At 48.3% G+C, this 60948-nt stretch overlaps 1 protein-coding gene across 1 annotated transcript; it reads left to right on the top strand.

Annotated features, from left to right (window-relative positions):
- Nucleotides 1-623: 623 nt before the first annotated feature.
- SDC1 (syndecan 1) lies at nucleotides 624-26719 on the top strand. Its single transcript, XM_030490559.1, has 5 exons — nucleotides 624-1598; nucleotides 21925-22006; nucleotides 23041-23534; nucleotides 23757-23886; nucleotides 24441-26719. The coding sequence occupies exons 1-5, from the start codon at nucleotides 1542-1544 to the stop codon at nucleotides 24605-24607; spliced, it is 930 nt and encodes a 309-aa protein (XP_030346419.1). The 5' UTR covers nucleotides 624-1541; the 3' UTR covers nucleotides 24608-26719.
- The last annotated feature ends 34229 nt before the right edge of the window (nucleotides 26720-60948 follow it).

Here is a 60948-nt window from a genome sequence, read left to right as displayed (position 1 = left end):
GAGAGAGGGAAAGAAAGCAGGCTAATTAAAGACATGTGATAAAATCACAGCAGTTTTAGCCACACTGAATATCCAATTAGGTCTATTAAGCCTTTGGGCCACAGCTGTGGGAAGGGATCCTGGCTCTGGCAGAGGTGGGTCAACACCTACCAAGCACCTCCCGAGTGACCAGGAAGTGCCGGTTTTGGCTCTTTTCCGGGTACCCCCTGCCCTGAGCAGCCCCGGGGGCAGCACAGCCCCATGCCCGCAGCCTTGGCCACATCGCTCACCCACCCAGCTGCTCTGCAGCCATGCGGCGCACGTCAGTGTGCCCTCCTGCAGCTCCCAGAGAGCATTTTAATGCTTAAAAATGGCCTTTTTTTTTTTTTTTTTTTAACAACTTTTGTGCACACATTCAGTTGTATTGTTTGTAGCAAGCACTTCAACATGTGCTGGCACATACACGAGAGGAAGAAAACAAAACAAAGGCAACCGAATTGACTGGAAGTGAGCAGGAACTCCAGCCCTGACCCTGTGAGCAGGGTAATAAAATTCAGCTCGTAGTGTGTTTTTGTTGCCTGCCTCGGTTTTAATGCCTACGCTGAGGTGTACGAAGACCAACCCGCTGACGCGGCTTTTAACTCTCCAAGAAGGGTGATCTCCAGGAGGGCGCTTCTTTTAAAGCGCCACTTCTTCCTGCAAACCTCTCGCAGGATTTCTCGCTGCCAGAAAACCTGTTCCGGGCAGCAGAAAATGGGATGCAATGAAGGCTCGGGGAGAGAGTGCGGGGCCGGCACCGGGGGTCTGCGGGCAGGAGAGAGGACTCCCCGCCCCCAAATCCTCACTTTATCGGGGAGATTCCCCTGCTGGAGGTGATCGGGGGCCTCGGAATGTCCCGGGAGCCCTTCTGCCCCGGAGCGCCGCGGGGGGAAGGCAGCGCAACTCCGTGGTTGTCCCACAATAGAAAGGGAAGGGAGGGCTTTTAGCATTACTAATTATTAATAATTATTATTTTTAGCGCGAAGGAAGGAAGCTCGGCGGGAGCAATGCCGCTGCCGCAGAGGAAATCTGGGAATGCAATGGGAGGGAAGCGGCGGCGGCCGCCGGTCGGGACGGAGGACCGGCCCCAGCAGCCCGGCGGCGCAGGTAGCGCGGCGGCAGGAAGCGAGGGCGGGCGGCCAGGGCGGGCCGGACCGGGCCGGGGCCGGGGCCGGGGCCGGGAAGCGGAGTGAGGGGAGGGGAACGGAGGCGGAGCCGTCCGGGGGGTGGCCGTAAGGTGAAGGTTGTTGCAGTGGGTTCATTAAAAGACAGAGTTCAACTCCTCGCCGTCGCAGAGCGGTGCTGGGAGGCTAGTTCAGGGGGGTGAGAAGAAAGAGAAAAGAAAGGGGGAAGAAAAAAAAAAAAAGGAAGAAGAGAAAAAAGAAAATTAAAAAGAAAATAGAAGAGCGAGAAAACCCGCAGCTACTTAAAAGAATAGCGAGAGGACCGAGGCGAGAGGGGCGGCGGAGACCGCGGGAAGAAAGGACAGGCTGTGCGCTCCCGGGGCCCGCGGAGGAGGAAGGATGATAAACGTGGTGGCCGTGTGGCTGGTGGCCCTTTGCTTCCAGGCTGCTGTCCCGGTGAGCCCGCAGCGAGCGGCGGAGGGGGAAGGTTGGCGCACGTGGAGCGGTGGGAACCGGAGAGCCGCGCTGGGACCGAGGCGGGTAGGGCTGGGGAGGCCGCTGCCGCTTCGCCCCGTGATCCACCCGGGTCCCCGCAGGCTGAGCTAGGGAGCGGTGCCCTGCCATGCCGTGCTCTGCCGAGAGGGCTTCGGTAGCCTTTTGTGCTGGCGGCGGGCTGCAGCCCGGGCTGCCCCGGCAGCCTTAATTCAAACCAGACCCGCTGCGGCTGCTCCCGACCTGCCGGCGGCTCCGCCCCGGAGCAGTGCGGGCGGGCGGCGCTGCCCGGTAACCCCCGCGGGGGCGCGGGAGACCCTCGGTGCGCATGGGGTGGACTGTGTTGAGGGGATCGGGGGGATGCCTGCGTCCCGCCTCCGGCGTGGTGTGCCCCGATGGGGATGAGCGGTAAGTTCGGGCGAGCACTCGCATGTGGCCCTTTGTGGTATCGCTGTGGCCGGGGAGCTCTCCCCTGCAGACACGGGTGACCCGAAACGGGGGTGCTCCTGCTCCCGCGCCGCGGTTGTGCCCGGAGAGCCCGCGGAGGGCTCGTCCCGATGCCTTTGAGCATCGGGTCCCGGTGGTGGACCCGGCGCGTGAACCCTCCGGCCGCCCCAGGAATCCAGCCCCACCTCCCCTCCCGGGCCGCCGTCCCGGCGCCCCGCCGCTGCCTCCCTCCGGCCGCCTTCGTCGGGCTTCGGGGTCGTCGGCAGCTCCACACTCGCCGGTTCGGTGCGCTGCTCCTGAGCGCAGCCGCCCCGCGCTGGCGGGGGCTCATACTTCCTCAGGACTCCGGTGTTTCGGGAGCAGCTCTCCCGGGGGCGCGGCTCCGCGGGCAGCCTTTCAGCCTCGGAAAGCCGGACCTCCGCGCAGCAGCAACCGCCAGATGTCATCCACGAAGAGAGGATGGCTCTGCCGCTGCTCCCTGCCCTGCCCGGGAGGGCCTTTCCACGGAAATCTGGCACCGCAGCCTCGTAAAAGTGCTTCGCTTGGTCTGCTCTGGGGCCTGGGCTCTGCGCCGCGCCCAGGCCTCTGCGTGGGGACGGCGAGTGTGGGGCAGGAGGCTTGCGGCCACCTCTCGAGGAGCACAAAGCCCAAGTCGCCATCCCTTTCTCCTCTGGGGGGCAAGGGACGCTCACTTCCCGTGTGTGTGTGCATGCCAGAGCTGCGTGCACGTTGCTCATGGAGTCTTCCCTTTTGGCTGAGTTAGAAGGAAAAAGTGGAATGTGAGGCTCTTCGTGAGCAGGCAGGATCATCAAAGTCAAAACTGGAGTTTTTTTCTTTCTGAAAGGGAATAATTGATTTGAAACTTGCCAGGAGATGAGCTACAGCAACAGTTGGATAAGGAGTGGCAGAACAAAGTGCACTGCAGCCTCTAAGCTGCTCAATACTCCTCCAGTTTCACCATACTATTCTGTCTTGAACTCTACCTGTAAATCTGGATATGTACCCTTCTAGCCCACATGGTAGTGAGTAGCTATGAGACAGGTGAAAATGACAAGCGAGTGTTATCCGCCCTGTTTTGTGGGATCAGGGCCCTGCTCATAGCTTCTGAATAAACTTTTTACTGAATAAGATGGAAAACCTGTAGTTAATTTGCAGCCTCTGTAGTGCATTTGGATAAAATTCCTCTATGATAAATATTCCTTACTAGACATGATAAGGACATGAAGTAAATGCTTGTCTGGAGCTTTTCTGTGCATAAGAGACACGCAGGGCTGGGTGACACCAAGCTGATGGGTTTCCTGGGTGAGCATGTGGAGGAGCAGAAGTCTTTGGGGCGCTCTGTGGTGACTTGGCGTTGAGGCTGTTCCCCTTCTGGTGATCATGTGGCCTTCTTCCCATGTTGAAATGTCAGTGACACCCACTAAGCTGTCTTTCCCACCCATCTGGAGTCATGATGCTTTTGCATCAGGGGACAGAAAGAGTCTTGTGCTAGGCACAGAAATCAGAACGGCCTTAAGCAGCCCTTTGCATATGCCAGGTCATGGTGCTGTGAGCATGAGTGTGTCAGTATTGGGTTCTTGGCGGTCTGATCATTGCAAAGCATGCCATTGCTGCTGGTGCATCGCTTGAACCTTGGCTATTGCTGCATGACTTGGCTCGGCCATGCATATTGTCGTGGAAGTAATAACCAGAAACAAGAAAGTGGCCAAATGATAGCTGTTTTCTTTTCTTTCTGAGTACTCTTACCCCCCGGAGTGGTTGGGGAGGTTCCTATTCTTATTCAAAATGACACTTTATTGTTCAAAACATCTTGTATGATGTTGCTATGATGGGGGCATTGGTTTCCTTGAAATAAGAAGGCTGCTGCATCTTAATCCATTAACCTAGTTATTTAGTGAGACCTTAGCGTGGCCTTCCAGTACCTAAAGGGGTCTACAAGCAGGCTGGAAAGGGACTTTCTATAAAGCAAGTAGTGATAGGATGGGGGTGTGTGCGTGTGGCTTTAAATTGAAAGAGGGTACCTTTAGATTAGATACTAGGAAGAAATTCTTCACTATGAGGCTGGTGAGACACTAGCACAGGGTGCCCAGGGAAGCTGTGGCTGCCCCATCCCTGGCAGTGTTCAAGGCCAGGCTGGACGGGGCTTGGAGCAACCTGGTCTAGTGGCAGGTGTCCCTGCCCGTGGCAGGGGGTTGGAACTAGATGAGCTTTAAGGTCTCTTCCAAACCAAACCAGTCGTGATACTCTCAAATGGAAACTTTTACATGGTGTAACCCTGCCATGGAGCCAACCAAACCAAGGTGCATGGCTTGCTGCAGGAGGGCAGTGGACAGTCCAGCCTGTCTCGTGAGGGACAACAGGGGTTTGATTGTTTCATCTGGTGTAGGTGCATGCTGGAGGTTAACACAAGCTTAGCAGAGCAGGCAGAACCTTTTTCCAAGGGTGATGTCATTCCTATCTGGATGTAAACTAATTAGAAGAAATTAGGTAGTCCAGCGTGCTTATTAAACATGTAGGCAGGGGATAAGGAGGAAACACTTTCTTCTATAGTACATGCAGAGCAGCGTCATGTTGTTTATCAAGCTCTATAAACAGTGCTTCTCTGTCTGAACCCTCACTTGATGGTGGCTACCTCACAGTCAAATGGTGACTGTTGTATCTTGTCAACTCTGATTAGAGCAGAGACAAAGAAGCTGTGGTTCATATCATGTACGGGGGCTTCGGTGCAAGTTGCTAGTCTTTTATTCCAGGTTTCTCTTGGTTTCAAGTGGCTTGAAGAGCTAACATTTTTAATGGCAGCACTCTGAAACTTCTGGAAACCAAACAATCCTCTCTAACAACCCAAGACAAGTTGCAGCAAGTGCAAGAAACCTGTAAGCCTTCTAAAATTAAGCTAGTGCACTAACCTGAAATGTAGGCTGCTGTTTTAGCAGCAAAATTGGTCCATTTTAAGTATGTGTTTTGCATTACTAGTGCTTAGATGTCTCCAGGTGGCTTATATAGTAGCACTTTGTCCTAACCTTGTTTGAAGTGGCTCCTGTGTCCAGGAACCACACTACTGACTCTGAGTGGGACATCCCACACTTCTTGTGTCATCTGGCATTTAGGGAGCTGAGATTTTAGTAGGATCTGCTGCAGGGAGGAGGAAGCTTCTTGGGAAAGAGAAGATAGGACCCCTTTCCTGAGGAGGTTCTATCAGGGATAATATTGCAGTGCTTCAGCATTGCAGCATTAGTATTTTTGTCTTGGATGTCTCCTAATCTTTATTAACTCAAAGGTATTAATACAGCACTCCAGGACAGCTGGAGATCTCTGTGTGCACTGAGGCATAGGGTACTTCAAATGGCACTAGTCCCTCAGGACAATGTTCGGTTGATGTTAAGGCACCTAAATGTAGGTGTCTGTGTGTGCTGGGTGCCTAAGCTCTCATTACAGTCATGGCGGTGTAATCAGTGGAGCCAAAGAGAGCGATTATCTGACCAGCCCCTGCATGTCTGTCTACTTCAAGGTGAGGTTGCTTTCTCAGGGCTTTGTTGACGGGATCTCATTTTGCTTATAAGGGGAGCACAGACACCTTTACTTCAGAATCTATCTGAGAGCAATTTAGCTCAAAGTGATAGTCTTTTTATTTGTGAAACTTTAATGGTAACTCTCTCCATAAACAAACCGGCTGGACAGGTGCTGTCTCTGTGCCAAGAGAACCAGCAAAGCAGTGGGAAACATCAGCTTTCAGCTACAACAACAGTGCACTCCTGTTCTGGTGCAGCTGAATCGCTGCCTCTAAACAGTACTGTAGCCTTGCTCTGCTAAAGGCTGTGGAAGAACTTAGGGAGTATAGATGGGTTCTCTGTCACTGTTTTGAAGTGTGGAATGTGAGCAAAAAAAATAAGCGAAAGTATTTTGAGGTGGGGGGAATGTGAGCATCAGAAAATTTTAGTATTTGAAGGAACTGTTTATTGGATATGAAGTAAGGATTAGAAGTAAGGAATCTTTGTTACTCCCTAGACTTTGATACATGCAGTGAACTTGCAAAGGGGAAGTTGCTTTGACCAGCAGCACAAGGACTTCTGTTTCTTGTAGGTTCACTTCTCTTATGAGCTGAGAAGATACTCTAAAACGGAGAGAGCATGTGGTGTCTCCTTAGGAGTGCCGAGCGTCAAGTTTGTTAACAGGTCTCTAAGAGTTGACTAGCGTGCTTCATTTGATCCACTGCTCTTCTGCAAGGCTACTGGTGTACCACAGAAATGAGCTTTATCTGGCCTGGCTAGAAACCTGGGATAGTGCACTTTCTACTGTGGAGGTGCTAGTGGAAAAGTTACTGCACTGTGAAGCCTTACCTCAAAGTGAGATAACATTTGAACCTCCTACAAGCAACTCTTGTGGAGCAACATCTGCTAATGTCATGGTTTCCCAATCTCTCAGTTTCTCAAGCAGTGCTTGGCTGCAGTCGTCATTTTGGGTCTTGTGGAACCGGCATGGGTCCAACGGAGTCTGTTAGCTTGGGCTCCTTGCCATGCTTGACTGTAATGTTTGTATCTCACTGCTGAGACCAGTCTCACCAGTGAGGCTTGCTTTGCTGGATGGGAACCAGTATGTTAGTGGGGTTTGGATGGAGGTGGTAATACAACTTCCCATTGAGTCACTGGAGCTGCACTTACAACTGAGTCATGGAGGTGGTGTAAGTCATAGCTTTCCCTGCTAGGCTTCTAGTTTGAAACTCCTTCAGTATTGACCAGATGAAGAGCTCTTGCTGCTTCACTATGCTGCTGTGCTCTCTGGCAGAACTAACATCTCCGTAGCCCTGGTTTTTGCAATATATCCACTCATTTTGCCTGTTGGTGTTCAGGGCTTTTCTACTAACTGAAAGGTCTTCAGGATTGCTATTGCAGAATGACTCCTGACTAAATCAAAGGCACTGGTAAAAGATAGGGAACTGCCTGCCAAACAGCTTAAAATACTCATGGGTATCTTGCCTTTGATGGAGGCTGTGTGTTCTTGTCATACTCTGCCCTGTAACTTGCCTGCACTGCCTGTGTGGTAATGGCAACATCTTGTACGCCAGTCATGGAAACAAAGGTGGACAGTCTTGCCTTTTGGCTGTAGGCAGTTGGAAGTGCACACTCCTGTTAACCAGCCTTCTGCAAAGTACAACCGGTTCATGCAGCAGCTTCTCTGAGTGCTCTGGCTCCGTCACCTGAGCATGCACAATCCATCGCTAGGGAATGGGGGTTGCTCTTTGTCTGCCTGTGCCACGTGATGAGGAGCTTACTGCCTCTTCAATGGAAGGAAACTTGAACTCTATTCCAGTGGTAAGGGGAGCGTGACGAATGCTTTCTGGGCAGCACTGCAGACCATGACTGTCCCGGCTGTACACAGGAAAGCTCTTTAATTAATTTCTAATGCTGGTGGCAGTATGCATCCTGGTCAGCCAGTCAGCAGCTCCAGTCCAACCCCTTGCATCTAGGGGTTACTAGACGAGCAGACTATATATTGAAGCCAGAGGTGGGCAGGGGAGAATGGAGCCAGTCTGCCATCTGGAGAGCAAGCAGTGATTAATGTAATGATTTCCAGATGAGAGCTCTTGTGAAGCTCCATGTTGTAGCAGCAGTACTGCTGTGGCTGTGTTTGTAGGGAACCTTTGTCTGTTCCCTGGGGGTCAGAGCTGGCAGATACAGTGCTGTAGAAGAGACTGCCTCGCTCTTTCCTGTCCCAAAACAGGACCCTATTGCTGCTTTGTTTTAAGCTTTGAGACCAGTAGAATAGAGAAATATAAATATAGGTGTGTATATATTTATATAGAGAGGTATTTATCCCTGTCATGTGCTGTTTGTTGACCAGCTCACAGCAGGATTGGAGGCTGTATGCCCTGACCGCAGGGTGGTGATCTGGGAGACGTGATGCCTGTGCTCTGCACAGCTCCAGGACCTCAGAGTAGCCTGTTTATCTGCCAAAACACCAGTCTCTGTTAAGAGCATCTCTGCAGAAGGGAGAACCTGTTACCCCATTGAACAGCTAATAGGTATCTTCTTTAGGGAGAGAGCACAGGTTTTCTTTGGTCAAGAAGTTGAGGTGTAAGAGGAGTAAAATCCCAAACTAGAGGAATTGCAAAGCTTGCTTGAATTCATATCTAACACAAACACTGATATATGTGATATTTTTCACTCCTCTGCTGTCCTCTGTGCTTATGAAACTGTAATAAGAGACTCCTGCAAATCTAGAGGTTTGTCCACCTCGCCGGCTCTGGCAGGGTGTGACTGGCACTTACATGCAGTGGAAAAGGGGTAGTGAGGCTTGCACCGAAACTTGCCTAACAGCCTGCAGCTAGACAGCTTTGACTTCTAAATCTCCTTCTGTCCTAACGGAGGAATCATCTAGATCGTGACTACTTTCCCATCAGTGAACAAAGCACCTAACAAAAGAAATGACTCTGGCATGTCTGGGCAGTGGCAAAGGAGTGCTGTGCTATCATGCACTTACATCAACTGACTCATGGTCTCCAAGAGGAAAGCTGCTAGCTTAATCCTCCAGCAGCATCGGCTCTGCTCTCCAGCATGTTTAACTTGCAGAAGTTCCTCAGCCTGCATCTGTGGTCATGCTGAGCACGAAAAGGAGGTAAGCTTCTTGCTACAGAAGCTGGAAGATGCGATTGTGAATAATTACAGTTATTACTGTAATGGCCAAAAAGTGCTAAATGCTCAGTATGCCCCCAGCATGCAGCCAAAAGGGGTTAAAAAGCTCCACCAAACCTCCTTACACTGATTCTGTTAAGTATAACATGCTGGACATTAGTTGTCCCGTGGCCAATTTAAATGCTGGAGTTCCAGTTGTATAGCAAATCTTATTTTTCTGACCTGTTCTTTAACACTCCCCCCTCCCACCAGTTTGCCTGCTGGGAAACCTTCCTGTGCGTTATCTGGGGCATACCAGTTGGCAAGGCTCAGAACTGTGCCAGAGATCATTCTAATAAATGAGCGGTTTAGATTGTGTTCCAGTGCCCGGGGATGTTCCCTGATGTTGTTTAATTTACTAGCATGGATGTAGCCAGTGGGTCTCTGGCAGCGGGCCCAGAATGTTATGAAATTGTGAAAACTGCGGTATCCAGTAAAAGAAAGTGAAAGTTCGTCATAGGAGATCACAACTTTCTCATTGAAAACTGAACCTTTTGGGATGCTTCAGAAGGATGAGTTGCATGAGAACTCCTGTGTAATCAATCAGCTGAGGTTTGCGAGGTAAATGATGCAAACCTGGAACAGCAAAGCATTCAGTGTAGTAGTGATGGTGCTGGTATGTGCCAGCGATTCAACCTGTGCTTTTAGAACTGGCCCATGAGGTGGTCCTTCAGCATTTTATGATCTACTTTCTTTAGAGGTAGATTGTGCTGGCTAGAGCTGGTAGGCAGTGAGTAGACCCAGAAATTTATTTGTACATGAAATACCTGTTTGAACAGTGTCTTACAAGTTTGATCTCTTGCTATGTAGCATCTAGCTCTCCCGATGGTACTCCTTGCCAGAAACTTGTCTGAACTAAGGGACATGCTGTGCTAGGAGTAACATGGTACTAAAGCACTTCATCTTGCCTTGCAATTTTAGTACTTTCGTATTGACTTGTTTTAATGTCTAACAGTCCATCAGAGGTGGCATTGATGATGTCTCTTGTCTCTTCACAGTATAGATGTGTAAAACACAGGGATGTCCAAATCACAACTGAAGTCTTACGGTTGCCCGTGTGAGGCAGGAGAACATCTAGACTCCATAGATGTGGTAGCCTCTCCCCCTAAACTCTAACCTTCTCAATTGATTTGGTGACTGCTCTGAAACAAGGCCATGGGAAAGACAGGTGAACAAGCTGTATACCCAAAAACAAAGGCATGAGGTATCTGAGTAACTGTTACAGTGGGACTTCCATAACAACATGGATCAAAGGGGAGCTCTCTGATGTATCTTGCTGTTGTTACAGTCCTGTGTTCAGGGCTCCACTGCACAGATGTGGTACAAACAGTGTAACTGAGTGACTCTGGGTCAGAATTAATTAGTTTAATCTACCAGGTGTTTGGTCAAGAAATGCCTAATGTTCACTGATGAAATGAATAGAATGATAGGTGACTTGAGAGCAATTGCAGCAGCAGGTTTTTTTAAGACTGTTTCTGATGGGAGGATTTTATTTGATGCTTCAGCTTTGAAATGATGCTTCAACACCCTCATGACTCAGCTGGGAAGTATACCAGCCAGCTTCCATAACCTCACTGAGGTGTTGCATAACTTAACCGTAAGCAACTGCTGCCAGGACTCTGTCTTACATGCAGCATTACTGATGCTTTTGTAAGCCTGAACACAGAGACCATTAGTGTCCTAGGAAGAAGTGCTGCAGGCTTCATCTCTGCACCACTTTATATGTGTGGATCACTTGCTGTGTGCTCCAGCGGTTGTGAACATGCATATTTCTCAAAGGGAGTTCATGAACAGTGTCGTACGTTAGAGTAATTCAGAGAAATGTGGCCCAGCCTGTGCCTGAACACCATCTGGCCTACTTCTGTTTATGCCAAGGAGACTAGTAGTACCCAAAACACTTATATGCTGCTTTTCTTCAGCACCTGCACTCAGGAGCTGCTAAGACTATGTGGAAGGAAGGGGTGATGCTCAAAGTGCCTCTGTGAGAAGACCCTTAAGATGGGAGAACAGGGTATTCCTGATCTGAGATGTGGCTCCTGCATCTGGTGGTGATGTTTCAGCCTTTTTGTGCATGGCTTAGTCATGCTGGTGTAACTGCATCTGTTTGGCAGGGATGACTTATGCATTATAAACAATCTAGGCTTAGTCAACACTGTAAGATCTTGTGGATAAACCAGACCTGATAGTGTGCCTCATAATGTAGGGAGAGACTTGATTTCTTCACATCCCTGGTGGTTTACTCAAAGCTGGAAATGGTGAGGCATAGAAGCAGATGCAAGAAGTACACTTAACCATGTGTGTTAGTGTGAGACCTGCCAAGGCGCAGGAACTGCCCTGCATTGGCTCAAACCCAAAATCTAAAGCTGCTTGCATGGTCTGCATGAGTCCAGCAACTGGCTGCTGATGGAGACTTGCAAGTTGCTTCTTAACAGCCCGGCAGTTGACTGGTGTGAGTCCTGCTGAGCAAGGACTTAGAACTGGTTAGAGCTTAGCTATAGGGAACATCACCAAATCAGAAGGGAGCTGCTGAGTGCCAGCAGTTGGCTGATTTTGCTGTCCAAGTCTAACTTGCTTCTGCAGCTCCCTTTGCAAAGAGCCAGGGTCTTCTGTAGCAGACTGACAAATGACAGCAACAAGGGATCAGGCTGTGGGTGTGACTGGTCCTGCAATCTGGTGTGCACATGTGGGATGGTGCCTGTTCAAGCCAGGCAGCTCTTTCTGGGTGCTTCCAGTCCCCTGATCAATCAGCCTTTCAAGGCGGCTGTGCCTGAAAAGGGTTGGTGGTGGCGCTGTGACTAAGAAGCTGGGTATGAGATTTATAACGAAATACAGCATTCAAAGGTAACAGATGTCTGGGATGCGTGTATGGAAAATACAGTTTGTTAGCAAAATAACCCAAACACTTCACAAGCATTGGAGGCTCCATGGGGCCTACTTCTGGAGAACAAGTTTACAAAAGCCATCAAGAAGGCCTTGTCTTGGATTGTTGAGTCTCGGGCTGGCTGTCATGCTATGAAGGGCTTGATGTATGTCATGTAGGGTAAACTATAAGCAGATCAGCTGGGAAGCTAAAGTAGAGTTTGACAGCAGCAAGCCTGACATCTGCCACTGAAGTGTCAGCAAATAAAAAGTAATTTTTGTTGTCTTTTGCATAGACAGTTGCTATAGAATATATCCAGTTGCTATAGGATATATCCTCCTATAAAATCTTACATCTGGGTGGTTCTACAGTCACTTTACAGTGACTAACCAAAATTTCTTGTCAGCTTTTTCTGTTGTTGAAAGGCGAACTATTTGCAGGTTTAAGTAGTATCATTAAGTTTGCCAACTAACCTGCTTGAACTGAGACCTTTAGTACTTCAGGGTTGTGAGTTCATCCTTCTGTTGAGGTTTCCTAGCTGCTAGGAATCAGAAGTACTGCTAGTAAACCCTTAGTCTGGTGATACACTAGGCATTTGTATCTGAAACAAGATTTCACTAACCTGGCGTAGCACTGCAAGCAGTTTGCTCAAATTAGAAACATATAGAAAACTAATAGAGCAAAAATGCTTCTGTGATCCTTTAAGAAGATCTTACAGCTTTGTCTCCTGGCTCCTTGGCATATCTCACACTAGGAATTGCTAGAGTTCAGGGAGGAGAAAAGGGAAACTCCTAGGATTGAGGTAAGAACCTGGGTCTTTTCCTAGCCATGTGCCTGGATACTGAAGGCTGTTGCGGTGACTCTTGCCTGATAATAATTCCTGGCAGCTGGAAGTGTTCCTGGCTGCATGTTGGCTTCCCTTTCTCTGGTGAAGCAGGTAGCTTCTTCCTTCCCCAGAATACTGTATAGCATGTTGATGATGTTGCTTCTGACTTCTGGGAACACATCTGCTCAGGTCAGAGCACTCGTGCAGCTGCAGCGTTGCTTGTGGTAGTTTGTCAAACACATAAAAGCTGGCATGGAACTCATTTGAAATGGTATTAGTTCCACCAGCCAAGTTGTATGGCATTTGTCTCCAGGATGACAGGCTTCCCTATGACCAGAGGCACGCACATGTGTTTTCCTGGTGCTGCTGAGAGGCATCAGTGATTCATAGTGTGCCACCAGCCTAATTTGAAGATCTGAGATGCCATAGACCATGTCATACTTTCTTACAGACACATCTCTGATTTCTGAACTGGGACTCCCTTAGCTGAGTGGCTGAAGATGGAAGGAGCAAGTTGTGCTCCTGTGGGACCAAAGTCCTTGATCTGCCTCTCCTATGTCCTGATGTTGGTGTGCTGCAGGCTTGTGATCTCTTCTGCAGTGATGGCCTCTGCAGGAGGAGCGTGCAGAGTTGAGCCTCTTTGCATCTGGCAGTTGGCCTGCAGCTGCACGCTGACTAGTTTCAGCTAACAGACCTGCTGGAAGAGGATAGGCTCAACTGAGACCAATGGAGACATGAGCCACTTTGCAGCTCTTCCCACAACCCAGTCTTGGACTACATTTCTCAGTCTGAGAGCTGTAATGGTAACTGGTCTGCTTTCCTGGGAGCTGGCTTGTCTCTTAGCTTTTTGTGGAGAGGAGACTGGCTTCTCCAACCCATGCATGCTGGCAAGGAGCAACTGGGTGGTCTGAAGCACACTATTGCGCTTGCCAGGAGGTCCCTGGTTCTGTAGTGAGTTTCATTCCAGTGGCAGTCCTCAGTGCTGATCCCATAAGACAGGGTGAGTGGGTGGCCAGAGATGGGACAAAGACAGGAATTTGCACGCTGATGCAAACGAGACTGTTCATGGCAGCAGAGGTCAATGCATGGATGGCAGTAATTGGCTAAAGATAGAGACTGGTTTTGCTGGGACTGCTGTTGAAGACAGAGAGTCAGTGTTTTTATATGTGTTGGAGAGCAACACTACAAAGTCCAGTCTCCATTGAAGTGGCTGTAACTGTGACTTGTTAGAGGTGAGTTGCTCAACCTCACCTGCCTGAACTCCACTGCAGGGGCTGCATGTATGTGGGAGGAAAAGGCAGCAGGGAGCTTAGATCCTGTCACTTTTAATTACTTTTTCCACCAAGAGGGTCATGTTTATCTGTGTTGCAGTTACTAATATGCACAGGTAGTGGGTTTTGGGCTACTAGAGTTCTTTCCTGGATGGGTTTGCATTTCATAAAGATCTTCTGACCTGCAGCATCCTTTTTCAACCTTACTTTGCCAGGGTTCATGGGTCAGGCAGCCCACCACTGGCTTTGGCTGAAACTAAGCAATTCTTGATCTGTACTTCTCGAAACAAGCAGTTGAACTGGCTGTTGCTGTAAGCCTGAATCTACTCTGCTGTTGTTGCTACGCTAGAAAGTTAAGAGTGCTGGTGACTTCAAGTCAGAGGGTTTTAAGACAAGTTAGATTTGTCTGGTCTCAATTTACACAGCTCAATGCTCATCTCTTAAGCCAGCTGAAATAGATTGATATTAATTTCTCAGGATGAACTGAAACTGTTAGCTGTATGGCCTCACTGAGCTGTACCTACTTTGCACAACTCTTTGAGGTTATACATTCACTGTGGCTTTCTTGTGCTATCTGAAGAAATGAATGCCTGAACTACCAAGTATGTTAAGGAGCTGCAGGGAAGGCTCTTTAAAGAAAAGCAGTTATAGCATAAAACTGAACTGGCTGCTGCTTGTGAGATTAGCTGCAGGGAAAAGAGCTTTCTCATTAGGCTGCATCTTCAAAGCACAGGCTGTCCTGAGCGTGGGAGACAAAAGGTACCCCACTTTTGGCCATGTTGTGGCAACCCATATCTGCCAGTGATACAGAGCTGAGTACTTATGTGCTGTGTCTGTGGATGCCGACCTGTCAGTGAGATTCACTCCTTGGCCTGAGCTGTATTGCTTGGCTGGAAGGGTATGAAAACAGTGTGTAGTGACTCCTTGTTTGATACATCCTCAAGGCGAAAAAGTGGGAGCAAAGACTCAACTTGCTTCTGTATTGCTAAAGGACTGACAGGACTTCTAGTGGAGCCACATGAGAGAGAACTGGGAGGCAGCTCAGCTCTTATGCATCAGAACTGACATGGTGCTCTGTACACTGCTAGCAGTGCACACAAGTGATGGGTTGTCACTGATGATATGTGTGTTGCCACAAGCTTCCCTGGTTGTGGAGTCCATAGCCTTGTTGGACTCCAGCTACCCTGGCTTTGCTCAGCCCTCTCTGCTGAAGGATATGCAATATGCTCCTTGTCCAGTACTCAACAGCAATTGCCCTGGGCCTCCTGTAAAGATCGGTGGCCCAAGACAAAAGTAGAGCTACTAGCTTTCTGAATAAAACATCTATCTAGCCTTTTCTACTGTGTTTAGGGGGTCAGGGTGGCCTTAAAAGCATTGTTGTGCTGTCTGGAACAAACCTTATCCCTTGTGTTCACAAGAGAACTCTCCCTACAACCCTTCTCCTTGCTCCTTTGTCTAAAATCCTGCAGCCCTTTGAGCCAGCTCTGATCTGCATGTTGCCTGAGGGTGGTGGTGTGTGTTTCCATAATGCATGGCAGTGGCAGGGTATTTCACTGCCCTCTGCCACAGGGGAGGTGAATGTGTGTCAGCATCCCGGGAACCAGGCTGTGATTCTGTATGAATTGCTTAAGCAGCCCTGGCTGTCACGCTCTGCCCTGTGCCAATACAAACACTTGTGCATTCATGCACTGAGCAGGATTGGGAAACTGGTCCTGCTGGAAAATTCTCTGCATTATATTCTCCTTTCTCTCTCTCTCTCATTCCTTTTAAATTATTATCATTGTTTTTAAACCAGACCAGTTCCCTGGTCCAGTTCATCATGAGCCTGCAGGAGCAGCTATGCAGAGGATGGTCAAAGAAGAATGAAGTGACATGCTTTCATGGGAGGTTTGTTTAAAGGGCCCCGCTGCAGAATGTGAAACCCAGCCTGATGGTGACAGGCTGGTTCAGTTTCTCTCTTGGCATGTTGATTGCTGTGTTTCAGCCCTACTTAATGAAAAGAGTTGCCCTGTCACAGTAAGGAGAAAATGTAATGCTGATTGGGCAACAGCGTGGTACTTATCAGGTGAGTCTCCAGAAGTACTGGGACTGTAGCTGCTGTGCATATGGAGTAGCTGGATGTTCTTTTTCCTTGGTCACTGCATCTTGTGCAAAGGATCAGGGCATGCTTCTACAGCTTGACAGAAAAGGACTATCAAAGCCTGGTGGGCAGTGGGCAGAGCTTACAGTCTGTTTTGTTCTGCCCATAGTGGAATAGATCCTAAAAGATCTCATCCTGTTTTGAGTAGGTGTTGGAAGGTGTTTCACTGGCTCAAGAGCTGAGTGCCAAGAGGTAGCTGCTGTGTGATGATCAGGTAGTTCATGCTTCAAATGAAAGCAACTGCTGTTGCAGCTAGGACCTCTCCCTCAAAGATAGTTCCTTTCTCAAGTCACCAGCCAAAAATACAAGAGGAGGCCATTAAGAACACAACCAAGATTTTCCAGATTTCTTTATACTAATAATGATCTGATAGAGAACCAGACAGATTGACTGCCATACTTACCTCTAACCAGCCTTACTCCAGTTGACATACACTGGTGAATGGAAGGATGGGGGTGCTGAAGCCTGTTGGAATGCAGCAAAAGCTCATTGAAACGACACCATCTGAAACAGGGAGAGCAGGCAGTTGTAATGCTTTGAAGAGCCTTGCTTGGAACACTAGCCAGGGATAAAAGTAGTGCTTAAATCTAGGCTATCCAGTCCACAGGCTGTTTGTGGAACAGTTTATAGCTGTCTTTCTGCTCTTTGGCCTGTGCTGTTAGTCTGCATCTTCGGCTCTCCTAAGAAGATAACTACTTCATCAACCTGCAGGGTCACCAAGCAGCATTTGTGCTTATCTTGAGCAGTGAAGCAACAGGAGAAACAACTGGAAGAGCATTTAGCTGAGATGGTGCCACACTGCTACTGACTTCTGATGTAGCAGACTTGCACATAAGCTTTACTTCTGACTTGCTATATAAAAGCATCAGTTCTGTTTCAGCAACTCCAGAATTTATGGCTGACTTAAAACTGAAGGTGTGCATGGTCACCTTGGTGCTAGCAGTCTGTATGCCTGCAGAAGGAGGATGGGTGGGGATGCTGGTCTGCAGACCATGGACATCTGGGATTGGAGTTAATCATGCGTATGCTATTAACTGCAGAATATCACGGTTTAACAAAGATAAACTTTCTTTCAGCAGGGTTTGTCTTCCCGCATGCTAATATTAGTACTTTAAGGTTAGAAGCTCTTCATGCTGCTCTGCCTGAGATAGATAGCATTTCTGTTAGTGGGGCTAAGTCTGCTCTTCAATGTATATAAAACAAGTTGAAAGGCAAACCTTTCTTTCTGAGTTTTTCAGAGCTGTTCAGATCCTTTTTAAAGTCTCTTATAGGTGCTCCAATGTCGTATCTGGTAGCCAGACTAGAGCGCAAATGCTTGTCTTGTTCTTTTATATCTCTCTTAAACAAGAGCAAACCATAGGTTTTGCATCCTATGAAGCTGGAAGAATCTTGCAGGATGCTTAGGGAGGTGTTTGAGGTGGGAGAGCTCATTACAGCTCATTCCTTTTCAGCTGAACAAGAAGGATTTATTAGGAGAAATGTGCAAATTTAACAGCATTATTCAGATAATGGAGGATTTCAAATGTTTTTGACGCTGCTGTAGTAGGCTGATCACTAACTAGGATTAGTAAGAGTGGGATACAAATCATCTTTAATCTAGTTTAGGGCTTGTAGCAGCTTGTGGCAAAGCCAGTGTTTTTGCTTACCTCAAAGAGGTAAAGAAATGTGGTTCCCAGCTTGGACAGGGTGAGATAAACTAATAAACTACAAATCTCCCCATCATCACAAGAGAGTACTTCAGATCCCTTCTCTAGCAGGAGGGAGCTCTGTGGCAGCGATGGGATAAGAAAGATTCATGTTTGGAGACTGGCTGAGATGAAGACGGAAGAATAGTTAGAAATGATGCTGTTAAACAACAAAACAAACAAAAACAAAAACCCAGTAAAAAAAAGTCTGGAGTATGTCAGGCTTCTGGAGCCAATAATCTATCTAATGAGCTGTGAATTGAAGATGCCACTAAGCAGCTTTCTGGTTGTCCCAGCAGAACTGAATAACTATTGTTCTGCAACAATACAGTGCTCAGCAAGAGAGAGGCTAACCGTGTCCCCAGGGTTTCTGCTAAACAGGCTGCTTTGATACTTGGGGAAGAGGCTCTTCCACTGATTAATGGGAACTAGTTAATCCATATCAAAAATGCTGTTAAAATGTTACCCCTAACATGCAACTGAATTCAGTGACACCAAATCCAAAGGGCTAGGGCAAGTAGTTATCATCAGTTGTCTGAGCTGCTAAAAAACCCACCCCCCCCCACCAAAAAAATACAGTAAAAAAGCAATATGTAGGTAAGAATTTAAAGCTTTTTGACTAGAACACATGAGAGACCATCAAAGATCCTTCAAAAGATCCACCGCCTGAACTTAAATGTGTTTATCCAGCCTTTCTGGCAACAATTACAATGTGAATGGTCCACAAATAGACTCAGTGGACTGAAAAATAAACTGGATGATGGTGGAAGTAATTTCTAAAAGCACGTCCACATTAGCTGATTATATTGAACAGTCTGATAACAAAATTTTGAGCTAAAGTAATGCAGAGTTGTTGGTAAAGTAATCTTGCTTTAAGTTGGAATTTATTTTCAGCTCTTCCGTATGACAGCAGAACCTGGTGACTGACTCTTTGTTCTGTGCCCCTAATCTTCTTGACTAATTAAAACCTTTCTCATTGGTGTAATTCCGCTGCAGTAAAAGGTCATGGAAAAGCCTTGACCATGAGGTGCTGGTTGCCTGAGCAGCATGGTCCCTCTTCCTGATGCAAACCCAAATTAGCTCAGTCCCTTCTGATGCCATCCTGAGTCAGTGTTTTATGTTAACCTTGCTGTGTCTGAAGTCCTTCAGCAGCAGATGGTTATAGAAGCATGACCTTTCTGCAGTACTTGTATTTTGTGGTGCCACAAGGAAAGGTTGCTGTATGCTTACTGATGCTGTGGTCTGTGGAGCAAGAAGTGTAGTCTTTATATAACTGTGCAGTTACATAAATAAGGCAAACATTCCTTAATGCTCATGTGTCATGAAACTGGATGTCATGAAGTTACATCACTATGTGGATATTCTGACTGGTACCTGCATATGCATAATCCAATGCTGTCCCTTGAAAATTTGGGGCAAAGAAAGTCCCTCTCAGATTCCAGGCATCAAACTGTCTGGTTAAAGGCAGATGCTGCAACTCCCAGAGGAGCAGCTTGGGACAAGACGCTTTGGAATGACTAAGCAGAAGGACACATTTAGTGCAAATTCCCTAAGTTCTCATTTAAAGCTGTGGAAAGCAGACTTTGTTAATCCTGAATCATATTTTCTATTACTTCCTTGAAGTACAATAGGCAACCTCAGTGGACAGGAACTGGTCTGAGTCTGCCTTCATGTTTGAAGGGTGGCTGATGCGTGGCTTCTGGGCAACTCTACGCTGGAGCAGCATGGTCGTCCATTGGTTTAGACTGGGCTATACTGGACTTTCCTCCTCTGAAGAGGACCTAGCTATCCCTGCTAAGACACAGAAATGAAACAAGGATTCAAACCAGCATGTGACATAGGCTATGGAGAAGCAGAACATTCAGCAGCCTGGGAAGAGGCTAAAAGCTCAGGTGTGAAGGGAAATGGAAGGGTAGGCTGGCTGGGCACACTGGATAACAAGAAAGGAAGCGTGGCATGACTGAACAAATCTCATCCGTTAGCACCACAAGGCAAAGGGGTGCTGGCTCACTAGTCAAGATCATGAGTTGCTCTTTCATTTCCTGACAGTCTGATAATTTCAGGACTGTTGCTAAGGTCTGCAGACCATGAGATCTGTCCAGGTGTTCTTGGAAATCCTGTGCTACTGAAGATTCAGATCTGGGGGAAGTTAGTCTTGATCCTAGATAAAGGTGTATGGTGCCATGTCTTAAACTGTATTGGCAGTGCCCTTCTCCAATGAAAAGCTGGAGAGATTGCTTTCTGACTACTTCAAGGTAGAGCCTTCATACTGCGAGGAGGATGCACTCCCCTTTTTGCAGTGCATTCCCCTCGCACTCAAAACCAAACTGTGCCAGAACAAAGGATTGTTCTTGCCACTGATAGTGCAAGAAAGGAGGGAGAAAAATAGTCCCCAACCCCCCTGCATCAACCAAAATGGTGCAGTTTCGGAAGCCTGACTTCAGAGAAGAACGTGGTGGAAAGGATGGTCAAGGGAGCAGAATTTGGGAGGCCTGGCAGGTCTTTCCATATTCTTTATGCACCAACAGTTCGTACTCTTTAATGTTTGAAGTGTAGTGAGATCAGCTTGTGTGGGTCACCGGCCTTTGACACAAGAAGGAAAACGTACAGGAACTACTTATCTCACCTACTTTCCACGGATGAGTGCAAAAACACACTGCAAACAAGCAGGGACAAATCTGAAAATCCAAATTACCCTACGACATGCAGCTAAACTAAAGATTGAAGGGCAATTTCTTCTTAAAATTACTCTAGAATTATGCTTGCAGAAGCCTGAGGAGAAGTGGTTTGATTTGTAGTTGGGTTTTTTGGGTTGGTTTTTTTTTTTGTGTGTGTTTGTTTTGGGTTTTTTCCAGTAGAGAAGGAAAGTGCTAAAACCTTTAATGTCTATATGAGGGGGTTTTGTTCTTACTTTCCTGTTATTAAAAAAAAAAAACCCAAAAAAAAAATCATTAATTACAATGATCACCAAGAAGGGGCAAGATCTTGGGCCTAGTCAGGTTGGTGGCAGCTTGCATACTTGTCTTCAGAGAGGTTGAATCTCATAGGCTAGTTAACCACCTTGGAAACCAGTTGTTCTGTGGAAATACAGGGGATGAATAAGGTATTAAGGATGGAAAACTGGATAAACCTGATATCTTAAAAGAATGAAAAGGAGATTGGGCCAATAAATGCAGCCCAATGAGAGACAATGAGAGCTCGACTGCTTTGTTTGACAGATGATACTAGTTCCTACGATGAAAACGAGTGTTATATTAATTTTTAAGTGACACTGTGTTAATGCAAGCTACAGAAATACAGTGGTTGCAAAGCTGGCAAGAATGTATGTTCTTCTTTTTACATAATAAAATGAGATTTCACGCTTATTTTGGACGATGCGATGCAGTATCTCAGGGCAATGCTGAGAAGGGATGACAAGGGCATCTTGAGGATGGAATAGAAGTCAAAATTCTGGAAAACAGGGAATGTGGCTGGATGGGGAAAGATGAAATTCAGGTGAAGTTACATACAGGGCTTTGGTTTGAAATCTGAGAAGAGAGAATGGTTGGGTAATAGTAGCCCTACAGAAATAAACCTGGGGCTAGTCATAAGTTGGGCGTCAAGCATGTTGTACTGATAGCACATACAGCAGAGGCCAACAAGATGCATGAAGTAATCACTCTGCTTTACTTAGTGTTGTTGTCTTTGGATAGCTTGAATAGCTTTGAATGTTGTGTGTTACAACAAACTGGTGCAGTAGAACAGACATTTGGCCTCTTGTTTCAGCAACTGAACTTCTGTTCTGATTAATGTACTCCTTGAAGCATACATGGAGAAAGCCGAGGGCTGTACTGTCCTACAGGGAAGGCTAGCTGCTATCTCAGGACTTAGTCTGAGTGCCCACACATATAAAAAAGGGATCTCCTTCTACTTCCACTTAGATGCTGTAGTTTCAGATACGTGAACAGTGCTGAAAGGGGTCAAAAAGGCAGAGAAGCCAAACAACTTTGTCTCCTCTTCCTTTCTGTTCCTTAGAAGTAATGCAGTAGTTCACAGATGAAGTGGTTGGTAGATAGCAAAGACATGACCAGTCAGAACCTGGAGCAGAATGGTTATGTTGTGCAAGGACAGAGCACTGGCTGCTACCAGGATGAGGCTCTGAACAGATTCCTTGCTTTCTTCTTTCCAAAGTAAATGCAGCCTGGAAGCAGCAAGACTGACCCTTCCAACACTGAATAGACTAACCACTAATAGAACTACTCTTGTGGGGGGATGGAATGGAGAAAGATAAGAAAATGCAATCTGAACAAAGAGAGCCTGGGTAACCTTCAGGAACCCTTAGAGAAGACTATGTAAGCAACATGATAACTTAGTAATCTCATCACTAACCCGCTTTCTTCCCTTCTCTTTAAAGCAAACTACAAATCTGAACCTTCCTCCTGAAGATCTTGATTCATCTGGTGATGACGATGATGCATTCTCAGGTTCAGGTGCAAGTAAGTTAATAGGACTTGTACTGTTAGTGCTTGAATGTGGCAGTCGAGATCTCGATGAGCATCCATGCTAAAAAGGGGGAGGGAGGAATCACACACATATACACGCACCTGCCTGCCCCAGAATATGAGAGTTGGGAACAGAGAAAGGGCCTAATCTATTCATCTTGTATTGCTTCAGACACTAACAATTAGCAGAAAATGAGTTGTAGAAGACTTGAAGGGGAGCAGAAGCAGGTACGCTCCATGTGACTACTAATAAGAGAAACTGAGTGAAGAATGTTATGGAACTGGAGTGATTGTTTACTCATGGGGGAGAGAGACCGTAAGAAGGGCCTGTGTGCTCTCATATGAGATACCATTTGAGGGTGTGTAAACCCCAAATTCCAACATACACCAAGTGCAAATTTTATCTGTCATCAGATGTGCAAGTTCCCATGGGCCATACTTTTTAAAAAGCAGAATAAAAGGGTTTTAGGGTGGCGAAAAAAGTCTATTGGAATGATTACTAAACTGCATGAGAGAGACCTTTGGTGTTCAGTGCTGAAGTTGAGGAGATGCTACTGAGGAGTGAGCAAGCTGTTGAAAACTAAAGCATGGCATCCTTCTGGTTCCTTCCAGCCCATGTTTTAGTTTAAATTCTGAAGGAATAAAACCCTGAAATCAGGTGTGCCAGTGACTAAAGGTGTTGAGTATATGGGTACTGCTCTGAAACAAATACTTATGGGGAAAAGAGTCAGGTAATGATCCCGAGCCACCAGTATACTGAAAGCAGACACCCCCCTTGTCAACCTGTCTGCAAACAGACTAGCACTTGTGCCTTGTGGAGAAGCAGATGACTAATAATGGTTATTGCTGGATAGCACATTGGTCTGTCCCTTCCTTATGCCACTGAAAAGGATTAGGAATTACGAGCTGAACTGCTGTTGTTCCAAAAATTGGCTACGCAGGTTGGGCATCCTCATTAGACCAGCATCCTGGAGATACTATTAACAGGTCTCTAAACTGGCCAAGGATAATACTGTTTTGTTTTGCAGGTCCCGTGACTGACCAGTCTCACACCTGGAGAATCCCAGGAGAACCGACTAATTCCTCATTACTGGCAACACCAATAGATTTCCAGGAACAGCCATTTCCCGGGACTGAGAGCCAAACTGAGAAGGAAGTAATATCTCCTTCTGCAACTAGTACTGTCGTGACAGAGGAGCCAGTTGTAGCTGTGAAGGACACAATACCCATCCTGGGCTCACCTGATGAGAAACCAACAAATGATGCTGTTAGAACAACAGTGAGAAGCCCCACTACTCACTTTCCTTCAGTGGTTCATGTAACTCCTTCAGAAGCCTCAGGCACGGTCCATGGGCTCGAACCTAAAATCCCCAGCTCTGATGTGCCAGACACTAAAGACGTGCCTGAGCCCACCTCTACCATCCATCATGAGGGAGATATCGCTGCCACCCCCACAATGGCAGCTCCTAAGGATGATGTTCCTACACATGAGGAGGTTTCTGAGGATGGCTCTGGAGATCCGGTGAGGACTAATAGCTCTGACAGCCTTTCCAGGGAGATGGTTTGAATAGTATGTAGCAAGTTGGTTTTGCCGGAAAGGGTGGTAATTTCTCAAAAGCAATGATTGATTTAATAAGTTATATTGGTGGAGGGGTTTAGATGAGAAAAAAAACAAGCTGTGGAAAATCTCCAGTAGCAGACATGATGAGAAATGTGATTAACCTGCCTTGTATTGTCCCAACAGGGAGACTTCATCTTAACTAAAGATGAGGATTTGGTCCCCACCCAGAACTCAGAAGTACTGGCTGACTCTGGGAGGAATGCCAAAGCTGCAGGAGCCTCAGGAATTATGGACAGAAAAGAAGTTCTTGGAGGTACCTGATATTCTGGATTTCTAGTTGGCAAAAGCAGACTCTTGTAGGAGTCTTCCAGGCAGCAGAAGCTGCAGTTCTGCAAGTACATCTCTGAGCATGAAAGCTGACCTTTATGTCAGACCTCTGAAATGAGGGTGGTGATTCACGATTCTGTGTTGTCAAAACCCTAAGAGGGACAAATACTAACCTGCTAATAGCAAAGCTGCCACTACTAGTTATCAGTTAAGTTATGTCTAAACCTATTACTTCACTCCTCTCAAAAACTATAGTAAAACTGCTCTAACTGCCTCGGTCAAATTACTAGCGCTGAACAACGTAGCCTAGTGCGCTTTGCAGCACGGCCCAGTGGGAGATGTGTTTCTCTAGGTTTACCTCATATAGATGAGCAAGCTCTTGGTAATGGCAGGATGATGATTTGGGAGGGGGCAAAAGGACAAATTAATTTCTGGAAGTCATGAAATCAGGGACCACACAGTAAGGAACAATCTGGAACTTACAGTCACACTAGCATTATCTGGAGTCTAGAGTAATTTGTGGCTTTCTCCCCCTTCTAGGTGTTATTGCAGGAGGACTAGTAGGCTTGGTGTTTGCAGTGTTTCTAGTTGCGTTTATGCTGTACAGAATGAAGAAAAAAGATGAAGGCAGCTATTCGCTGGATGAGCCAAAGCAGTCTAACGGAGGATACCAAAAACCACACAAACAAGAAGAATTCTATGCATAAACACTGCTCTTCAGGACACTTCTTATTCCATCTTTCTTGGACTCTTCTCTCCCTGCACGTGGACCTCCTACTGTGCTTTGCATTAAACTTAAGCCATATGATCATTGGGTTATTTGCCCTTACGACTTTGCCATTGGGATTTGATAACTACAAAGTAGATCTGGATTCATTGAACATTCCCCGCTTTCTTGCACAACTCTTTTTTTTTTTTTTTTTTTTTTTTTTTTTTTTTTAAAAGAAGTGGGACTGCAAGTTCCTAGAAACTCACTTTGGTTTATCTAAAGACTGCTGGGGCAGGTAGTGGGGAGAAGATAAGGGAGCACTGTATGTATAAAACTCTTGATATTTAGGGAAAGGGCTGGCAAGAATAAACAGTTACCAGTGCTCCAATTCTGTATAGCAGGGATCCTTCCTATTTAACTCATAGATGTGTTTTAAGCGTAACAAATGGCTGTGCTGGGCAGACATTTGGTACACTGCAATCCTGTAGGTCTTTCCAACTGCCGTATTTGGAGCACTTAATGCCTATGAAACATCAAGCTGAACATGATTTCTAGTGAGAGGAGGTGTTACGGGCAGGGTAAGCAAATGACTGTCGTGGTTTAAAATAACTTCTATTTTGGAAGCATTATGCCATACCCAGAACCAGCTCCTAAGAAGTTGGTGCATAACACAAAACAAACCTCAAAGACCCCCAAATTAAGTGGAGAGTTCATTTTGCCAGCAGCTTTGGACTGTCCCACTACTTTCTTGCTCTTTCTAGGCATAGGTAAGAAATAGGTTATTCTAAGCAGTCTCATCTCAAGACATTCCCTCTTCTTAGGTGCCACATCTAGGCTGGGCTGTCATGCTGCAGATGCTCTTACCCTGCGCTATTTTGTAGTCACCAGGTGACTGTGATGTGTTGTAGCACCTACCTCTCTGTGCACCGTTTACAGCGGTCGTCTTGGAACGTGGTCTGCCATCTATGCCACAGAATACCTTGGCGCACAGGGGTAGAAGGTAGCAGCATATCATGACTTTGCAGTTAAGGAGTAGAGAAGCATGGCATCTGAAACAAGCCCGATGAAGGCTAAGTGTAGATGGGTTTAAATATACATAACGGTGTGCATGACTATCGCGACTCTGGAATGGCTCTTCAGAAGCTGTTCCTGAACTCGGAGAGAAGCAACTCCAGGAATGTCAGACTAGTAAGGGCCAAAAAACACCTCCTGAGGAAAGTCTGGATGCCTGAAGCTGTTGGTGGTCAGTGTACTGTCAGATGTGAGGCACTGAGGCCTCACCGAGGGTCTGGAGTTCTCCAGAGTATCTCAAACCGAGTGAGAAGAAAAGTGTGGTGTTCTGCACAAGCCTTACTTCAGCTCTGCCTTTGGTTAGCTGCTTGCAAGTTCAGTTCCTCATCACTCAGAAGGTATGGGGTGGGGGAAGGAGTGTTTACAACTGATGTAAATACTTGTACTGTTGAGCCAGAGGGAATGATTGGAGACTATTGCAACAGTTGGTATAAATGTTGCACATTGACAGTAAAACTTAAAAACCTGTGTAATTTAAATGAAGTATAAAACACTCCTGAGCTGCTACGCAGCTAGAATTGGTGCCTTCTGTGCAAACCCAAGAGAAAAAAACCCAAACACTTCTTGATTCCAGACTCTTCCTTATGCGCGAGGAAAACTTGTGCATACGTGTAGCTGGCTGCTTTTAAGTAAAGCTGCAAAGTCCATTATGTCTGTCTTCTTTTTTTTTTTTTTTTTTTACTGAATGAATTTTTATAGGTTAATGCAATGACCAGATGGTGTTAATTTCAGCTGTAATTCTTTGCTTTGTATAGGAATGTAGAAATGTTGTTTGATAGGTTTATCTATGAAAAGGTTCTTGTAAAGCACAGGAAGATAAAGTGGTAAACTTTAGTTGTACCTCACAACCTTGCTAGGGGAAAGGAAAAAAACTGTATATTTTGGTAGTCTAAAGTGACAGTTTGTGAAACAAACATGACATTCTGTGTTATTTAAGTGGTACAAATGAAATATGAGTTCTAACAGAAGATGCAACACTTGGTTATCTGTATGCCATTTAAAGGTATACTGCAATAAATGGCATTTTGGCAAGAATGTGTCTGATCTGTGAACATCGTTCTATATAATACTTCACGAAGTAGATGTGTTTTTTAAGACTCTCCAGGTCTTTAAGGAAGTTGGATTCCAAGTATGAAATGTGAGTCTTGATGCTAAACATAGGGAGGTTCAGCTCAGAATTTGAAGGGTGCGAGTGTGGCCTGTTCCCTCGTACCCTGCCCTGGATGTCTGGGTTGCGGTGGGCTGCTCTACCCTGAGGCAGTGGAGCAGGATATGAATGGCCTGTAGTGGAGACTTCAATGAAATCTCTTTGTTAGAGCCCTGCAACATTTTGTGCTGGTTCTGTACCCTGGGGAGCATTGGGAGGAGTGTGGCCATCAGGCTGAGGGAGGTGATCCTCCACTTGACCCTGGAGAGGCCACATCTGGAGTACCGGGTCCAGTTCTGGGCTCTTCAGTGCAAGAAAGACAAGGAGCTGCTGGAGAGGGTCCAGGGGAGGCCACAAGGATGATCAGGGGTTGGGAGCACCTCTTACGAGGAGAGATTGCGTGAGCTGGGCCTGTTTAGTCTAGAGAAGAGAAGACTGAGAGGAGATCTCAGTGGATGGACAAGGAGCTCATGGATGGACAAGGAGCTGCTGAGGAAACTTAGAGGGGAAAAAAGAAGCTTATAGAAGGTGGAAGAGAGGACAGGCGGCCTGGGAAGAATATAGGAGCATTGCCCGGGAAGCTAAGGCCCAGCTAGAATTAAGTTTGGCAAGGGATGTAAAAGATAAAAGGAAAGGATTCTATAGATACGTAGCAAATAAAAGACAGGCTAGGGACAATGTGGGCCCTCTCCAGAAGCTATCAGGAGAACTGGCTACCATGGATTTGGAGAAGGCTGAGGTTCTTAATGACTTCTTTGCCTCCATCTTCACCAGCAAATGCTCTGACCACACCACGAAAGTCTTGGAAAGCAAATGCAGGGACTGTGAAAATGAAGACTTTAGGCCCACTGTAGGAGAGGATCAGGTTCGAGACCATCTTAAGAGCCTGAACGTGCACAAGTCCATGGGACCTGATGAAATCCATCCGCGGGTCCTGAAGGAGCTGGTGAATGAAGTTGCTAAGCCACTGTCCATCATATTCGAAAAATCTTGGCAGTCAGGTGAAGTTCCCAGTGACTGGAAGAAGGGTAATATAACCTCCATTTTCAAGAAGGGGAAGATGGAAGACCCGGGGAACTACAGACCAGTCAGTCTCACCTCTGTGCCTGGCAAAATCTTGGAACAGTTTCTCCTGGAAAACATGCTAAGGCACATGAAAAACAACGAGGTGGTTGGTGACAGCCAACATGGCTTCACTAAGGGGAAGTCCTGCCTGACCAATTTGGTGGCCTTCTGTGATGCAGCCACGGAACTGATGGACAGCGGCAGAGCAGTTGACGTCATCTACCTGGACTTGTGCAAAGTGTTCGACACTGTCCCACATGACATCCTTGTCTCTAAATTGGAGAGACATCAATTTGATAGATGGACCACTCGGTGGATAAAAAACTGGCTCAATGGCCGCACGCAAAGAGTTGTGGTAAATGGCTCGATGTCCAGTTGGAAACCTGTAACGAGTGGTGTCCCTCAGGGATTGGTGTTGGGACCGGTCCTGTTCAACATCTGTGTCGGTGACACGGACAGTGGGATTGAGTGCGCCCTCAGCAAGTTTGCCGATGACACCAAGCTGTGTGGTTCGGTTGATATGCTGGAGGGAAGGGATGCCATCCAGAGGGACCTTGACACGCTTGTGAGGTGGGCTGATGCCAACCTTATGAAGTTTAACCAAGCCAAGTGTAAGGTCCTACACCTGGGTCAGGGCAATCCCAGGCACTGCTACAGGCTGGGCAGAGAAGAGATTCAGAGCAGCCCTGCAGAAAAGGACTTGGGGGTGTTGGTTGACGAGAAGCTTAACATGAGCCGGCAGTGTGCGCTTGCAGCCCAGAAAGCCAACCGTATCCTGGGCTGCATCAAAAGAAGCGTGACCAGCAGGTCAAAGGAGGTGATCCTGCCCCTCTACTCTGCTCTTGTGAGACCTCACTTGGAGTACTGTGTACAGTTCTGGTGTCCTCAACATAAAAAGGACATGGAGCTGTTGGAGCGAGTCCAGAGGAGGGCCACGAGGATGATAAGAGGGCTGGAGCACCTCCCATATGAAGATAGGCTGAGAGAGTTGGGGCTGTTCAGCCTGGAGAAGAGAAGGCTGCGTGGAGACCTTATAGCAGCCTTCCAGTATCTGAAGGGGGTCTATAAGGATGCTGGGGAGGGACTCTTCCTTAGGGACTGTAGTGGTAGGACAAGGGGTAATGGGTTCAAACTTAAACAGGGGAAGTTTAGATTAGATATAAGGAAGAAGTTCTTTACAGTGAGGGTGGTGAAGCACTGGATTGGGTTGCCCAGGGAGGTTGTGAATGCTCCATCCCTGGCGGTGTTCAAGGCCAGGTTGGACAGAGCCTTGAACCACGTGGCTTAGGGCAAGGTGTCCCTGCCCATGGCAGGGGGGGTGGAACTAGATGATCTTAAGGTCCTTTCCAACCCCTATGATTCTATGATCTCAGTAGTGCATATAAATAACTCAAAGGTGCTAGTTAGTTATATATGTCAGGAGGATGGTGCCAGACTCCTTACAGTGGTGTCCAGCGACAGGACAAGGAGCAATGGCCATAAACTAAAACACAAGAAATTTCAACACAAGGAAGAACTTTTTACTTTGAGAGTGGCAGAGCACTGGAACAGGCTGCCCAGGAAGGCTGTGGAATCTCCCTCTCTGGAGACATTCAGAATCCGCCTAGATGTGTCCCTGTGTAACCTGCTCTAGGTGGCCCTGCCTTGGCAGGGGGATTGGACTAGATGATCTCCAGAGGTCCCTTCCAATCCTAATGATTCTGTGATTTTGGGAGCTCTTTGTGCTTGTACAGTATGTCGACATCCTCAAAAAGCTGAAAAAAGTTGTAAGTCTTCCACAGGGCTCCCACTAGCTACCTATGTTCTGTCTCCAGGAGTTCAAGAACAGGGAGGGCTGCATGAAGGGCAGCTCCAAGTCTTTGTATTAAGACGTGCTTACCAAGACAAGCTTGGAGATTGTACCTCCAAGGAGGAAGAACAGAGCAGGCCTGTCCTAAGTATTCTGCTGTACAGCATCAATTACTCTGGGGTGCTGCAGCTTGAGTGGCAGGAGATGGAGCAAAACAGAAGTAGAGGAAAATGTCCAGTACAGAAGAGGGAAGTCAGAAGCTGCTGCCTGGGTGGGCGGTACTGCAGCTTATACAACTATTTTCTTTTACAAGGCTTTGAGCTGTGAGAAACTTAGGTTTTTTTGAGCTGTAAACTAGCCACTGTATTTTTAGTTTATATTCTCCTCTTGCTTGCACTGGAACCATGTGGGCTGTATGTTTTCCCATCAGAAAATGTTCGGAGGAATCTTGGTAATCAGAAGGTTTTGAGATCAGGCAAACAGATCGAAGGATTGAGTTTAGAAGACTTTGCTTCCATAACTAAACAAAGCTGGAAAGTGCTTTCAAACTGCATGCCAACTTTGCCAGTCCCTTAAACTTGAAAAAAAATGAAGCACTAGGGAAATGGGACATTTCTGTGTGAAAACCGTTACAAGTGAAAACACAGTGTCTGATCTTCAGTGTGCGCTTAAGACAGACTTTGCTGTAGTAAGAGAATAATCTGTAGAAGTGATACCCTGCCTCCGTATTCCGGCACACGTTAGCCTGGGTTTTCCTGAGTCACGTTTCTGTTTGCTGTGCTTCCTGACTTCTTCATCCATGCCAAATTATCACATTTGCTCTTGTTCACAAGTGAGATGCAAAGAATGTGGCTGGCAGAAAATCTGACCCCTTCTTTGTTCTGGAAAAATGAGCTGGAGGGTGTAAATGCACCAAATGTCAAGGAAGGCAAACTATGAGAAGACGAGAACTTTTCACAAGTCTCACTTTGTCAGGTTGCATTAGAGCCTATAAAGGAAGCTGAAGCAAATCTCAAAGGCTGTATAATCTTGTAATTGAAATAGAGAACAGGAAAAAAGAGGGCTGCTCTATGGGGGTACTGAGAAGAAAAGCTATTTCAGACATTGCATAAAGGACTATCTGAGTATTCATCAGGACTAGTATGTATAGTGATGAAAATGAGTAGTGGAATAAAGGTGCAGGGTGAAATTTGCTCCATTTGAAGTAGCAGCAAAAATCAAAAAAACTTCAGCTATGCAGGAGATGAGATAGAGACTCAAACCCAAGTTGCTTGACATTCTGGGGTGGTATTTAGCTCACAAAGCTAGAAGCCTGATGGACAGCATTTTTAATAAGCTCGTCAAATTAGAGGGCAGCGATTTAACTGCTGAAGATGAAGTGCAGTGTCTGCACTAAGGAAAGAGGGGAGGAAAGGTATGGCCTCTGCAGTATGCAGGATCTTACAAAAGGATCTGATGGATAGAAAAAAGATAGAATGCTGATACGTGAGATAAAATAAAAAATTTATTTACCTAGCATAAATTGTGCCAGACTAAACAGATCTGCTTTTTGATAGCCAGTTTTTCAGTCAAAGGCAATCCAATTTAATTGAACTTCAGCAAAGCAATTTATCAGTGCCACACAGGAAATGAATAATCAAAAGGAGGAATCTGGGGATTAGTGGAAGAATTGTAAAGTGGTGAGGAATGGACTAAGGAGGAGCCTGCAGCAGGCTGTGCAAGACAGGGAGTTAGTAGGAAGAAAAGGCCTCATTCTGGGTACATTTTTCCAAATATTGTCTGAAATGGAAGGGACTACCAGGATTTACAATTGCTGCTGGGAATCTGGGCAGCCTCAACAATGGAATATCAAGAGTAAAGTATTTTAATGTTCTGACAAGTAACAGGATCAACTTCAACAGGACAAGGTCAGGCACTGGCGGGGGTAACAACAGGGATTGCTGCTCTGACCTGGGAATAAGAGAAGGGAAGAAAGGACTAGGTGAATTAGTCAATTTTAGAATAATTACCTGTGTGATGCAGCTGTAAGAAAGGGGAAAAAAAAAATAAATACAGGATGTAGCAGCCAAGGCATTTCCAGCAAACAGAATTCTCATCATCGTGGGTATCGTTATACAAGGAACTAGTGAGCTCTTCACTTACTCTCACCTACACGCTTTACGATTAATTCATGTTGGGAAGGAAGAGAGGAAAAACTTTAAAATGATGTGGGAGTGGAAAGTCTCTTCTCACAGTACACTAACGGTGTTTTGTTTGTTCAGCTTGGGAAAACACAGACTGATGGGTCCTACAGTTGCTGTCTGAGTGCTTGTCATGGTACAGGACAATATAAAAGACGGAGATGAGTAATTTAAGCTAAAGAATAATATGGGAGCAAGAAAAAGAAAACATAAGAAGAAACTGGCAACTATAAACACTGATATAACTAAAAACCTTGAGGATCCTTCTGTTTACTATGAGGCCCTGGCACAAGTTGCCCAGAGAAGCTGTGGCTGCCCCATCCCTGGCAGTGTTCAAGGCCAGGTTGGACGGGGCTTGGACCAACCTGGTCTAGTGGAAGATGGTTCAAACTTAAACAGAGGAAGTTCAGGTTAGATATAAGAAGTTCTTTACAGTGAGGGTGGTGAGGCACTGGAATGGGTTGCCCAAGGAAGTTGTGAATGCTCCATCCCTGGCAGTGTTCAAGGCCAGGTTGGATGGAGTCTTGGGCGACATAGAATCATAGAATCATAGAGTCGTAAGGGTTGGAAAGGACCTTAAGATCATCTAGTTCCAACCCCCAAACCATGGGCAGGGACACCTTGCCCTAAACCACGTGGTTCAAGGCTCTGTCCAACCTGGCCTTGAACACCGCCAGGGATGGAGCATCCACAACCTCCCTGGGCAACCCATTCCAGTGTTTCACCACCCTCACTGTAAAGAACTTCTTCCTTATATCTAATCTAAACTTCCCCTGTTTAAGTTTGAACCCATTACCCCTTGTCCTACCACTACAGTCCCCAAGGAAGAGTCCCTCCCCAGCATCCTTATAGACCCCCTTCAGATACTGGAAGGCTGCTATGAGGTCATGGTTTAGTGCGAGGTGTCCCTGCCCATGGCAGGGGGGTTGGAACTAGATGATCTTAAGGTCCTTTCCAACCCAAACCATTCTATGATTCTATAAGTCTATGATTCTATGTTCCTGCCCTTGGCACGGGGTTGGAACTAGATCATCTTCAGGGTCCCTTCCAACCCAAACCATTCCATGATTAATGGTGGGGGCAAGAGATGAAAATGGATTGAATACAAAGTTTGATATTCAGGAAGATTATGGTATGAAATGTTCCTGAGCTAACAGGATGTCTTTCAGCCAATAGCCTATGCAAAGAATACAGAGACCAGTTAAAACCTGTTCACCTCTTACTCTGTTTTTCCTGCTAACAATCTCTAGCTTAAGATTGGAGTTTTTCAGGCCACTTCACTATGAGCTGAGTAGAAAGGTCTCTGCTTAATACAGACAGGATCAGTTGAGCCACAGGTGGAGGTTTCCAGAAGCCACCTCTTTTAAGAGATTAGGCTAATTAGGCAAGTCAGTGTCACTTCTGTTAAAAGAAATAGGTCTTCCCCAACCTGTTTCCTCAAACTGTCTTTCTTCATTTTTATTGTTTTTTTACCTTATTTTTTGTTTAAACTTTCCAAATCACACCTCTGCAAACAATGCCTGAAAAAATAAAATAATCCTAATTCAAACTTTAAACCATGATGTTTTTACTTACCATTTTTATAGCATAGTGCAGATAAGCCAGGCTGGATTCTAACAAGATTTAGTCCCACTAGCATAAAAACAGCAAAGAAAGAGGGAAGTATGGGGACAGAGAGAGCATGATGCAGCACACAGCCATCTAGAGCAATGTGCTGCTTCAGGTATCAACTGTGCTGAGTTTATGAATTGCTCTGTAGCCAGTTCCACACACAGTCAGTCTCATCTTACCCTAGTGGCAATGGTCTGCTCTTATTTATCACATATTTTATTTACTCTCCTTCCCCTAGTGTGCTCTAGCATGGGAAAAGCAGATGGGCAGCCTTCTGGACCATTCTTTGGGATGATAACAAAGCATAACCGGGACCAATGCACTCTGCTTTGTGCGTGTAAACACACATGTATATGTACACGTGCTTATGTGTATCTACGTGCATGCACATACAAGTATGTGCTAACCAGGAATCAAACCAGGAACCAGGTAAGAGCGATCACTACATTTTTAAAAAGTCAGAAAATATAAAGTGGTTTTATAAGTAGAAAATCCTACTTCAAAATGGCATAAAGCAAAGAATAAATAGGCACCATTTAAAAATAAAGATTAGCATTTGGATAGATATTGGAGCTCAGAACACAGCTGTTCAGTTTAACTAAAGCCATGTGATTCTGTTGTATAGAAAGGTCCTCAGCATCAACACCTACTTGGCTGAGCCAACCATCAAAGCATTCCTGATCCCAAAATCCTATTTTGGGACACATGTGAGGGTGGTGAGGCACTGGGAAAGGTTGAGGTTGCCCAAAGAAGTGGTAAATGCTCCATTCCTGGCAGTGTTCAAGGCCAGGTTGGACAGAGCCTTGGGTGACATGCTCTAGTGTGAGGCATCTCTGCCCATGGCAGGGGGATTGGAACTAGATGATCTTAAGGTCCTTTCCAACCCAAACCATTCTATGATTCTATGTATTCTTAAGATGCACCACCAAGCCAGGGGTCCCCAAACTGTGGTACATGTACCACCATGGTTTGCAATGTATTTCCAAATAGCATGCAGGAAAAAAAATCAAACCACCCACCCCAACCAAAACACCAAATCCAAAAATCCACCACCAAAACCTGTCACACCTCCCTTGTCTCTGGAATTGACAGGCAGGAGCCAGCCTGTTCCTTCCTTCCTTACACACAGAGGTAGAAGCTGCTGCAGATGATTAAGGTGGGGGAAAATGCTGAGGAAAGGACTTGGACAGCATGGAAGAAAGTTTTGATGCCATCAGTGTGCTTCTCCCTCTAAACAAAGCCTGGGAACTCGTGTCTTAGGTGACACTGGCTGTTTTCTTAGTGTGGCAAAGCAAGCAGAAACTCAGCTGTAGCTGAGAAATGCAACTTCTGAACAAGGTGTCTTTTCTGCAAGGCAATGGCTCCTGATTCCCATCAGAATTGGAATTAGTAGGTGCTAAGAGCAAGGGGCTGCTCCTCTGGGAGAAGTCTTATGAGGAACAGCTGAGGGAACTGGGCTTCTTTAGTCTGAAGAAAGCTCGGGGGGGAACCTTATTGCTCTATAACTACCTGAAAGGAGGATGTAGTGAGGTGGGGGTCGGTCTCTTTTCCCAAGTAACAAGGGATAGGACAAGAAGTAACAGCCTCAACCTGCACCAGGGGAGGTTTAGATTGGATATTAGGAAATGTTTTTTCACAGAGTGGGTGGTGAGGTATTGGAATAGGCTGCCTAGGGCAGTGGTGGAATCACCGCCCCTGGAAGTGTTTAGAAACAGCGCAGATGAGGCCCTCAGTGACATAGTTTTAGTGGTGGACTTGGCAGTTCTGGAGTAAAGATTGGACTTGATGTCATAAAGGTCTTTTCCAACCTAGTTGATTCTATGATTCTATGCTCCAGGCTGCTGTGGCTCCCTAAGCATGAGCACATGCACCTGCTGCTGCTCTGCCTAGGCAGTGTGCTGGATGCCATTCCCTGCTGCACCACACCAGCCAATGTGCAGCCTATAGGAATCACGTAGTTTTTTTTGTTTTTCTAATGGCTAGATCCAGACTTCCTCATGCAAGACCTTAGCTGAGGAAAGCTTAAAAGTGTTAAAACTTTGGATAGTCTCTGTGCAGAACAAAATCAAACCACCTGGAATTAAGACTGAAATAATTTCGAAAGGCCATAGAAAAACATTATCGTCTTAAAAAAACCCAAACCAAAACAAAGCAACAACAACAACAAAAAACAAACAACCCCCAAACCCATAAACCCAACACAGATTAGAAGCCCTCAAAGCTGAGACTGCATAAACAGAGAAAGTTTGCCATGTATCACAATCGAGTGAGTGGATGGCCCATCTAATTATTTGTCCATCCATACCTGGAGGATATCTGAAAAGCTACCTTTGCTAGCAATCAGAAATCATCTTAATCATCCATCCTCGACGGTGAGAGAGCTCACAGCCCAGCTCTGAATGGACACCAGGGTCTGGCCAGCCCTTCAGGGACTGCCACATGAGGTGAGTAGGACTCTGCGTGCAGCTACATGCAGAACACAGCCTTGCTGATGGAGGAATCAGTCCTTTCTCATTCTGTATATCCAAGCCTGAAGCCAACTTTATTAATAACTTCAAATAGCAGTTGAGTGTTCAGACTTCATGACCCTGAGCAATGGGTCAAGAAGGTCTTCTTCGAGTTTTATTGTTCTCGGGGTGGCACGGGGGAAAATATGATTGTTTTGGAGCTACATTACCTGCCTTTTATGCAGACTGAAAATGTGGCTTTATTATAATTGCTATTAGTGTACCTGTGGAGGAAAAGACAGTTTGCATATACGCTTGAAAATGCTGGTTGAGTCTGCTCTTCCTGCTCAAATACTGCAGTTAATGTTTGATGGCAGCTGCCTGAAAACAGAAGCCTTTGAACTATTTATTGCTCTTCGGAGGTGGTTTGTCTTTTTTGTTAGTTGTAAACTGAAGCCTAGCTAGAAGTTTCTTGGGCATGACATAAATGATTAGAGCCCTGTTCAAGAGTGGTGTTGGTTTTAAATATTCTTTTTGTATGTTACCATTTCAACTTTCAAACAAAACCCCTACTGCTGAAGCACAGCTATGTATGCTTGCACAGCTCTAAGGAGTGGTTCTGTGGTTACTCCACAGTAAGGATTAGTCACACATTAACCACAGCTGTAAAAACATGTCTATGGGAAAATCACATCCAAACACTGAGGGCCTTTGAGCCTGCTGCTTATTACTGAGGAGGTGGGTTTCTGTTCCATTCTTCTTCAGCATTGTGCTACCTACATCTGGCCTGTTTACTTTGCTATCATGATGCACCATAGCTTTTCCTCTGGCAGTCTTCTACCTCCCCCACTTCTAGGACCATGGTCCACTGAGGTCTCACAGGTAGAGGTGAGCCAGCCAATGTTTCTAAACAATCAGGTCGCAGGTGGGGGGGTGTCACCTACACTGTCACAGAGTTTAGCCACACTATTTCATTGCTACCTGAGGCAAAGCAGATCATACCAAATGGTGACTTAGGGCTCTGTGATTATACTTTAGGCCAGTGAGGAGCAAGGACACCCTTGCTCATTGCCAAGATGACAGCTAAAGGCTGTGGCAAGTTCTCTTGCTTTTTACTGAACAGAAACCCACCATCCATTAGCGTAATCCTTTTCTCCTTCCACCTTATTCTGCATAGGCCTTCATTAAAGCATAGTTCTTGCACTCAATTTCCAAGTTCTCCTCCCAGATCTTCTCAGAGGTAGTAAAACTGAAGAGCTTAAGAGAAGAAGGAGAAAAAGAACAGCATCCCCCCAGTATAGGGGGGAAAGGCAGTGCAAATGAGAGGTACACAAATAGGAATGCTTCCTCCAAAGCTGCTTTGCGCACAGGAAGAAATGAAGCACTCATGAAGAACATGTAATTACCATGTCCTCTGCCCCACCCTTGCCTTCCCAAGAGAAAAATCTCTCTTTATACGTTCGTCTGGCTTCTGAATTCACTGATTTGCTCCAGGCCTGTGTCACATGGCCGACTGCAAGTCAGCAACCAACAGTCTCTTTCACATACATAAGTGAGGCTCCTTCAGACTCATAATGCTTGTTGATGAGTACATCATGGAGAGCTGAGCACTGGGAACAAGGCAGTGCAGCTTTCTGGAAGTCATGTCCCTGTATTTGGGGACTGAAGGTGGGAACCTTCAGCCAGCTTCTGTGGCTCTATTCTACTTCCTGAAGCCATGTCCTCACCCTGGCTCCTGAGTGGAAAAGGCAATTTAGGCTGGGGTAGGAACTTGTATGTTACTGTAATGTGAGAAGCTGAACTGCTCTGAAAAGCGCACATTTTCTGTGCATTGAGCTCACTTCCCTTCTTACCAAGCAACACTGCCTCTACTGCCTGCTCCAGCTTGTCATCCTGTTACCCCAGTGGCACATGCTTCAGACCATCCTTCTCCTGAGGAACCCTAGGCTGCCTCAGGCTCCTCACGTTTTCTTCGCGTGGGGCAACGTAAACCTGCCTTGAGCAAGAAATTACTATTTGTCTAGAAAACCTCTCAGAGAAAAAGGTCTGAAATTATCCCATGCAGTGGGTTCCTACACTGATCCCCAGATTGGTAAATGGGAAAATAAACCCTGCATACCACCATTCCTCTGGCCAGTCAGGATGCTGCATGTTATTTAATAACTGCCTCTTGAGAAGTCTCCTTGTGCCCCCACCAGTCCTCCAGCACCCTTCCATTGCATTCACCCATGTGGAATGAGGTAAGACAAATGAGAGACATCATGGTACAATCATCATAGGGCACTATAACCTCTTCCCCTCCCTCCAAAGGCCAGTTACACAGCCTTCTGTGCTGTGGTTAGTGCCCAGCCCTTGCTCCTGCTTCATCAGGCATGCAAGGACTGTATTACAGCCAGGGAGTGAGAAAGCATACTGAAGTTTCAGCAAGAGTGTTTAAATCTTTTTCACACCCCCTTCCCTCCCCCCCCGATTATATTAATGACATTCATGGAGACGTATACTCTCTTGTTCATTCCAGAAAGCAGACATGTTTCAAGAAGTCCTTGTACTCTTAAGTACATGGGGTCACTGGATCAGCTCAAGCAGCCCCATGCGCAGGAAGAGCCCAAAACGCCCCAGCTTGAGATGGGCAGGAAAAACAAGTGCTGCTTCCTCTGCTCTGCCTCCTGCTGCAGCCGTGCTGCCCTGGCTGCTGCTCTACAGCATGTCCCTGCAGGCTGGCTACTCTCTCTTCGCTTCTGAGGGCTGTGTCTCAGCTCTTCTGCCCTCCTCAGCCCTCCTGTGTGCCTCACGCTCAGATCCGAGCGACATGGATGGTCTTGTGGGGTAGTACCTGGTGGCAGCACTCTGTGGCTGAGGCCACTCAAACTCACAAATAGATCTCTGTATGATGGTGTGGCAGTGATGTGGGGCTTTGCTGCACTCGGGGCAGAGTCTCCTGGAGCTGGCTCTGTCCTGGGCACTTCCCTTGCCCTTCTCTGCTCCTCTAGGGCTGTGGCTCTGCAAGGGGAGCTCTGCGTTGTCTGGGTACAGCTCATGCCATAAAGGCCTCAGCCGATTCCACAGGTCCACAGCAGCTTGCCTGGTCTTGAAGTAATCATTGAGGACACTGAGGAAGGGGGCCAGAAGATTGGTCCCTGCAGAGCCTGGAGACAGTGGCACAGCTGAGGGTCTCTTCTCAAAGGAGGGGCTTTGTGCCTGTGGGGAGCTTTTGCTTAGTGGAGCAACCACCTTTGACAGCTCAGGTGTCCCCACATCCCCGCTGGAGCTGCTCTGGCCTTCCAGGGAGTGGTCTGCTTCTCGCACAGGGACACACTTCTCCAATGGCAGCTCTGGTGGCCCCATGTGCCCGCAGGAGATGCTGGGGCTCTCTGATCCCTGGCCTGATTGCCCCTGTGGGGCTCCCTCGCTCTGTGGCACTGACCACTTTGCCTGGCCAGAAAGGGAAGGACCGTGCACATCCCCTTTTGTCCCAGGGCCCTGTTCCTTTCCAGCGGTGCCTGGCAGGGTCTCCTTGCCAGCCTTGCTGCCACCAGCTAGTTCCCCACGCTTCCTTTTCCATGGGGGTGTCTCCTCATCCTGCTGGGCCATTTCTTTTGCTCTTCCCAGGAATGCTGCTGTCCCAGACTGGACAGGAGCCTGTTTCCCTCGTGGGCATGTGTCCACAGGGTCTGCAGACGACTTCTGTGGACCTGGGCACTGTCTTGCTGCCTTCTTGCTCTGAGTGCGCTTGTCCCAGCGATCGAAGGGAGAGCAGTAGGGCAGCACATTGCACCTCTGCATGACGGGAGGCTGCGTGGCTTCTTGTATCAGGGCCATGTCTTCAAAGTTCCTCTCATATTCCAGGACCTTGGTTGGCAGCCCATAGCACCGCTGAATCTTCATTTTTACAATGTGCCGCTCCAACTGCATTTTCGCAGCCCTGTCCAGGAAGGGTGGGTCTCGTACAGCGGGAAAAACCAATACGTCACGTGCTTTTTGTGGCTGAGCTGATGGAGCTGGTATCCCTCTTGAACACATGTCCACAGGGTCTGCAGATGATTTCTGTGGACCTGGGCGCTGTCTTGCTGCCTTCTTGCTCTGAGTGCGCTTGTCCCAGCGATCGAAGGGAGAGCAGTAGGGCAGCACATTGCACCTCTGCATGACGGGAGGCTGCGCGGCTTCTTGTATCAGGGCCATGTCTTCAAAGTTCCTCTCATATTCCAGGACCTTGGTTGGCAGCCCATAGCACCGCTGAATCTTCATTTTTACAATGTGCCGCTCCAACTGCATTTTCGCAGCCCTGTCCAGGAAGGGTGGGTCTCGTACAGCGGGAAAAACCAATACGTCACGTGCTTTTTGTGGCTGAGCTGATGGAGCTGGTATCCCTCTTGAACACGTGTCCACAGGGTCTGCAGATGATTTCTGTGGACCTGGGCGCTGTCTTGCTGCCTTCTTGCTCTGAGTGCGCTTGTCCCAGCGATCGAAGGGAGAGCAGTAGGGCAGCACATTGCACCTCTGCATGACGGGAGGCTGCGCGGCTTCTTGTATCAGGGCCATGTCTTCAAAGTTCCTCTCATATTCCAGGACCTTGGTTGGCAGCCCATAGCACCGCTGGATCTTCATTTTTACAATGTGCCGCTCCAGCTGCATTTCTGCAGCCCTGTCCAGGAAGGGTGGGTCTCGTACAGCGGGAAAAACCAACACGTCACGTGCTTTTTGTGGCTGAGCCGATGGAGCTGGTATCCCTCTTGAGCACGTGTCCACAAGGTCTGCAGATGATTTTTGTGGACCTGGGCGCTGTCTTGCTGCCTTCTTGCTCTGAGTGCGCCCGTCCCGGCGGTCAAAGGGAGGGCAGTAGGGCAGCACACTGCACCTCTCCATAGCAGGAGGCTGCGCAGCTTCTTGTATTAGGGCCATGTCTTCAAAGTTCCCCTCATATTCCAGGACCTTGGTTGGCAGCCCATAGCACCGCTGGATCTTCATTTTTACAATGTGCTGCTCCAGCTGCCTTTTCACAGCCCTGTCCAGCAGGGGTGGGTCTCGTATGATGGGAAACGCCAACACCATCATGTCACATGCTTTCTGTGGCTGCCATGATGGAGAAGCTGATGCTGTGACATCCTGCAGAGTCCGATCCACCTTGGCTGGCAGGCCTTGTTTCTGCAGCAGTTTCTTTTCTGGGTTGAGGGTCTTCACAGTGTGCTGGCTTTTGTGGTGTGCCACAGGCCTCTCCATTTTCCCGGAGCGCATGTCACTCTCCTCTAGAGCTGCAGTGGGAGCACTCAGCTGGCTCTGGAGATCCTGCTTGTGCTGCTGCATGCTGCCAGCCTCAAGGCATCTGTCCGCTTCCTTGACATTGCTTGCCATGATGGAATTGTTGTCACTTGAAGGAGACAGAGAAACCCTCGAACAGGACTGGTCTTCACTGTTTGTGATGGTAGTCCAGGAGCTGTTGCTCCTCTCAGGCATCTCCCAGTCTAGCCTGTGAGGACAAAAAAAAGCCTAAGCCCAGCACTCCCCAGGCCTATCCTTCCTGCCCTGAAGGACACTGCAGGCTCTGTTACTGCCCTGGGATCCCCGTCACTGTGTACCCTAGTCCCCCTCCCTGCCTGCTGGGCACAGCATCTTCCTCAGCACCAGGAAAAGGGGTGGACTGTGTCAGCTTTGTACCATGGAGGTCCGTCCCTCCATAAGGGCATGTCCCCTCACGTTTTAGGTCCATGGATTTCTCCATGCCCTCCCCAAGTGGTAGTCCATGCCCGCCATCCCTTTCTCAGTGGCCTCACGTGTCCAGGTGTCTGGTTATGTCTTCAATGGTCCTCGTGAACTGATAGACTGTTTTATACATGCACTTCATCTCCAGCTGTATGGGGCAGCTGCAGAGGGCAGAGGGCACTTTTAGTGGGACCTCCCTGGTAGGAAGGATACCGGAGGGGGCTGTTGTGCTCCAGAAGGGACAGCTCCACTTACCGTTTCCTTGATAGATGTGAAGACTTCAGGAGGACAAAGGCTGTGGGCAGAGGAAAGAGAGTGAATGGATGGGGCATCCCTGGACAGGATGGTGGGCGTGTGGGGCCAGGGGGTGTCTTTGCAGGGTACCTGCTATTGCCCAGGGGCTGCTCACCTCTGCCATGTCCCTTCTTGCCTCTGCATTGGCGCTTCTTTGGTCTTCTTTCCTACACAGGCACAGGAAGCAGTGGGTAAGAAGTGGACGTTCCCCACCATCCTGGTGGCACCAGCAGAAACCCGAGCCCCTCCAGGGCCAGGCCTGCCTCGAGTCTCCTGGCCCAGGCTGGTCAGGTCCGTCTGGGAAATGGCCTCCCCCGCCAGGCAGGAACCCCCCAGCCCACCCCTGGGGCTGCTCCTGGGCCCCTGCTGCCCCCTGACCCTGCCAGCCAGGGCTCGGCTCAGCACCAGCAATGACTCCTACCTGGGCCTCGCCAATGGCCACTGTGAAGCTGTAGCAAACCACCGGCAACAGCAACCCCAGGAAAAGAGGAAGGACCACTTGGCTGAGCAACTCGCTCATTTCGTATGGCATGCCAGCCATGCCTGTAGCGTGTGAGAGACAGCCAAGGAGAGACTGAGGAGGAGCAGGCGGACACAGCCAGCGTTCACGTGCTCTTCCTGTACAGCTCCAGAGCCTCCCACTTCACAGGCAGCTTGCGGGCAAAGCCTGCCCCGCCTTGCTTGGCCCCACACATGTAGCTGCTGGTGTTTGTGATGCAGGTGTGACACAGGGCTGTCACCAGCTGTGGTGTCACCAGCACTCAGCTGTGGCAACGTTTGTGATGCCGGGACAGTGACAACAGGGGGAGGCGGCCCTCCCCAAGCTGAGCTCAACCGAGGGAGGTCACAAGTCACTCGAGCACTGGACAACTGTAATACAACCTCATGTGAGAGAGCTCATCCTCCCTCCTCCATCGCAGCGAGGGCATCCCCAGTGGCGCACTGGGAAGCACAGCAGCCTCAGGAGTCCAGCAGCTGTTGGGTCCACTTTCTGCGTAACCTGACGGATTTATTGCTTCCAGTGTGGGAGTTGGGACTACAGCATTTATATGAGTTTGTACATTCTGAAGTAACTACCAGACAATCCATGTGTAAGCTTGATGGCTGCAGGAGATGGCAAGCTCTTGGACACTTTGTCCAGCTCCCGTAGTGCTCTTGCTCTTGCCGGGCTGCTTCTCTGGTTCAGTCCTGAGATGCCCCATTCTAGGCTGGACGCTGGAGACATGGGCCACGTCTGCTTTATCCACAAGTGGACAGGAATTCCCCTGAAGAACAGCCAGCATCACTTGCGGTGATGGAAGTCCAGTACTCCTAAGTGTCCTGGGGCTCTCCCTCCTGCCCTGATGGTGACGGCAGGCTGTGTCATTGCTGTGGGGTCCCAGCCACGTGTCCAAGGCCCCCTCTCTGCCGCCAGGCACTGCATCCACCTCTGCCTCATCAAAAGGCAGAGACACTGCAACCTCTGTGCCACAGAGGTGAATTCCTCTGTAAGAGCATTTCCCCTCAGATTTTAGGGTGATGGATTTCCTCATGCCTGCCCCAAGTGGTTGCTTGCAGCTATGTTCCCCATCCCCTCCTCAGTGGCCTTTTGTCCAGGTACCTGATTAGGCCCTTGAGGCTCCTCCTGAACTAACTAAAGGAATGCAAAACAACAAACCAATCATGCTCTGCTTGTAGTGTCTTTTCCTTTGGCTTGTCTGGTTGAAGACTTGCGGTGTTTCATGTGCGCAGCGTGCATCACCCACGCGGTGAGGTCTGAGCCCATTCAGATGTAGCAAATACTTGCTTCTCAGGAAATACCACCCCCCACCATGATGACAACAAATCTGCTAGCACTTGCTGACTTCGTTGCTAGAAACTGAAATATTTTTACAATAATGTTTGCAAAATAAAGTGTATCTGATTAGAAAGAATGGGAGAAGAAAAGTAATAATTGAAGTTCAGGATGGAACTCTTACGCTGGAATAAACAAAGCAGGGCCATCAAGCACGACAGTGCACGAAGATGTGAACAGCTGGTGGTGATGAATTAGAAGAGGGCAGGAAACAATCTCCTGAGGGGGCAGGAGAGCAGCCTTATGCCAGCAGCCACCACACTTGGTCGCATGTCCTGTCTGTCTGTCCTGTGGTTGCTGTGCAATGTTTGGCTTTTGAAGTCCAGAGAGCTCAGACCAAAGCTTATCTTCTGCAGGTAGCTGTAGCACTTACTAGGACTCAGGAATTATTAGGGCTGAAAGCTTGGAGATGCATTATCTGTGATTTCTTGGATAATTCTCAGTCACATAAAAAAAAAGGCGTTATTGAATTTACATAGTTAAAATATGGCTGGCATCCCACATAGCGAATGGATTGTACACTGGTTGCAGAAGCAGGTTTTAAAGTAGTGTATTTATTTAATTGGCAAAAAGAATAAAGAGCTAGATAAGAATTCATGTAATTCACAGCCTATGCCTTTGATTTCTGAGCATCTCATACATGGTCCTCCCTGTGACAAAGAAAAATAGGAGCATCTCTACTCTGACAACACAAGCTTGGACAGCAGGATGTCACATTTTAGCCACAGAACTAAAAATTTAAATTCCTGTATTACCTAAAATGGTGCCTCACGTATCTTCCAAGGAGCTGAGAGATAAGCTGCCCCTCAGTTCCCCATGTGGGTTCCCCAGGATTTGCATCCCCAGTTGAGCTTTCCCTACCATGCAGGTAGTCAGAAAATAGCTGGAGGCTTCGGGAGCTCTGTGTGTTGCCATAATCTGCCATAAACACAACCACTTACCCTGCTCACTGCTGTCAGAGACCATGTCACCTCTGGGCTGCCTTTGTGACACAGCACAGGACTTCCCTGGGTCTGTTGCTAACCTGCCTGCTTGTTTTATCTGATCTTTACAAATCATTCCTGTCTCTCTTCTGTCTCAGAAGTCTTCTGAGCATGGACAGGAAAAACGAGTCATCCTTTGAGCAGTGGGATTAACTGGTTTTTTCCCAGGTTTGAAGCATTCATCACAAAGCTCTTTCTCTCTTCATTCAGTTACCTAACACGGGCTGAACTCAGACTGTAGCCTTTTCCTCAGCAAACAATGTGGGCAGGGCGGGCAGAGCTCAGGGATAAGGAGGGGTATCTACTGCCTGTGGGAGAAGGAACAATCAGCCCATGAATGGGATGAGATGTCTTTAGGTTATGCAGGGAGGCCTGACTTCAATGCCAGGGAATGTCATGGAGCAGGTCATCCTGGGTGAGATCACAAAGCATGTGTTGGAAAACAAGGCAATTGGGCCAAGTCTTCATGAAACTTCTTGTGTTTTTTTCTTGGGTCCATGTATTCCTCGCTAGGTTGGAAAATGGCTGGATGGCATAGCCCAGAGTGGTGGAAAATGGTGTCACATCTAGTTGGCGACCACTCACTACTAGTGTTCTTCAGAGCTCAGTATTAGGGCCAGGTGTCTAAGAGCCCCAGTATCTCCTGCGGGCATATGGGGCCACCAGAGCTGCCACTGGAGAAGAGGGTCCCTCTCATGAAAAGAGATCTTCAGCTCTGCCACTGTTTCCAGACTCTGCAGGCAGTGGACTTCAGATCTCCCTTCTGGAAGAGGCCCTCAAGACTCCTCAACTGATTACTTCAGGACCAGGCAAGCTGCTGTGGACCTGTGGAATCAGCTGAGGCATTTATGGCAGGAGCAGCACCCAGACAACGCAGAGCTCCCCTTGCAGAGCCACAGCCCTAGAGGAGCAGAGAAGAGCAAGGGAAGCGCCCAGGACAGAGCCAGCTCCAGGAGACTCTGCCCCGAGTGCAGCAAAGCCCCACATCACTGCCACATCTCCAGGCCCTACCAGGAGCCGGAGCTCTCCCACAAGGTGTGCTTCTTCTGCAGTGAGCCCATGGGAGTCTTTTCTGCTTGGGGAGGAGAAGCCCGCAGGAAGAGCCCGCAGACCCTGCGGACACATGCCGGCTGGGGACACAGGCTGCACTCCGCTCTGGGACAGCAGCGTTCTTGGGAGGAGCACAAGAGATACCTCAGGAGGACGGGGAGACACCTCCCGCAAAGGGAAGCGCTGGGGAACAGCCAGCGGCACGGAGACCGTGCCGGGCAGTGGCGGGGTTGCAGGGGAGCCTTCTGAGCGGATCCAGGGCTGCCCTGTGCCGCTCACTGCCTGCTCCAGCCCTTTCCAGAAGCCTCCACAACCTCCGGGAACCAGTTGGAGCTCAGCCAATCAGGGGAGTTCATGCCGGCTCTGAGCCGATGGGAGGAGCGTGTGTCACCGTGACCGCACCCGCCCTAGCACGCACGCAGGCGGGCGGAGGAGGGCAGGGGGGGTTAGCAGCGTCCTTCAGCAGAGCAGAGAGAGTAGCCAGGGCTAGTGCGGGCCGCGGGGACGGAGAGGGCTCTGCCCATGCCGCAGAGCAGCGGCCAGGGCAGCGCGGCCGCGGCAGGAGGCAGAGCAGAGGAAGCAGCACTTGCTTTTCCAGCCCGCTCAGTGTGGGCACGTCGGGCACTTGCTGCTCATGGGCTGCTTGAGCTGGTCCAGTGACCCCATGTACTTACAGTACAGGGTCTTCTTAAAACATGTGTGCGTTCTGGAATGAACAACAGAATGTATGTCTCCATGAGCATCATTAATATAATAGGGGAGGCGAAATGAAGGCTTTCATCAACTACTTGAAAGGAGGTTGTAGTAAGGTGGGGGTTGGTCTCCTCTCCCAAGTAAGAAGTGACAGAACAAGAGGCAACAGCCTCAAGCTGTGCCAGGAGAGGTTTAAATTGGATATTAGGAAAAATTTATTCACCGAGAGGGTGATCAGGCATTGGAACAGGCCGCCCAGGGAGGTGGTGGAATCACTGCCCCTGGAAGTGTTCCAAACCATGTAGGTGAGGCCCTCAGTGACATAGTTTAGTGGTGGACTTGGCAGTTCTGGAGTAACAGTTGGGCTCGGTGATCTTAAAGGTCTTTTCCAACCTATTTGATTCTGTGATACTATAATTAATGGCATTTTGTCAGTGTAAGGACTGCGTTATTTTATACACTGAATAGCAGACTATAAAGGGTACTATACTTGCTGGGATGTGTGGGGGCAGGACTGAGGTAGGCCTTCCAAGCTCACCATTTTCAGGTCATGAAATCTCTACGTCATTGCTGCATTATTTCTAGCTTTGTATATAGATAGACAGCAGAAATCACATTGACCATTAAGAAACAGCATCTCTTTCTGAAATGCAGGCGAGAGCTGAACTGAAAAAGCAAACATGAGCAGTGTATAATCAGGCTCCCAGCAGTTCAGAAGAGGAGGTGATACTTACCTGGGACTGCAGGAGGAAGAGAGTAGGCCGCATGCAAGGACCCATGTGGGCACTAGGGGCAAGTTCTGGTGCAAAATATAGGCATAGGTCCTCCTACAACCACAGCACTTGGGTGTAATTTTCACGTTTCCTTCCTAAAACTTTCCCTTTGGCAGATGTGCATTTTCATGGTTTACGAGTTCATTAGTGACAAAGACAAACTGTTACCAGCCACATTCTCCCCCTGCGGCTATCCTCGACCGTTCAGTGAAGCCAGGGCTGCTTGGTTAATTTTTGCTGAAATCAAGCAGATATTTTTTCCAGGAATCATTCACCGAGAAGGGTTGTGCCAGGTCCAGCTGTGAAAGGACCCATGAGTCCTTACCGGCCCTTCAGAGTCTAGTAAAAAGGGTGGGATCTCTTGTAGGAGAACATGTCACACCACGTCTCAGACTGTGCTGGAGATCAGGCTCTGAATCCAGACCAAAGCTGCTGTTTGATAGGTCAGGAAATTTCACAGCCAAGGACTGTGTATCCAAAGTAAATATTTTAAAGACTTTGCTGTCTACTTAATGCGGTCCCAGCTCTCAAAGGGAAAGTGGTAAGGCAGAATCTCATGGATATGGCTCTGTCCTGGGCACGTCCCTTGCCCTTCTCTGCTCCTCTAGGGCTGTGGCTCTGCAAGGCATTGAGGAGCTCTGCTTTGTCTGAAGTCTTCAACCAAACAAGCTAAAGAAGACACTCCAAGCATAGCATGACTGGTTTGAGGTTTTGCATTCCTTTCTCTTGGTTATGGCCCATCACGATTGTTATTTCTTCACTTCTCAAGAAAAAAAATATACGTCATATGGTTCAGGTTGAGTAACTTCCATCAAGCTTTTGTCCTAGTGCGGATACCTTCATCTATGTATTTGTAGCATCTTGTTTGTTTAATATGTGCCTCATGTAAGCAGCAGGCAGGGTATAGCTGAAGTTGTTTTTCAAAAGCAATATGGCGTTCAAGCTCCTTGGAAACTTCCATGCTCTGAGGACGCACAGGATGGGCCATCTGAGAGATGCCCCATTCTGGTCAAAGCCAGCCATCTCCAGCATCTTCTTGTGCTCCGCAACAGCCCAGGCACCTTAGGCCTGTTATGGACAGAAGGCAGGGCAGGAAGATGAGTTTACAAATCCCAGCTGTTGGTTTCACAGTGACCACAAATGTAGGATTGTTAACCAAAGAATAACCCTCGTAGGAACAGGCACTCAATACCTTTTTTGTTCCAGCAGTGATGACAACCGCTCAGCATAGATTTCTTTTATTTTTCAACAAATAACCTTTATCAATTATATGCATATATAGACTTTCACTGTGTGCTGGTAAAACTTTTTAGCCTTGTCTGTACTAACACTTCAGCCACCACTGTAAGGCACAGGGGTTTTTTTCTATTGATAGAGGAAGGTCTTAGATACCCAGGTGATGACTTTGGTGGAGGACAGCATTACAGCACACGAGATCCATAATGGGTTAGTCATGTACTGCCCAATAAAGATATGTGAAGCTGCTCCATACAGTCGGAGATGGATGGCATGTACAAAATAGTCAGTTCAGGAGGAGCCTCAAGGGCCTAATCAGGTACCTGGACAAAAGGCCACTGAGGAGGGGATGGGGAACATAGCTGCAAGCAACCACTTGGGGCAGGCATGAGGAAATCCATCACCCTAAAATCTGAGGGGAAATGCTCTTACAGAGGAATTCACCTCTGTGGCACAGAGGTTGCAGTGTCTCTGCCTTTTGATGAGGCAGAGGTGGATGCAGTGCCTGGCGGCAGAGAGGGGGCCTTGGACACGTGGCTGGGACCCCACAGCAATGACACAGCCTGCCGTCACCATCAGGGCAGGAGGGAGAGCCCCAGGACACTTAGGAGTACTGGACTTCCATCACCGCAAGTGATGCTGGCTGTTCTTCAGGGGAATTCCTGTCCACTTGTGGATAAAGCAGACGTGGCCCATGTCTCCAGCGTCCAGCCTAGAATGGGGCATCTCAGGACTGAACCAGAGAAGCAGCCCGGCAAGAGCAAGAGCACTACGGGAGCTGGACAAAGTGTCCAAGAGCTTGCCATCTCCTGCAGCCATCAAGCTTACACATGGATTGTCTGGTAGTTACTTCAGAATGTACAAACTCATATAAATGCTGTAGTCCCAACTCCCACACTGGAAGCAATAAATCCGTCAGGTTACGCAGAAAGTGGACCCAACAGCTGCTGGACTCCTGAGGCTGCTGTGCTTCCCAGTGCGCCACTGGGGATGCCCTCGCTGCGATGGAGGAGGGAGGATGAGCTCTCTCACATGAGGTTGTATTACAGTTGTCCAGTGCTCGAGTGACTTGTGACCTCCCTCGGTTGAGCTCAGCTTGGGGAGGGCCGCCTCCCCCTGTTGTCACTGTCCCGGCATCACAAACGTTGCCACAGCTGAGTGCTGGTGACACCACAGCTGGTGACAGCCCTGTGTCACACCTGCATCACAAACACCAGCAGCTACATGTGTGGGGCCAAGCAAGGCGGGGCAGGCTTTGCCCGCAAGCTGCCTGTGAAGTGGGAGGCTCTGGAGCTGTACAGGAAGAGCACGTGAACGCTGGCTGTGTCCGCCTGCTCCTCCTCAGTCTCTCCTTGGCTGTCTCTCACACGCTACAGGCATGGCTGGCATGCCATACGAAATGAGCGAGTTGCTCAGCCAAGTGGTCCTTCCTCTTTTCCTGGGGTTGCTGTTGCCGGTGGTTTGCTACAGCTTCACAGTGGCCATTGGCGAGGCCCAGGTAGGAGTCATTGCTGGTGCTGAGCCGAGCCCTGGCTGGCAGGGTCAGGGGGCAGCAGGGGCCCAGGAGCAGCCCCAGGGGTGGGCTGGGGGGTTCCTGCCTGGCGGGGGAGGCCATTTCCCAGACGGACCTGACCAGCCTGGGCCAGGAGACTCGAGGCAGGCCTGGCCCTGGAGGGGCTCGGGTTTCTGCTGGTGCCACCAGGATGGTGGGGAACGTCCACTTCTTACCCACTGCTTCCTGTGCCTGTGTAGGAAAGAAGACCAAAGAAGCGCCAATGCAGAGGCAAGAAGGGACATGGCAGAGGTGAGCAGCCCCTGGGCAATAGCAGGTACCCTGCAAAGACACCCCCTGGCCCCACACGCCCACCATCCTGTCCAGGGATGCCCCATCCATTCACTCTCTTTCCTCTGCCCACAGCCTTTGTCCTCCTGAAGTCTTCACATCTATCAAGGAAACGGTAAGTGGAGCTGTCCCTTCTGGAGCACAACAGCCCCCTCCGGTATCCTTCCTACCAGGGAGGTCCCACTAAAAGTGCCCTCTGCCCTCTGCAGCTGCCCCATACAGCTGGAGATGAAGTGCATGTATAAAACAGTCTATCAGTTCACGAGGACCATTGAAGACATAACCAGACACCTGGACACGTGAGGCCACTGAGAAAGGGATGGCGGGCATGGACTACCACTTGGGGAGGGCATGGAGAAATCCATGGACCTAAAACGTGAGGGGACATGCCCTTATGGAGGGACGGACCTCCATGGTACAAAGCTGACACAGTCCACCCCTTTTCCTGGTGCTGAGGAAGATGCTGTGCCCAGCAGGCAGGGAGGGGGACTAGGGTACACAGTGACGGGGATCCCAGGGCAGTAACAGAGCCTGCAGTGTCCTTCAGGGCAGGAAGGATAGGCCTGGGGAGTGCTGGGCTTAGGCTTTTTTTTGTCCTCACAGGCTAGACTGGGAGATGCCTGAGAGGAGCAACAGCTCCTGGACTACCATCACAAACAGTGAAGACCAGTCCTGTTCGAGGGTTTCTCTGTCTCCTTCAAGTGACAACAATTCCATCATGGCAAGCAATGTCAAGGAAGCGGACAGATGCCTTGAGGCTGGCAGCATGCAGCAGCACAAGCAGGATCTCCAGAGCCAGCTGAGTGCTCCCACTGCAGCTCTAGAGGAGAGTGACATGCGCTCCGGGAAAATGGAGAGGCCTGTGGCACACCACAAAAGCCAGCACACTGTGAAGACCCTCAACCCAGAAAAGAAACTGCTGCAGAAACAAGGCCTGCCAGCCAAGGTGGATCGGACTCTGCAGGATGTCACAGCATCAGCTTCTCCATCATGGCAGCCACAGAAAGCATGTGACATGATGGTGTTGGCGTTTCCCATCATACGAGACCCACCCCTGCTGGACAGGGCTGTGAAAAGGCAGCTGGAGCAGCACATTGTAAAAATGAAGATCCAGCGGTGCTATGGGCTGCCAACCAAGGTCCTGGAATATGAGGGGAACTTTGAAGACATGGCCCTAATACAAGAAGCTGCGCAGCCTCCTGCTATGGAGAGGTGCAGTGTGCTGCCCTACTGCCCTCCCTTTGACCGCCGGGACGGGCGCACTCAGAGCAAGAAGGCAGCAAGACAGCGCCCAGGTCCACAAAAATCATCTGCAGACCTTGTGGACACGTGCTCAAGAGGGATACCAGCTCCATCGGCTCAGCCACAAAAAGCACGTGACGTGTTGGTTTTTCCCGCTGTACGAGACCCACCCTTCCTGGACAGGGCTGCAGAAATGCAGCTGGAGCGGCACATTGTAAAAATGAAGATCCAGCGGTGCTATGGGCTGCCAACCAAGGTCCTGGAATATGAGAGGAACTTTGAAGACATGGCCCTGATACAAGAAGCCGCGCAGCCTCCCGTCATGCAGAGGTGCAATGTGCTGCCCTACTGCTCTCCCTTCGATCGCTGGGACAAGCGCACTCAGAGCAAGAAGGCAGCAAGACAGCGCCCAGGTCCACAGAAATCATCTGCAGACCCTGTGGACACGTGTTCAAGAGGGATACCAGCTCCATCAGCTCAGCCACAAAAAGCACGTGACGTATTGGTTTTTCCCGCTGTACGAGACCCACCCTTCCTGGACAGGGCTGCGAAAATGCAGTTGGAGCGGCACATTGTAAAAATGAAGATTCAGCGGTGCTATGGGCTGCCAACCAAGGTCCTGGAATATGAGAGGAACTTTGAAGACATGGCCCTGATACAAGAAGCCGCGCAGCCTCCCGTCATGCAGAGGTGCAATGTGCTGCCCTACTGCTCTCCCTTCGATCGCTGGGACAAGCGCACTCAGAGCAAGAAGGCAGCAAGACAGCGCCCAGGTCCACAGAAATCATCTGCAGACCCTGTGGACATGTGTTCAAGAGGGATACCAGCTCCATCAGCTCAGCCACAAAAAGCACGTGACGTATTGGTTTTTCCCGCTGTACGAGACCCACCCTTCCTGGACAGGGCTGCGAAAATGCAGTTGGAGCGGCACATTGTAAAAATGAAGATTCAGCGGTGCTATGGGCTGCCAACCAAGGTCCTGGAATATGAGAGGAACTTTGAAGACATGGCCCTGATACAAGAAGCCACGCAGCCTCCCGTCATGCAGAGGTGCAATGTGCTGCCCTACTGCTCTCCCTTCGATCGCTGGGACAAGCGCACTCAGAGCAAGAAGGCAGCAAGACAGTGCCCAGGTCCACAGAAGTCGTCTGCAGACCCTGTGGACACATGCCCACGAGGGAAACAGGCTCCTGTCCAGTCTGGGACAGCAGCATTCCTGGGAAGAGCAAAAGAAATGGCCCAGCAGGATGAGGAGACACCCCCATGGAAAAGGAAGCGTGGGGAACTAGCTGGTGGCAGCAAGGCTGGCAAGGAGACCCTGCCAGGCACCGCTGGAAAGGAACAGGGCCCTGGGACAAAAGGGGATGTGCACGGTCCTTCCCTTTCTGGCCAGGCAAAGTGGTCAGTGCCACAGAGCGAGGGAGCCCCACAGGGGCAATCAGGCCAGGGATCAGAGAGCCCCAGCATCTCCTGCGGGCACATGGGGCCACCAGAGCTGCCATTGGAGAAGTGTGTCCCTGTGCGAGAAGCAGACCACTCCCTGGAAGGCCAGAGCAGCTCCAGCGGGGATGTGGGGACACCTGAGCTGTCAAAGGTGGTTGCTCCACTAAGCAAAAGCTCCCCACAGGCACAAAGCCCCTCCTTTGAGAAGAGACCCTCAGCTGTGCCACTGTCTCCAGGCTCTGCAGGGACCAATCTTCTGGCCCCCTTCCTCAGTGTCCTCAATGATTACTTCAAGACCAGGCAAGCTGCTGTGGACCTGTGGAATCGGCTGAGGCCTTTATGGCATGAGCTGTACCCAGACAACGCAGAGCTCCCCTTGCAGAGCCACAGCCCTAGAGGAGCAGAGAAGGGCAAGGGAAGTGCCCAGGACAGAGCCAGCTCCAGGAGACTCTGCCCCGAGTGCAGCAAAGCCCCACATCACTGCCACACCATCATACAGAGATCTATTTGTGAGTTTGAGTGGCCTCAGCCACAGAGTGCTGCCACCAGGTACTACCCCACAAGACCATCCATGTCGCTCGGATCTGAGCGTGAGGCACACAGGAGGGCTGAGGAGGGCAGAAGAGCTGAGACACAGCCCTCAGAAGCGAAGAGAGAGTAGCCAGCCTGCAGGGACATGCTGTAGAGCAGCAGCCAGGGCAGCACGGCTGCAGCAGGAGGCAGAGCAGAGGAAGCAGCACTTGTTTTTCCTGCCCATCTCAAGCTGGGGCGTTTTGGGCTCTTCCTGCGCATGGGGCTGCTTGAGCTGATCCAGTGACCCCATGTACTTAAGAGTACAAGGACTTCTTGAAACATGTCTGCTTTCTGGAATGAACAAGAGAGTATACGTCTCCATGAATGTCATTAATATAACTGGGGGGGGAGGGAAGGGGGTGTGAAAAAGATTTAAACACTCTTGCTGAAACTTCAGTATGCTTTCTCACTCCCTGGCTGTAATACAGTCCTTGCATGCCTGATGAAGCAGGAGCAAGGGCTGGGCACTAACCACAGCACAGAAGGCTGTGTAACTGGCCTTTGGAGGGAGGGGAAGAGGTTATAGTGCCCTATGATGATTGTACCATGATGTCTCTCATTTGTCTTACCTCATTCCACATGGGTGAATGCAATGGAAGGGTGCTGGAGGACTGGTGGGGGCACAAGGAGACTTCTCAAGAGGCAGTTATTAAATAACATGCAGCATCCTGACTGGCCAGAGGAATGGTGGTATGCAGGGTTTATTTTCCCATTTACCAATCTGGGGATCAGTGTAGGAACCCACTGCATGGGATAATTTCAGACCTTTTTCTCTGAGAGGTTTTCTAGACAAATAGTAATTTCTTGCTCAAGGCAGGTTTACGTTGCCCCACGCGAAGAAAACGTGAGGAGCCTGAGGCAGCCTAGGGTTCCTCAGGAGAAGGATGGTCTGAAGCATGTGCCACGGGGGTAACAGGATGACAAGCTGGAGCAGGCAGTAGAGGCAGGGTTGCTTGGTAAGAAGGGAAGTGAGCTCAATGCACAGAAAATGTGCGCTTTTCAGAGCAGTTCAGCTTCTCACATTACAGTAACATACAAGTTCCTACCCCAGCCTAAATTGCCTTTTCCACTCAGGAGCCAGGGTGAGGACATGGCTTCAGGAAGTAGAATAGAGCCACAGAAGCTGGCTGAAGGTTCCCACCTTCAGTCCCCAAATACAGGGACATGACTTCCAGAAAGCTGCACTGCCTTGTTCCCAGTGCCAGCTCCCAGTTCTGGAAGAGGCCCTCAAGACTCCTCAACTGATTACTTCAGGACCAGGCAAGCTGCTGTGGACCTGTGGAATCAGCTGAGGCATTTATGGCAGGAGCAGCACCCAGACAACGCAGAGCTCCCCTTGCAGAGCCACAGCCCTAGAGGAGCAGAGAAGGGCAAGGGAAGCGCCCAGGACAGAGCCAGCTCCAGGAGACTCTGCCCCGAGTGCAGCAAAGCCCCACATCACTGCCACATCTCCAGGCCCTACCAGGAGCCGGAGCTCTCCCACAAGGTGTGCTTCTTCTGCAGTGAGCCCATGGGAGTCTTTTCTGCTTGGGGAGGAGAAGCCCGCAGGAAGAGCCCGCAGACCCTGCGGACACATGCCGGCTGGGGACACAGGCTGCACTCCGCTCTGGGACAGCAGCGTTCTTGGGAGGAGCACAAGAGATACCTCAGGAGGACGGGGAGACACCTCCCGCAAAGGGAAGCGCTGGGGAACAGCCAGCGGCACGGAGACCGTGCCGGGCAGTGGCGGGGTTGCAGGGGAGCCTTCTGAGCGGATCCAGGGCTGCCCTGTGCCGCTCACTGCCTGCTCCAGCCCTTTCCAGAAGCCTCCACAACCTCCGGGAACCAGTTGGAGCTCAGCCAATCAGGGGAGTTCATGGCGGCTCTGAGCCGATGGGAGGAGCGTGTGTCACCGTGACCGCACCCGCCCTAGCACGCACGCAGGCGGGCGGAGGAGGGCAGGGGGGGTTAGCAGCGTCCTTCAGCAGAGCAGAGAGAGTAGCCAGGGCTAGTGCGGGCCGCGGGGACGGAGAGGGCTCTGCCCATGCCGCAGAGCAGCGGCCAGGGCAGCGCGGCCGCGGCAGGAGGCAGAGCAGAGGAAGCAGCACTTGCTTTTCCAGCCTGCTCAGTGTGGGCACGTCGGGCACTTGCTGCTCATGGGCTGCTTGAGCTGGTCCAGTGACCCCATGTACTTACAGTACAGGGTCTTCTTAAAACATGTGTGCTTTCTGGAATGAACAACAGAATGTATGTCTCCATGAATGTCCATTAGGCTCAGGGGAGTATGAACTCAACAAACCATTCCCTAACTCACATTCTGACTTTATAAATGTTCCTCAATTTAATTCTTGGTTTAATGTGTTATGCTGCTTTGTTGCTTCAAGTTTAATAAAATATTTATTGCTTATAATAGTAGTGTGTAACATAAGCAGTATGACTGGTTCATTTCCAACTTTAAATAGTGAAACATTTTTAAGGTATATATTACATTCTCATGTACTGTATACATTATGCACATCTTTAAAATGTGTTTTAATGAGTTTATACATCTTGTGATCGAAGTTGCATCATGGCCCATTTTTATAGATGCTGCAGATCTCAGCTTCCCTGACATTTTTTAGCTTAATCAACAGCCTCCCGCAGCTCAGCCACCTGCTGCAGGAGGACCTCCACCAGGGCGCACTGAGCGCAGCCCTGCCCGTTGCGCACCCTCGCCAAGAGACCAGTCGAGGCACTTTCTGCACCCCGAGTTCTGCGCTGCAGCCTCCCCTCTCCTCGGCTCTGTCCGGTGCCGCCGCTGCCACCGCCGGGGCAGCCAGAGCAGGGCTCCCGCAGCAGGCCCTGCCCTGAGCCGAGCGCTCCCCATCCCGTTCGCGCTGCCGCGCCGCGGCCTGACTGACGTGCCACGCCCTATTTGTCCGCACTGTTCCCGCGCACCCCGGGGCGGGATCTCCCCGCCCGGGCGGTACTTCCCTCCCGGCGCCGCCCCCTGTGAATCACCGCCCGCGTCAGCGGAGCTGTGTCCCCAGGGCAAGGCCTGGCGAGGGCTCGAGGCTCTCGCAGTACCTCTCGCCGCTCAGAACTGAGGCTCCGGCACGCGGGGTCTCCTCTCGGTCCCGTGTTGAAGGCGTCTTCCCTAGAGCTACTCACCTCGGCAAATGACCTTGTTGGAGCAAGTCCAGAGGAGGCCACGAGGATGATAAAGAGGGCTAGAGCACCTCCCATATGAAGACAGGCTGAGAAAGTTGGCATTGTTCAGCTTGCAGAAGAGCAGGCTGTGTGAAGACCTCATAGCAGCCTTCCAGTATCTGAAGGGGCCCTATAAGGATGCTGGGGAGGGACTCTTCCTTAGGGACTGTAGGGGTAGGAGAAGGGGTAATGAGTTCAAACTTAAACAGGGGAAGTTTAGATTAGATATAAGGAAGAAGTACTTTACAGTGAGGGTGGTGAGGCAGTGGAATGGGTTGCCCAGAGAAGTGGTAAATGCGCCATCCCTGGCAGTGTTCAAGGCCAGGTTGGATGGAGTCTTGCGTGACATGGTCTAGGGTGAGGCGTCCCTGACCATGGCGGGGAGGGCGGGGGATGTGTTGGAACTAGATGGTTTTCAGGTTCTTTCCAACCCTAACTACTCTATGATTCTATGATCTTTAGTTGCCACTAATTTGTAGAACCACTTGTGTTCAATGTGTCTTAAGACTTAGTCTTCAGAGGTTATGCAGTGCATTAGTGAAATGATCATCAAATGTTGGCCTCCTCTTATTCCTTTGAACTTCAGTGGAAATATGATTGACATCACTATAGTCGTGTCAATATGTTTTATTGGTAACATTATGTTCAAAATTCGTTCTTATTTGTGGGTAGGAACTCAGTTTTGTATTGTTTGCATAGCTGAAAAGTTGTATAGTGTCAGTGACTCATGAATGGAAGTTAAATACATTACAGTGGGTGATAATACAACATAAAAGGTTGGGTAAATATAACCCCCAGAAGAGAAATTTATTGGGTTTTTTTCCACAAAAGATCGGCTGAACTTTGTGTTTATCAGTCAGGAACATAACAAGTTCTGGCTAGTTCCTATGATTTAGAAACTTTTCACACTGCAGTTTTGATGCTTTATTTCCAAGTTCCCTGGGAGAATTTAATTTTAAATTTCACTTAATCTGGATTCTATTACAATTTCTTAGGCTAGAGCAAAAGAGGAACCTTTATTTCAATGATTTCAATGTGGTATGGTTTTTAGAGCTTTTTTTATTTCATTAAGAAATCACGTGATGAAGGTGTAACTCCAAGGTGTTAGTCCTCAGAGCTGCACAGCACTTCACATCTGTCCTGACTTGCGTAACCTACTCTATGCATTGAACAACTGTCTTTAATGAGGGAACTGTTTTAAAATGTGCTGTGTTCCCGTACTGAGATGTGTGGTCAAGAAAAGGAAAGATTTTCAGCTGTTGTTAGGAGAATTCTGGCTTCCTCTGGCTTATTATTGTCTATCTTTTAAATTTCATATAATTAACCCTTCAGTCTGCTTTTGGGAAAATACATCACTTACCCATCCCCTCTTTATTTTCCTCTGTCTCTATGACTACTTGCTTACAAACATCTTCTGTGGGGGAGAACAAAACAAACAAGTAGATTCCTGCACCATGGTCACTTTTGGTTTGTGCTTTGTCCCAACCAAATCCGCACGCATTTATTTTCCTGTGTGTGCTGTGGTATTATGTGTGTTTATTCAGGTAGTGGTATGTTGTCCACAGAAACACACTTCCCAGGGGAAGGTTTTCACTCTTTGGAGTAAAAGGACACCTGGATTATCTATGTGCATCTGTGATAGCTGTTGCATTTATTCTCCTTCAGTGTTGCAGTCAGCCTTGTGTAATATCTCCTGAATCCTCTGTAGATGGAGGGTGAAGATGGGCAGCATGGAAGAGCCTGGGAAATTGATGCTATTTGCATCTTGCCAGACATTATGTACAAAAACATATAAAAAGCAAAAAAACTTGTAATTAACAAATAATTACACATGTTCTTCCTGTACAGTTAACTGCAAATAATAAAATTGCCCATGTAGTCACACCCAGGGAAGGTAAAATGCTGATGTTTGTCCTTCCTCATGCATTACATTGAGCTTTAGGTGAATAAGGTGTGATAGCCACAATTCACATTCCAAAAGGCTTTTTTTCCACTTTTTCCCCTTTTTTTATCCCCTTTTTTGAATACCCTTTGAAAGGTATTCAAAGTATTCAAGGGTCTTTGTGGTATAACAGAGCACACTGTATATTGTGGCCTGAATGTTTTCTTGCATCATGCATCAGATGTCAGTTTTGCAATCAGATTTTCAGGAAATTTAGAAGCAGGCTCTGGATATATCTAGTCCGACCCCTGCACAGGGCAGGGTTAGCTTCAGAGTTAGATGAGCTTGCTCAGAGGGTTTGTCCAGACAAGTTCAGAAAAATCTCTTAAGGATGGAGACTGCACAACATCTTCACATTATCCAGGTTGTAAGTTCTGGAGGAAGAAAAAGTAATCCTGAGATGATCCCAGAGAAATGTATAGGAAATATGTGACTAATAAACTCTAATGTGTATTAAGTGTGTATTTCTGGTATAGCGTGGGGAGTTTTTACTTGTTTTGTCTTTACGGAAATGTGTTACGTTGTGCTCTGTTGAAACTGCATGAAAGTAAACACATGAAAAACATGAAGAGGTATGATGAGTGGTTGAGATAAGCTGGGAGATCAGGAGGCACCTGAGAACTTCACCCCCACCTAGCAGTTGGGTGATGTTTTGCAGGCGAGGGGTATATTTCTTCTTCCTTTCCTCTCTGCTGAGCAGTTAGATTTAGATTTTATCTGAATGCAGATTGTATTGCTTTAATGACAGGTACAATCCCTGAGGTGTGAACATAGTTCTAAAAAGAATTTATCCCTTTGTACATTAAATATCAGCAGGAAATGGCGTAAACTTCTCTGCTATATAGTATTTTAATACCAGGGATAATACAGGTACATTAATGAAAAAAAAACCATACGTAAGTGGCAGTATGACAGCAGTATGAAAAGAAGTGCTGGATGAGAATACAGGTGTGTAATTGTTCATGGTACAGAAGCAAGTGAAACTTTACACTTAATTATTTTCTGGACAAGAGAACAGTTTCAGCCAGAAGGGTTGAGGGAGGGTCATTCTGACCATATAGGCTGATGGTGCATTTACCTGAGGGAACGAAGAGCAGCAGTTCAGCTGAACAAAGACATTTTCCTATGAAAAAGAGTTTCCCTGTTCCTTGAAGAGGGACAATTCCCTCATCACTGCACAAGAGGCAGGCACAGGGCTGCTGGAGAGCTTGGGAAAAGCAGTAAACAACTGCCACCACAGCGTTCCCATGAAGAGCATACCTCCAATCCACATATACATACTTATATGAACATGTATTTACATATATATTTATATAGGTATATATATGCTCTCTAACTAGACTTCACAGCCTCCCTTTCACAGGAGTCCATCAAGGGTTACTTTGGAAATAATGTTGATATCTTCCCTGATAAAAAAAAATTCCATTTGTTTCCAGATCCCAATCCACTGCAAACACTTCTCGCAATCTCCGAGTACTCAAAACCCTTTCAATACTTAAAGTACATACCATCCACTGTAAGTTATCCTTAAATATCACATGCAAATGTTTACGTTTTTGGAAACTAAGTTCGTGCTGCTGCTTTCTTTCTATTTTGGTCGCACAGCCACCAAATTCTTGTGCAGGTATTGATAGTGTTCATTAATATCAGCATTTTTATTGTGAGCCCATGGCTAGAAAATATGATAAATACTACATGATCCCTACCTGCTTTCTGTACTTCAACGTGGGCAAGAAGTGTGAAGTTAAGCTCAGCCCACCTCCCCAAGCTGGGCAGGACATCTGTGGTTTGGTGTGGTTATTCATAGCATGGGGTGCAGCTCCAGTAGGCAGCTTTTTTAATAATGTAATCCAAAAGTGAAAGGGAAATGTTTACCAAACCTGTTTCAAAATGGCTGGTTAATCAGATAAATGGGTGTTTATTGAGGCTGTTGCTAGGTACTTACTGTTATTGAGATAATTGTGTGACTCAGCTAAGCCAGACAAAGAGCTCTACTGTTGCTCTGAAGTACTGACTGGCAAAGTTTGGATCATGACGCCAGAGTAAGGGGAGAAACTTTGCTCTGTCTTCTCAGCTAATCACGTAGTTCATCTATCCTCACATCATTCACTTTTACAGCCAGTCAACTGCCTTCCTCCCATAAAACCAAGAAACTAACACTGACCTTTCTGCAGAACCCTTTCATCCGCAGCAGCGGTGATGGGTTTTCATTATGGACACCAAGCTTTGGGGACAGACCTTTCTTTTGTGTCTTTTCT

Source organism: Strigops habroptila, chromosome 6 (genome assembly GCF_004027225.2).
Source record: "Strigops habroptila isolate Jane chromosome 6, bStrHab1.2.pri, whole genome shotgun sequence".
Lineage (NCBI taxonomy): Eukaryota > Metazoa > Chordata > Aves > Psittaciformes > Psittacidae > Strigops > Strigops habroptila.
Note: the sequence above shows the minus strand (reverse complement) of the source record. Positions and strands in the feature narration are given on the sequence as shown.

Excerpts from the sequence above, each read along its gene's own strand:
- SDC1 (XM_030490559.1), top strand. The coding sequence starts at position 1,542 with ATGATAAACGTGGTGGCCGTGTGGCTGGTGGCCCTTTGCTTCCAGGCT. Across the intron at positions 1,599-21,924 it reads GCTTCCAGGCTGCTGTCCCG|CAAACTACAAATCTGAACCT; the intron begins GTGAGCCCGCAG and ends TTCTCTTTAAAG. Across the intron at positions 23,535-23,756 it reads AGGATGGCTCTGGAGATCCG|GGAGACTTCATCTTAACTAA; the intron begins GTGAGGACTAAT and ends TTGTCCCAACAG.